This window comes from Zingiber officinale, chromosome 7A (assembly GCF_018446385.1).
Source record: "Zingiber officinale cultivar Zhangliang chromosome 7A, Zo_v1.1, whole genome shotgun sequence".
NCBI classification, from domain to species: domain Eukaryota; kingdom Viridiplantae; phylum Streptophyta; class Magnoliopsida; order Zingiberales; family Zingiberaceae; genus Zingiber; species Zingiber officinale.
The window spans coordinates 125447964-125520052 of record NC_055998.1 but is presented as its reverse complement, the minus strand read 5'-3'; the positions used below and the strand labels follow the sequence as shown (position 1 = coordinate 125520052).

Genomic DNA, 72089 nt, shown 5'->3' with positions numbered 1-72089 from the left:
ATTAATCAGGTTAAACTTGACCTAAGAAATATTACACCAACAGCAGCGAGGAGGAGAGAGCAAACCAAATTAGAAATTAGGGATTTTTATTCAGCCTTTACAGATTTTGGGATTTACAAATTAGAAATTATAATCATCGATTTTTTTAAAATGAATTTTCGAATTAATCGAGAACACGATTTTGATCAATTATTTCGATTTAATCGAATTTGAGCTCATGAGAACAAAAAAACAAAAAAAAAAAAAAAAACACTATATTAACCACTTTGAATAGCCATTGCAATTCAATACCAGTACACCACCATTCGGCACCGGCCTTCTTCGGTTCCCATGGCATCGAGGCGACTCGCCAAATCCCTGCCGTCCGTCTCCACTCTCAACTCTCTGCGCCGTAACACCGACCTCGATCACATCCCTAAACCTGTCGCCCGCTTCGATCTCTCCGCCGTCTTCGACCCCTCCTCCCCCTCCGCCGTCTCCTCCGCCCCTCCTCTTCCCACGCTCTCCCTCTCCGCCGCCGCCCCCTCCCGCCTCATTCGCTTCCTCGAGTCCCACCTCCCGCCCTCTTTCACCCCAGCCGACCTCCTCCGCCTCCTCAGCTGCCGCCTCCGCCACCACCCCGCCTTCGCCCCTTACGATCTCCACGTCTTCCAATGGGCCGCCGGCGTCGATTCCTTCCGCCACGACCATTCCACCTACGAGTGGATGGCTCGCACCCTCGCCGTCACCGACCGCCTCGGCCCTCTCCGCCTCCTCCTCCACCGCATGCTCGCCCAGCCTTGCCCCTGCGCCGACGGCATCTTCGCCTGCCCTCGCATCGAACCGATCATCGGCTTCGCCATTCACGCGTTCTGCCGCGCGGGACGCCTTGATGATGCTATCTCCGCCTTCGAGGACTCCCGGAGGTCCGTCGACGGCCGTCCCGGTGTGGCTCTTTACAACACCCTCATCAACGGGTTCGCTCGGCGAAGGGAATATCAGAAAGCCAAGAGCTTGTATGACAGAATGGTCAAGGATCGCGTGAAACCCGACACTTTCACCTTCAACATCTTGATCAGCAGCTGCCTCCGGTGCTCGGACCTCAATTCGGCGCTGGATTGGTTCCGAGAGATGAGGGCAAGGGGATGTGAGCCAAACGTCGTCAGTTTTAACACTCTCATCAGAGGCTTCTTCAAGGAGAAGAAATTTAAGGAGGGAATTGGAGTTGCCAGGGAGATGCTTGAACTGGGCTATGGGTTCTCAGTTGCTAGTTGCGATATTCTCATGGACGGTCTCTGTAAAGATGGCAAGAGTCTGGAAGCAAGCAAACTGTTGGAGGAGTTCTTGCAGAAAGGAGCTTTACCGAACGGGTTCGATTGCTTTGTTTTGGTGGAGACATTTTGTAAAGATGGTGGTAGTGCAGGGAGAGCCTTGGAAGTAGTTGATTCACTCTGGGGGAAGGGCAATTTTTGCAGCGAGGTGACTTGCTCTACCTTGATCGAGGGACTCAGAAGTTCAGGTAAGATAAATGATGCATGTGGCTTATTGGAGAGAATGCTGCAGAAGGAAATGCTTCCTGATACCATCACCTTCAACACTCTTTTGGAAACACTTTGTGATATCGGAAGGACATCAGATGCCAACAGATTGAGAGTGATAGCATCCAAAAAGGGTTTTAAACCTGACACTGTGACTTTTGGCATACTGGCTCATGGATTCTCTAGAGAAGGGAGAAAAACAGAGGGGGAATCTATCATCAATGAAATGCTTGATGCCGGATTTATACCAAATATTGCTACTTATAACACATTGATGGATAGACTGCCTACTAGAAAGAATCCTTCAAGTCGCCAAATTGGAAAGGCCAGGTAAGGAAACTCTTGAAATTATTTTGAGGCAGATTTTGACCTTCTGCATAGATTGTTGTGATTAACAGTTATCCAAGGCCATGAGAAAATATGGTCTCGACTTATTTTAGTTTGTGATCATTTGGGAAGTTCTGAATTTATGCTAGTATTGTTACCCACCTTTTTCAGTAGCTGAAGTTATGGACTGATTGAGAAAGTGAATGAGTCTAACTACGTTTTCAGTTAGGCTTGATCTTTTGGAATTTGTACTTTAGGATTAACAAGTCAATGGAGTCTGATGCGGCGATAATTTGCTGAAGTTTACTCTCATGATGTGGATGGACTTGCATGTATCAACACCTATCAGAAGGTACTGGGAGTCATTCCAACGTGGCCCCTCCGAAGTAAGTCTTTCTGACAAAAAAACTTAAGTGAAAATGAAATGAGAGAACTAAAAGAGAGGAAAATGGAAGAGAGCCTTTACTTGATGATACATACTTATATGTGGAGATAGGTGGGAGACTATACTTAAATAAAGCTCGTGATGAGGGTAGATGGGAAGTCACGTCTAAGTAGTACATGTACTTGCAATGAGTCATACCTGAGTATGACATAGGATGACATGGGGATCATGTTTAAGTATGGTTATGAGTAGACGCTCAAGAAAGGTTACATCGGCAATCTTCAAGAACTCGAGAAGACTTAGCTCGAATTGGCTTGGAAGATCGAAGTGACTTGCCAACTCGGAGATGTTCGGAGGGGCAATTGTCAAGAGCTCAAGCTATTGTCTTATGTACAAAGTACGAGGTGCTCGACTACTAGTTTATAAGAGCCTTGACTACTAGATTATAAGAACGGCTCATAAGGTTGAGTCACTCTGAGCTTCCAAGCATATTCGAGTTGCCAAGTCATTTGAGCTTCTGAGTTGGTCCGAGCTGATGAGTCTTCTTGAGCTTGTGACAATTGTTCGTGTAACTTTTCCTACATGTGGTCCCCCATGTGTTTGCTTGTCCCTATGTCATCCTAAGACCATCTTCAACCATAAAACTCATTTTGGTGCATTTTCAACACTAATTTGGTGTCATTTCAGCACCAAATATTTTTCCAACTCCAACTAATACACACCATTTCCTACCTAAAAGGAATATTCCTTAGAATATTTTTTTTTTCCATCTTATAATTTATTATTCAACATACATATTAATTTGTTAAATATTTTTATTCTGATAATAATTATTATTAAAAATAATAATTTTATGATACATAATAATTAATTTTTATGATATTTTGTTTTTAGTTACAAGAAAATAAAAATTAGTACCTTCCTTCTTAATGTTGGTGGAAATAATTTAGTAGACATACTAATATTTAACAAAAATACACAACCATAAACAATTAAGATAAAATATTATAAATATTTTCACAAAACAAATAACACTTCATTGAAAATACATCATTATGAACCTTAATTATCAGAATTACTATATTGTTCCCACAAATGTTCAATTAATGCATTTCTAAGGACAAAGTGAGCAATTTTATTTTTGATTCCTTCATATCTAGCAAGAAACTCTTGAAATCGGGTATTGTCATTTACTGTTAGGGCTGTAAACAAGCCGAGCCAAGCTTTGGGATGTTCAAATTTGCTTGATAAGGTAGCCGAGCCGAGCCGAGCCGAGCCGAGCTTAAAATGAACCAAGTTTTTGAAATGAGTGTTCAAGCTTGGCTTGGTTTATTTTTTATGAGCTTGAGCTTGTTTGAAGCTTGACTTGAGCTTGGTTCATTTAGATGTTATCAAACTCTCAATTCAAGCTTGGCTTGAGCTTGGTTCGAGTTGGTTCGTTTAGATGTTATCAAGCTCTCAATTCAAGCTTGTTTGATTGTTTGAAACTTTTAGTTGTTTGTTTGATTATTGAACTTGATAATTTAAATTTATTTATTTACTTAATTTTATTTTATTGTTTATTTAGCATATTGAAAAGAGTTTTATGAATGAATATGGTTCGTGAACGTTGTTCACGAACATTGTTCACGAACGTTAATGAGCTGAACACATATGTATTCAAGCTTGTTTGTTTAGCTTAACGAGCTATTCAAGCTTGTTTGTTTAATTAATCTTATGTATATTGAACGAACATAAATAAACTTTTACTAAGTCGAACACCAAGCTTGTTCATGAATGCTTGATTCATTTACAACCCTATTTATTGTTGTATCAAGAATAAAATTTAAATAATAAATTAAATTAAATAATATTAATTTATAATATTTAAGAATATTTTAAATATAAAATTAATATTATAATATATGTATTTGGTATCCCTTTTACACTAAAATGGTGTAAAAGGGATATGGTTGGAGATGGTCTAAGGATACTTAGGCATGACCTATAGATAAATGTACTACTTAGATGGAACTTCCGGTATATTCTCATCACAAGCCTTATTTGAGTGTGGTCTCCTACCTATATCAGATATATCCACCAAGGTAAAGACTTTCTCCCATTTTCTCTCTTTTACTTCTCTCTTCAGTTCTCTTTCTGAGAGACTTACTCAAGCATTGGAGGGGTTACGCGCGGGATGACTCTCGGTGTCCTTTGATGCATGTTGATACATGGAGCTCTAAACTTTATCAGCGAAGCGACAGATTTGGCTGCGTCAGCTTCATTTATTCTATGGGCATACATGAATAGTCCTCGGCTTACATGGCTCATAATACTGGATTGACCATTGCTTGCCTTATGTATTAGCTGACAAACTATCTATGCGATTCTGGAAAACCAGCTGAATTTGAGTTCCAACTCCAAAGTAGGAAGAGAAGGTGAAGTAGCCATGCAAATTTAAGAAGCTAGTGATTGAAACAGAGAAATAGTAACAAAAGGTGCAGCATTGGATAAATTTTGTGGTAGTTGTCTATCTGATGTTGGTCATTCAAGAAGGATATGTAACTCAACATGTTCCACCAGTGCATGAACGGAAAAGATTCTTTTGGTAGCTTTTCATCAGATATAACAGGGTAATGTACCTCAACCAATCAATTGAACGAAATGGATGCTGAACCAGATGAAAGATGTGCAAGTGTTTGTTTCAGATTTATTCTATGCCCAGTTTGGGTATTCAAAGAGAAAATGAAAAATTGATGTTGGAGTACTGATACATAAAAGAGAGTGATCATTGTGAAATTAATGGCACTCCATAGAACATTGAGATTAAGTTGTTAGTTGACTGGAACCGAAATGTGAAACGGCTAAGCAAGTGGCCTGACACAATACAAGCAGGTGATTTGGCAAGATAAATGATTGTAATCTGCAAGTTCTTTGAAGAACTATGAGCAGAAGTCAGTTTTTTTTGTTACAGGACATTTAGATTGAATGTGAGGTTTTTTTTAAAAAAAATATGAACTGCAGTTGGTATTTGTTAGATTAAGTAGGAATTGGTCTAATTTTATTCCTACATTCTAGATAAAATCAGTTCGGCCTATATATATGATCCTGTCCGAATCAGGAGTCAACGAACGCTGGGGACGTGGCGCTCCCTACTGGATCCTCAGGTGCTCCGGCGAACCTGCAACAAAACTGAGCCAGGAGGGGTGTCCCGGCGACGGCCCTCCGACGTTCAAGTCAGGCGAGGAAATAGCAAAGAAAAGGCTTTTAAGTAGAAGACCCCTGTACCTCTGGTGAAGAAATGAAGGTCTTATATAAAACTATCGAAAGAGCCCAGACACGTCAATCGAAGCAGTCATCTGCTTTAGACCATACCCAAGTATGGGCCTGTCAGAAGAGCATACATGAGGCCATACTGCTACTGTATCCACCTCTCCCTGATGTGACGGCGAGATCTTCCATCGTGCAATCTTGTGTACGGCCTAATCATCAGACATACCCTCTCTGACATCCCATATCCCGAGACAAGCGATAGGCCGCTCGGCTACCTCTGTACCCTCGCCCTTATCTTGGCCGATCGATCTCCCGCTCGGCCATTCAATCCCAGCCGATCGGTCTCCCGCTCGGCCATTCGATCATCCTGCCTTGGCGTCGGAAACCCAAGCCCATGGATGGGTTATTTCTAGCTCCGCTCGGACCCTTATCCGCTTGACCAGCCTTCCATCCGTCTTTAGGCTGGGACCCTTCAGAGGGTGGGCCCCCCATCCTTACCGCCGGATCACTTGCCTTCCCTTCAAGTCTAGTCGAAGGAGGCAGTGAGTCCGACTGACTGGACCATATGTCCGAGCGGGCGGTCGTCGCTTTCCAGTCGCTTATAATATCTATAGGGCCGTTCGGCCCTTCTTCCAAATTCAGCCGTTCGTCTCTTCATTTCGGTTATCTTGTCGCTCAATATGGATGTTTGCTTGTCTAGATCTTCTCGAAAATCACGCAAATCCTCTTCATTAAGTCGAAGCATGCGCGGTATGGGCGCATTAATTGTGCCTGGCGACAGAGCGCCACGTGGCTCCTCTTGCGTGGCGGTGATGATCCGTACGATGGGACGCTGGTCATTTTGAAACGGACGGCTAGATGATGACTTCGTCTTCCGTGACCTGCATCCGACGGACGAGGCCGACCAGCCTCGTTCGTATAAAGCCATCGTCTTCGCCTTTTACGCCGCATTCTCTGTTTCATCGCGTATTCTCAGTCGAAGGTGCCTGTTGCTGCTGCATCATTCCGGCCGTCCCAGCTCTCGCCCCTCGGTGGTCTTCGGATCTTTGGTGATCCTTTCTGTCTACCTTCCCTCAGTAAGCTTCTCCCCTCCCCTTACAAGGCCCTCCCAACTTGTTCTACCTTCTTTGTTCCCATTCCTTCGATTTCTCGCTGTCTTTTTGCTCCTTCGAGATGGCAAGCTCCTCTGAACCCGCTGTTGGAGTTCATGACCCTTGGTACCTGACTATGGAGAGCCGATTTGATGAGGAGGGCGCTCGGCGCCTTGTTCGGACGTATGGGATTCCCGATAACTATGAAATAGTTGTAGCCGACCCGTCTGACCGGCCCCATGACCCGCCGATCGGTTTGGACCAATTCCAGGGCGGCCTTAGATTTCCTACCCATCCCTTTATTTTGGAGGTTTGCAATTATTTCCGCATCCCGCTCGGCCAACTTGTGCCGAATTCCTTTAGACTGCTGGGCGGGGTGGTCGTCCTCTTTAAGCTGCACAGTATCCCTCTTGACCCCAAAATATTCCACTTCTTTTTCTACCCTAAACAATCCGAGCTGGGGACTTTTATTTTCCAAAGTAGAATAGGTTTTAAATTTTTTGACAACATGCCGACCTCCAACAAGCACTGGAAAGAATTTTTCTTCTACATCCGACTTCCCGAGCGGCCAGCCTTCCGAACCAAATGGCAGACCGCTGTGCCGACTCAGCCGGAGCTCGGCAAGTTCAGAAGCAACCCGGCCTATCTTCATGGGGCGAACTGGTTATCCGGTCAGCGATACAAGATCGATCAGTTGCTTCTCAAGGGGGTGTTGTATATTTTCGGACTGTCTCCCGTTCGGGCAAATCTCCCCTTCCGCATGAGTAAGGATTCTTTACACTTAGTCTTTTTTGTCTAATTGATTTTAATTTCTTTTACTGCAGCTGAAGTCATGTGGCGCTCCAAGGCCACCGATCATCTGAAGTTGAAGTCCGTGGAAATCGAAGCGACGACTAAAAGAGAACTCGCCGAGCGGGGTCTCATCCCCAGCCGGCGCAGTCCGCCCCGAAATAGAAGCTGCCCCATCCGCTTCAACGGAGGTTGAGGCGGATCCTGTTTCCTCAGCCCCCGCCGAGTTGGGCGTCCCCCAGGTCGGAGATCCACCATTGGAGGTTCGGCGGAAACGTCGAAGAGACTCCAGCCTTCCGCCGACCCAAGAGGGGGCACCACAGGCGCCGATCGGCGTAACTTCCCCTGCTCGCACGCCATCACAGATCGGGACCCCCGTGGCTTCGCCTACCGCACAGTCCTCCGGCTCTCCTCCCCGGACTCGTGAAACTTCCACCATGGGGAGTCCTCGCATCAGGCGGCCGCGACTGAAGAAGCATCGTCCGGCCATCTGACCATCAAAACTACCCTCCGCTTCCCATCGGAGGAATATTTGCTATCTGCTGATCGGCCATCAAGCCCCGTCCATGAAATAACCCTGACGGGCCCGCTCGCCAAGCTCTTCGAGGACGCCCAGATTCAAGTGGCCCTCATGACGCCTAAGCAGCTCGGCGATAACAATATGCAGCAGGCGAGTCAGGTAAATTCATTTGATCTTATTATTTCCCTTACAGCGTTGGGCTGAGCAAATCGCCACTAGCCATCGGCTAGCTGAGCTAGAGGAGCTCCTGGAAAAACTCCAAGTGTCCGGGGGTCCATCGGCCGAGCGGGAAAAACAAACCCTTGAGGCCGAACAGAAGAAGTCCGCCGACTTGGCGACAGAGGTGGCTCGACTTGAAGGCCTGGTCAAGGCACGCGACGCAGACGTGAAGCGCGCCAGCAGCCGGAAGAGGCGGGTGATTGCTGATCTGGATAAAATGAAGGTTGAAGTCCGAGCCCTAGATCAGCAGTCTAAGAATCTGGAAGCCCAACTAGCTGCCGAACGGGAAGGGCGCTCAGCCGAACGCACCAAAGCGGAGGTGGACCTGAAAGTTGTTCAAGATACGCTGATTGCCTCCCGAGCGGCGCTCAGACAATATAAGGAGGGAGAGTCGAGTCGCCTAGCAGCAGCTCGTCAAGAATACCTCCGCTCGGAGCGGTTCGGCGTAAAATTCGGTGGCAACGTCTCCTCAACTTTCCTCGAGGCGGTCAAGGTCACCATGGCGTACTTGAAGAAGGGTGGCCACCTTCCCACGGAAATGCATATTCCAGCCTCCGACCTGGCGGCCATGATTGATGATATCCCGGACGCCTTCTTTAATTTTGAAGACCCAGAGTGAGGCGAGTTGTTTTAAGTGCTTTCTGTATTTCATCCGCTCAGCGGATGCAAAAATTTTTGTACGTGCCGTTCGGCCTCCTTATGTTCCTTTGCTTGCATTTTTTTGTTTGCCCTTTATTGTCTCGTTTTAGTGTGTTGCTGCTTATTCGTAGAATCAGTTGGACTCCCCTAGCTTCCTACTAAACGGCCGATTGGGTTAACCAATTGACTTGTTTCCTCAGAATCGTTTAGCGCTCGGCTATACTAATTGCCTTCGGTGAATGCGAAGTGTTGGCAAACTAACGGCCGATCGGCCTTAATCAGTCTGGTACTTGCGAACGATCATGATCGGCGCGGCTCTCGATTTTTAACGACGGTGCTCGTCGGCGCGGTTATTTATAGCCGGTCGGCGCGGCTCTCGATCTTTAACGACGGAGCTCGTCGGTTTTCCGCTCGGTTTTTATAGCCGGTCGGCGCGGCTCTCGATCTTTAACGACGGTGCTCGTCGGCGCGGTTATTTATAGCCGGTCGGCGCGGCTCTCGATCTTTAACGACGGAGCTCGTCGGTTTTCCGCTCGGTTTTTATAGCCGGTCGGCGCGGCTCTCGATTTTTAACGACGGTGCTCGTCGGCGCGGTTATTTATAGCCGGTCGGCGCGGCTCTCGATCTTTAACGACGGAGCTCGTCGGTTTTTATAGCCGGTCGGCGCGGCTCTCGATTTTTAACGACGGTGCTCGTCGGTGCGGTTATTTATAGCCGGTCGGCGCGGCTCTCGATCTTTAACGACGGAGCTCGTCGGTTTTCCGCTCGGTTTTTATAGCCGGCTCCTCGATCTTTAACGACGAGCTCGTCGGCGTCGCCGGTCGTCTCGCGATCTTTAACGACGGTGCTCGTCGGCGGTGCGGATCTAGGCTCTCGATCTTTAACGACGGAGCTCGCCGGTTTTATTCGTTTATCGGCGCGGCTCTCGATTTTAACGACGGTGCTCGTGGTGGGGCTCTCGATCTTTAACGACGGAGCTCGTCGGTTTTCCGCTCGGTTTTATCGGCGCGGCTCTCGATTTTAACGACGGTGCTCGTCGGTGCGGTTATTTATAGCCGGTGCGCTCGATCTTTAACGACGGAGCTCGTCGGTTTTCCGCTCGGTTTTTATAGCCGTCGCGGCTCTCGATCTTTAACGACGGTGCTCGTCGGTTATTCGGTCGGCCGGCTCTCGATCTTTAACGACGAGCTCGTCGGTTTTCCGCTCGATTTTATAGCCGATCGGTGCGGCTCTCGATCTTTAACGCCGGGGCGGTTATTTATAGCCGGTCGATCTTTAACGACGAGCTCGTCGGTTTTCGCTCGGTTTTTATTGCCGGCTCGATCTTTAACGATGCTCGTCGGGTTATTTATAGCGATCTATAACGACGGAGCTCGTCGGTTTCCGTTTGGCGCGGCTCTCGATTTTAACGACGGTGCTCGCCGGCGCGGATGTTCTACGGTTTAACGTCTGGCTAGACGGCCCGGAGGCTAACTCCTTACTGGTCGAGCGACCTTGGCCTTCATATCCCGCCAACAATATTTATGCCCAAATTAACGACGGTCATTCGCTGAATCTGATCGAGGCTTTCACTATTCGGTGCTTGGCTCGGATAATCGATATGCCCTTTACCCGCTTGAGAACGATCCCGGCCGAACGGCTCAGTGGTCCGCCGAGCATTTTGCTCGATAATTTATCTCCGCTAAACGGCGGGCTTTCGCTTCTTGCCAATGCCTTATATTTGATCTCTTGATTCTTCATTTCGCATTTCCAATATTAGTCAAAAAGAGTACAAAGAATGATTTACATGGTACACCTTTCATCCCGCCCGATAAGGGAGGTGGTTCGCGCCCATGGCCTATCTAATCGCCGACCGCTCATCCTCCAAATAATACGCGCGAGCTGATGATTTTGAAGGCCCGCCCAAGCTTCGCTTGACTTTCTTCCGACATAAGGTCGCCGACCGAATGATCGGAGATGACGCGGTTGTAGTTTTGCTTCATCCGTTGACGATACGCCATCAGCCGGACTCGCTCTTCGTCGACCAAATCCAGCTCCATATTCCTCCTCATCATAATACTGGACCCGGATGGATTCAACGCCGACCTCAACTGGAATGACCGCTTCACCGCCGTACACCAGATGAAAAGGTGTAACGCCCGTTCCTTCCTTAGAAGTTGTTCGGATGACCCATAAAATGCTCGGCACTTCATCCGGCCAACTTCCTCCCAAGTGGTCGAGCCGAGCGCGCAAAATACGGAGAATTTCCCGGTTGGCCACTTCAGCTTGACCGTTGCTCTGAGGATAGGCCACGGATGTGAAATGTTGCTCGATGTCGTAGCTCTTGCACCAATCCTCTAACATCTTCCCTGTGAACTGCCGCCCGTTGTCGGACACTAGTCGACGAGGGATGCCGAAACGACAAATGATGTGTTGCCAGATGAATTTTTTAACCATCTGTTCAGTGATCTTTGCCAGCGGCTCGGCTTCCACCCACTTGGAGAAATAATCGACCGCCACCAGCAAAAATTTCCTCTGCCCGGTCGCCATCGGAAATGGACCCACAATATCCATTCCCTATTGATCGAACGGACATGAAACGGTTGATGCTTTCATCTCCTCTGCCGGTCGGTGCGAGAAGTTGTGATACTTCTGGCACGAAAGGCATGTAGATACTGTCCGAGCGGCGTCTATTTGTAAGGTTGGCCAAAAGTATCCAGCTAGCAAAATCTTCTTGGCTAGTGATCGCCCGCCCGGATGTCCTCCGCACGATCCTTGATGTACCTCCTGGAGGATGTAAGCCAAGTCTTCCGAGCTTACACACTTCAGCAACGGGCGAGAGAAAGCCTTTTTGTAGAGCTGATCACCGATGAGTGTGAACCGACCGGCCCTTCTTCTGAGTAGCCGGGCTGCATATTCATTGGAGGGTGTGGTGCCCGAACGGAGAAATTCTATAAGAGGTGTCCTCTAGTCGCTTGGGAACGTGAGGCCTTGCATCCGATCGACGTGCGCCACCAGCAGTACTTTTTCTATTGGTTGCTGAATGGCAACTGGTGTTATTGAACTCGCCAGTTTGGCTAACTCGTCTGCCGCCTGATTATCCGTTCGGGGGATCTTCTGTATAAGAACCTCTCGGAAAGTAGCTTTGAGTTTTTCAAAGGCCTCAACGTAGAGTTTAAGCCGAACACTGTTGATTTCAAAGGTGCCAGAAAGTTGTTGAGCGGCCAACTGTGAATCCGAATAGAGGGTCACCCGACCGGCACCCACATGCCGGGCCGCCTGCAATCCGGCTATGAGGGCCTCATACTCTGCTTCGTTGTTGGTAGCTTTATAATCAAGCCGGACGGATAGGTGCATCTTCTCTTCTTGAGGTGAGAGCAGCAATATTCCGATCCCACTTCCGAGCCGAGTGGAGGACCCATCCACATATATTCTCCACATAGCTTCCGGCTCTGGCCTTTGTACTTCGGTCACAAAATCAGCCAAGGATTGGGCTTTGATCGCCGAGCGGGGCTGATATTGGATGTCAAATTCACTCAATTCTGTCGTCCACTTGATGAGCCGTCCGGACGCTTCTGGATTCAACAGTACTCTTCCGAGTGGACTGTTCGTCCGGACAATAATGGTGTGAGCCAAGAAATAAGGTCGAAGGCGCCGAGCAGCTAGAACCAAAGCAAAGGCCAACTTCTCGAGCCCGGTGTAGCGAGATTCAGTATCTTTTAAAATGTGGCTCAGAAAATACACCGGCTGCTCTTCGCCGCTCGCCTTTACAAGTGCTGAGCCCACAGTATGCTCAGTTGACGACAGATAAATATAAAGTGACTTCCCCCCGATCGGCTTGGCAAGGATAGGCAGAGAATTAAGATATGTCTTCAATTCTTCGAAGGCTCGGTCACATTCTTCATCCCAATGGAACTTAGTAGCCTTGCGTAGGATCTTGAAGAACGGTAGGCTCCGGTCGGCGGTTTTGGAGATGAACCTGGACAAAGCAGTTATCCGACCGGTCAACCGTTGCACTTCCCTTGTATTTCTGGGAGGCGGCATGTCTTGCAGAGCTTTCACCTTGCTGGGATTGGCTTCAATTCCCCGCTCGGTCACTATATATCCCAAGAAACGCCCCCCTTTTGCTCCGAACAAGCATTTCTGGGGATTTAGCTTGACTCCATATTTGCGTAGAGTTCGGAAGGTTTCTTCCATGTCCTTGAAGAGATCGGCCGCTCGGACGGATTTGATAAGAATGTCGTCCACATAGACTTCCAGATTTCGCCCGATCTGCTCCCTGAACACTTTGTTCATCAAGCGTTGATAGGTGGCCCCGGCATTCTTCAATCCGAACGGCATCACATTGTAGCAATATGTGCCGTCGGCAGTCACGAAGCTAACCTTTTCTTGATCTTCACGGGCGAGCGGCACCTGATGATAGCCTTGGTATGCGTCGAGCATGCAAATCAATTCGCAACCGGCCGTAGAGTCCACCAGTTGATCTATCCGGGGCAAGGGATAAAAATCTTTGGGGCATGCTTTGTTCAAGTCTCGAAAGTCAATGCAAACCCTCCACTTGCCGCCCGGCTTGGAGACTAATACTACGTTAGCCAGCCAGCTCGGGAGCTGCACCTCGCGTATGTGACCGGCCTCCAGAAGTTTCTCCACTTCCGCTTGGATGATGGAGTTCTGTTCGGCGCTGAAATCTCTTTTTCTCTGCTTTATTGGCCGAGCGTCCGGTCGGACATGCAACTCATGCTGTGCTATGCTTGGCGAAATTCCAGGCAATTCATGTGTCGACCAGACGAACACATCATGATTTCGTCGGAGGCATTGGATCAGCTCCTTCTTCTGCTTCTCCTCCAGATCAGAGGCGATAAAAGTTGTAGCCTCCGATCGGGTCGGATGAATCTGCACCTCCTCTTTTTCCTCATAAATTAAGGCGGGTGGCTTTTCAGTGATAGTATTTACCTCGATTCGAGGCGCCTTCCGAGCGGAGTTGGATTCTGCTCGGACCATCTCTATGTAACACCGCCGAGCTGCTAACTGATCTCCCCGTACTTCTCCCACCCTGTCCTCGACGGGGAACTTCATCTTCTGGTGGAAGGTTGAGACGACTGCTCGGAATTCGTCGAGCGCCGGTCGGCCCAAAATGACGTTGTAGGACGAGGGAGAATCGACCACCACAAAATTTATTGTCCTGGTCCTCCTGAGCGGCTCTTCTCCCAGCGAGGTAGCCAGCCAGATCTGTCCGACCGGCTGAACCTCATTGCCCGTGAACCCGTAGAGCGGCGTAGTCATGGGAAGCAGCTCGGCTCGGTCAATTTGCAGCTGATCGAACGCCTTCTTGAATATAATGTTGACCGAGCTCCCTGTGTCAATAAATATGCGGTGAATAGTGTAATTTGCTATTACCGCTTTAATGAGCAAAGCGTCGTCGTGGGGCACTTCTACTCCTTCCAAGTCTCCGGGCCCGAAAGTGATTTCCGGTCCGCTTGCCCGTTCTTGGCTACAGCCGACCGCGTGGATCTGCAGCTGCCGGACGCCCGCTTTTCTGGCTCAGTTGGAGTCTCCTCCGGTCGGCCCACCTGCAATAACGTTGATCTCGCCTCTGGCAATATTGCTTCGATTCTCCTCTTCCCGAGCGGACGGTCGTGACCGTTCTCTAGACGCCCGGCGATTATCTTGTCTCGGAGATCGGTGCCGATCGGGTGTCTGCTGATGTCGCCTTTCGATGCGGGTCCGGTCAGCTTCATGAATCCTTTGTCTCCTGTCGGTGGGAGGTGACCGTCGTTCGGCCCTCCTAGGAACGGGATTGGCCACGAAGGGAAGACTTCGACAATCCTTCGTGTTGTGCGTATCCGTCTGGTGGAAGGAGCAGAACATAGGGGTCCACCTCTTCTTTGGCTTGGGCGGCACTTCTTATGCGTGCGACTGGCGTGGGAGATCGGATTGCTTCACTCTCGGTCCTCTAGGTGGTGAGCGGCGTCGCTTCCGCCGAATAGGTGCCCGCCGGTAGGAGTTTCCTTTTCCCGGCTTGTGCTTCTTCCACGTTTATGTATTCATTGGCCCGATGTAGCATATGATCATAATCTCGGGGCGGCTTTCTGATGAGCGACCGGAAGAAGTCCCCATCCACAAGGCCTTGCGTGAAGGCATTCATCATCGTCTCCGATGTGGCCGTTGGGATATCCATCGCCACTTGGTTGAATCGCTGGATGTAGGCTCGAAGCGATTCTCTCGACTCTTGCTTGATGGCAAACAAGCTGACACTTGTCTTCTGATAACGCCGACTGCTAGCGAAGTGGTGGAGGAAGGCCGTTCGGAAGTCCTTGAAGCTAGTAATGGATCCGTCCGGCAGCCTCCGAAACCACCGTTGAGCCGATCCCGAGAGAGTTGTAAGGAAGACGCGACACTTTACTCCATCTGTATACTGATGGAGTGTAGCTGTGTTATCAAACTTACCCAGATGATCATCCGGGTCCGTTGTTCCATTGTACTCTCCGATCGTCGGAGGCACGTAGTGTTTGGGTAAAGGGTCTCGTAGAATAGCCTCCGAGAATTGACGATTGATCCGCTCGGGAGATGAGTCCGTCCGGGGGGCTTTCCCTTTTCTGTCATCCCGCCTTGGCATTTCGTCTGAAGAAGAACCTCTATCTCTTCGAGTTGGTGCGGCTTCAGGGGTGCGAAATAAGGCCCGGTGGAATGCGACGGTGGCTTGAGGTGCGTCCGCTCGGCCACCCGATGCAGATGTTGCTTGTTGCTCCGGCCGCTCGGCTGACGCTTTTTGTTTTTGCTCCACAAGTTTGGCGGCCCTCATCTCGACCAGAGCGTCCAACTCTTCTTGTGAGAGTGCCACATTGTGTATTCTTCCAGCCTCGTCCATTGTCTCTGTTCAGATGCAGGAGTGTTCCCACAGACGGCGCCAAATTGATCCTATCCGAACTAGGGGTCAACGAACGCTGGGGACGTGGCGCTCCCTACTGGATCCTCAGGTGCTCCGGCGAACCTGCAACAAAACCGAGCCAGGAGGGGTGTCCCGGCGACGACCCTCCGACGCTCAAGTCAGGCGAGGAAATAGCAAAGAAAAGGCTTTTAAGTAGAAGACCCTTGTACCTCTGGTGAAGAAATGGAGGCCTTATATAGAACTATCGAAAGAGGCCAGGCACGTCAATCGAAGCAGTCATCTGCTTTAGACCATACCCAAGTATGGGCCTGTCAGAAGAGCATACATGAGGCCATACTGCTACTGTATCCACCTCTCCCAGATATGACGGCGAGATCTTCCATCGTGCAATCTTGTGTACGGCCTAATCATCAGACATACCCTCTCTGACATCCCATATCCCGAGACAAGCGATAGGCCGCTCGGCTACCTCTGTACCCTCGCCCTTATCTTGGCCGATCGGTCTCCCGCTCGGCCATTCAATCCCAGCCGATCGATCTCCCGCTCGGCCATTCGATCATCCTGTCTTGGCGTCGGAAACCCAAGCCCATGGATGGATTATTTCTAGCTCCACTCGGACCCTTATCCGCTTGACCAGCCTTCCATCCGTCTTTAGGCTGGGACCCTTCAGAGGGTGGGCCCCCCATCCTTACCGCCGGATCAATATACATACAAGTAAACCCCATTGCATGCCTTGCAATCTTTTGCCTCCAGTCTCTCGTGATGTGATTGTCTCTTGCAGAAGTTTCTCCTGTTGTTTCGCCCTTTGCTGTGCCACCCTTATTCGAACAAGAAGTGCCCGATCATGACCGTCTTTTCTGGCTTGATGTTTCCTGTGTCCATCCTCATCTCCTGTGTGCCTCGATAGCATTTTGCATAGTTTGCCCTGTTTATAAGATGCTGGCACTAAGCCCTCAACCCAGTCCTTCCCAGCGTATTCTAACAACACCAACAAAGAATTCTGTTTGCATACAAATCCACTTCATTTTAAACTTTAGACAAATTTAATTAAAATCAGCATATAAAATTTTCAATTAAAATCAGTTTAGACAAATTTAATCATTTTCAGATTTATTGATAAAATGGCCACCGCTATCAACTATCTAGAAACAAAAACCATATAATGTTTTGTGATTCACCAAGTACCTGCTCATTGAGCAACACCATTAATTTGAACAGAAATTGAAACGTAAAACCTGTGTTTGCAGCTAGGTATCAGTCGGTGCTAGGCCAAATCATGGAACAATCTTTATTGGCTCGCTATATTACCTAACTACAAAAATCTTTTTTTAACTAAAGTCGATTATCATATTCAGAAAGTGCTTGACTGATTCGAAGATTCATTGGTCGACAATATCAAACGTACACGCCAGTGGCAAGGAGCAAAAATAGAGACCCAAAGCCCTGCAACAACCAAAGAAATAGTTAGCCCAAATACTGACAACTTTCTCACAAAGGAACAGAAATCACCGATTTCTAATTACCAGGAAACCAGATGCAATGGTAGCAGTCACGAGCTCCTTAGCTAGGCTGCGGTTCCTAGTGGATGTAGTAGCTTCGTAACTGAAATCGGTCATGTATCAGGAAAAGAGTTCAATCGACAAACAGATCCAAAAAACAGTTGAAAGATGAGGATGACAGACATAAATACTTTATGATTACGAGAATCAGAACATGCATGTGTTTGACAAGAAAATCTAGGTGTGCATGGTATCAGGGCGAGGAAACACTGAAGATATGCATAAATTTTGAAGTGAGGCAAAAAATAAATCAAATTTTGGTTCCTTGATAAAATTTTGATCATGATGTGTAAGTAACAATCTAAAATATCTACTTGCCTCAATCATCATCCATAATGGTGCAACAATCTAAAATATAAGAAACATAGACATCAACGCTAATCAGTATTCGAACAAGAAATGTTCCAAAATTTCCCAAGTGATAATCCAAATTCTGACAAAAAAGGAACCTATGCCGTGCTTGGCTACATTTGAGTATAACAATGGGATTCTATAACCACATCCTATTTTCATGTTTGAGGGAGATGTGGATTTTATGTTTATAAAAAAACATTGGTAAATTCGGTGGTCATTAGGGTATTGCACAACTTTTGGTCCAATCTTTGGTAAAACATTGTTTTCTTTTCCCTTTACATATGCTCCATTTCTCTCCTAATTCTTCCCCTCCCAGTAAAAAATGTAAGGACTAGCCTTAAAAAGAAGGAAATAACCTTTCAGCTGAGGCAATTAAAAGGGCTCTTCAATTGTATTGGGTGCTAAAAGTGCTACATGAAGATTCAAATCATACACAAGATCCAAATTCTAAAGTTCTAACTTCTTCTGTGACTCGTAAAAGAACGACCACAACTCTATCATCCGGAAGTTATGATCGTTTAGAATCATCTCTCATGCAATCTTTTCTAATTTATCCAAAATTTTAACAAAAGACTCAACACTCACTAGATGTATCGCCCATTTTTCCAAACGGTACAAACAATCACAGGCCACAAAATCGAGTTCTGTTATGGAACAATTTTAGAACATAATGGTATGTATATAAGATAAAAAAGGAAAATTTACGTTAAAATATATTGTTAAACTTTGATCCGAAAAAGATCCATCCGTAGTCTATGCGAACAGATGACAACAAGACCAACCCAGGAAATGCGCACGAATCTAAGATGAAGCTTACATGAAGAAGAACGCAGAGACGAGAAGACCAACAACGAGCAAAAGAGCAGAGACCGCTGGGTATAAATGCATGGGGATGGGGCTCATGACGGGCTTCGGTGCCTGAGAAAAAACCCCTAGAGGCCTTAGAAACCAAAAGATCTCGAAATCCTAAAATAAAACGATTTGGGCTGGAACAAAAAAAAAAGGTACGAGAGATTGAAATCGATAGAGATCTTACCATCTGCAGGATGAAAGAAAGAAGTGGAGGAGAAGACGGCGACGAAAACAAACGAGTCGCGAGCCCGAATCTTCCGCCAGGACGATGGGATCCTTTTGTACCCTATTTTAAACGTCGGAACTTACGTGGATTCCTTTTAAATTTACCAAAAGAAAAGCACTTTATTGCAAATGTTATTTTTCCTAGAATTCTAACCGTTCGATCTGATCGAACGGACACGACGTGCCCATGGCCATGATGTGGGTCTTCGACATGCCCCAACCTTCCGTCACCTCTTTTGGTCTCGCTCGCTCGCTCAGCCTCCTGCCCTCTCGACTTCTCTTTCTCTCAAACCCTGTGACCGTTCTCGGGTTCTCTACGCGGTTGGCGAGCTACCAGCGTCATTCATGCGCATCCAAGATACCTAAGGTTCGACTTCTCCGCTCTTTCTCTCGTCATTTTGGATCTCTGGTTCTTTGGTCCTTGAATTTACAAGCAAAGGGGGATAGTTGAAGGCTTTGAGGAACTGCACGATCGAGTTTGGCAGTTGTCTGATTCAATTCTTTTACGTGGTATTAAAAGAGGCGCGACAGTGGATTTTGGTCTATATTGGGTATCCAAGATTCGATTCTTTGTGCATTTCTAACTTTTTCTGGTAATAACCCGCATCCTTTCTCATAGGAAGTCAAGGAAAAGGAGCCAAATACTTTTCATTTAAAATCGTGTCTATGGCGTACAAGATGTTGTAATGTAATGGATGGTGGAGAGGTTGTGATTCAAAGGAACTTGTTGGGGGAGAGCGGTGGCTTTGCATCTTGTGTACTATCTCATAGGAAATTAGATAAAGGAGAAGACCATTTTGTGGGAATTGGCATCCAATAGCTAAAGGCTTTTAATTCATAAACTTGCTCGATGCCGAAGTGCCACATGACATGCCTTTTTACAGGCATTTAAGAGGCGCCTTGTCCATAATTAGAAAGAATACTTCTAATAAAATTAACTTATTCTAGAAATAAATTAGGATATATCTAACTCTAGAATTACCACTAGTAAAATATCATTCTAAGTACCTGACCTATTCCTTAGCAGATTTAGGAAGAGATTAATTTTGGTCTATATTGGGTATCCAAGATTCGATTCTTTGTACACTTCTAACTTTTTCTGGTAATAGCCCGCATCCTTTTTCATAGGAAGTCAAGGAAAAGGAGCCAAATACTATTCATTTAAAATCGTGTCTATGGCATACAAGATGTTGTAATGTAATGGATGGTGGAGAGGTTGTGATTCAAAGGTATTTGTTGGGGGAGAGCGGTGGCTTTGCATCTTGTGTACTATCTCATAGGAAATTAGAGAAAAGGGAAGACCATTTTGTGGGGATTGGCATCCAATAGCTAAGGACTTTTAATTCATAAACTTGCTTGATGCCGAAGTGCTACATGACATGCTTTTTTACAGGCATTTAAGAGGCGCCTTGTCCATAATTAGAAAGAATACTTCTAATAAAATTAACTTATTCTAGAAATAAATTAGGATATATCTAACTCTAGAATTACGACTAGTAAAATATCATTTTAAGTACCTGACCTATTCCTTAGCAGATTTAGGAAGAGATTAATTTTTGAATAAGTTGATTTTTTGGATTGTATCATTTGCTGACTTGATTGCTTCCTACACTCATCTTAGCTTGTCACAAAAATACAGAAGCACGAGGCGCTGTTTGGTTAAAAAAAAAAATCTGTCCTTTTTTTTTTCATTTCTTAGAAAATATAATTTGAAAGATAAATAAAAGAAATATTTAGAATTGACTTTTTTTCGTTAAAGGTGAATGATGGAATAAATGTCTAATTTTTTTATTTTCAATTAAAGTGCTTTATTTATTTTTCCGAAATTGGAAACTGAAAAAAAAAATCATGAATCAAACAAGGCCATGGTTCTAATTTCAAAATTGGTATTTGATGGATTAACCTAACTATCCTTCCAATAAACGATTCAATTAATTATTTTTTTCTATTAGAATGAGTTATTTGAAGGGGAGCCTTGGCACAACGGTAAAGTTGTTGCCGTGTGATTTGAAGATCACATGTTCGAGTCTCAGAATTAGCCTCTCGCAAAGTAGGATAAGGCTGCTTGCAATAAATCCTTCCCCGAGACCCCGTATCAGGCTACCTTTTAATGAGTTATTTCTTCTAATCCTTTTTAAGTTATTCTCTTTATCATAGTTGTGAAAAGCGCGTGCCTAGCTGCGCCTAGGCGCAACCAGGCTTGCCATTTGCGCTTGGGTAGTGACCCAGGAGCAATACTTGAAAGAAGCGTGCTTAAGCGCGCGCCTTTTGAGAGGTTAAGGCGTGTTTAAGGTGTGATTTCCCTCGTCTTATTGAAGTGATTTTTTTTTTTAAAGCCCAACCCATACCTTTAATTACCCTTTAAATTAATTAGATTGCATGCATGCAGCGCATTTTTTTAGCATGCCTCTACCCTAGAAAATGAACATCAACCTTTAATTAGATTGCATGCATCCTACACATTTTTCTTGAGTGACTCTTCCTCTCTCCTAGAAAATGAACATCAACCTCCCTTGCAAATTTATTTCTCTGCATTCAATATTTGAAATTTGTTTTTTCTTTCTTTAATTTGAAGTTTGATTTTGATTATATTAGTGAATTTTATATTTACATTATTATTTAATAGTTTAGGGATTATAATTTTGTTAGTGAAATATGTTGGCATAAATTTCCTAGAATTGTATAAATTTATACCCAAAGCGCCTTACTGCGGTAAGGTGTGCACCTCACCTTACACCTAGCGCCCATAGTACCTATGCGCTTGTGGGTGCCTCATGTCTTAAATAACTATGCTCTATATGTTTGGTAGGATAAGTTATTATCTTTGTGTTTCTAGATTTTCTTCATTTATCATAGATGAGATTCTTTTGGATGCTTATGAATAATCATCATATGTTTCTCTTTTATGTTCAGAAATTTAATAAAATAAATTAAAAGAATTATAGACTCTTGCCATTTGGAGGGCTGATTCTTTCTAGCTGATCATTCCCTTTTATTTTTCCTTTTCTTTGTTTCTCCCCTAGATAGGAAATGGGTTCCTGTTAGTAGCATTGATGTTTTAGTTGTTGATAATACTTGATCTTAATCAAATATAGAGACCTTATATTCTAGGTACATCATCATAATCATCAATTCATCAACTAGGAATGTTTGTCCTAATTATTTGGAGGCTACTACATTGATTTTATTCCTGCATTGAGCTCTACCCTCGCACCTTCTGCTTTAGTTGATTCAACATTTCTAACTATAGAATTTGTAGGTCAACTTGGAATTTTTCCATACTATCTCAATCTAGTCTATCTTATTTTATCATTTGTTGGAACTACACCAATATGTTAATATTTTGATTTTAAGCTTTCTAGTAATACATTGTATCCATCCTAGCATATCCATCTTTACTACCTCAATAATTTATACATGTTACTTCCTAACAACCTACACTTTGATCTATAACCAACAGAAAATGTCTACTGCCATGAGCATGGATCTTATGTTCTAGGTATGAATTATCAAAAATTGAGAAACTGTTTGTGGTTGAGAGAAGAGATTCCTGATGACCATCCACCTTAATCATCTTACCACTGATATCAAACTATTACTGTCTTCTTGTTTGCAATTTGATATGAAATTCATATATCTTGCTAGTAAGAATTTGTAGGGAGCAATCATAGATTAAAATACCGTGTTGAACCAGTCGAAACGAGTAAAACATCTCATTCCGCCCTCGACTGGCACGACGCGACACCTGCCCCATGGCAGCAAAGAGGCGCCGTGCGATCCCGCGACCACAGCGGACACATCGCGTGACCCCCACAGCAGCAACTGAGGCATCGAGCGACCCCGCGGCGGCGCTGGAGTCGCGTGAACTCGCGGCAGTGCTGTAGTCGTGCGATTCTTCTCGCATTGCGAGTGGGTCGAGTGTTTTGTAATTAAAACTTACGTTAATTACTTTAATCAACTCCTAACTAAGATAGGGATAATATAAAGAGGTTTTATTAACCTTAATAAAATTATCTAATTAATTATATATTTTAATTCTAAAAAAATATAATAAAATTTTTATTTATTTATTTATCTATTTTCATATTTATTTCCTTTTTAAAAGATTATTTTTATATTTTAAATATTTATGTTAAATATTTTATTTTTTAATTAATATATTATATATTTAAAAAATACTGAAATTATATCGGTACGGAACGATATGATACTAAAATCATACAATTTCGATCTAGGACTAAAATTTCGACATAGGCCGAGATTTTAAATCTTGGGAGCAATATTGATTAAACTGCTGGTTTTAAATTGTAGGTTTAACCTCTCTAGAATTAGTCAATATTCCCTTATATTACACATTCTTGGTATCCTACACAATAGTCTTACAAACCCTAATTTTTTGTACTAGACTACCTATGACATGAAATTGTGATTTCTTCGTACAACTTAGTGCTACTGCTTTGTGCTTTCTGGAGCAGTTTGTTTTTTTATTTCTTGATGTGTCTGCTAATTTATCTTGCAGCATAGATTTGGTTATGAAGTTTGTTAGTTGATGAACCAGTGCAACCAAACCATATTCTCCCAAATGACTAGTATGGTTGAATCAACAAATTCTAACCTCGAACAAGCAGAAGAAATTAAGCTTTTAGCTAATGAAGCATTCAAAGGTAAACTCAGACTGTCCATTTCTAAGATTTTGTTTTTTTCTTCAATTGCATGTAACATATTTGGATACCATCACTACTGTAACATGCAACAAATCAGGGGTCTAGTACTACCAAGCATTTTAGCATTATTGACATAAATGCTATAGACTTGCGAAAGATAACTGTTTTAGTATTTGTTGTTTGGAGTCCCTTGGATACCTATCTTGAACATTTTGTGCATTCTGTATGTGTAGGAAGACCAATATCTGCCTGGTTGATACAAGTAGTCTGCAATTGTGCCACTTATGTAGCTTGAAACCATGTCAGTATGGGGCGATACTGAGTACCAAACCTGTCTTGTTGGGTAGTAGCCGAGACAAAGGGAGGGACTCATACCTAACCAGTGAAGATCATTCAATGAGGAGAGGAGTAGATCATCATATGAAGGATTGCTTTGACCTCTACTTAACACGCACAAGCAGAGGGTGAAGGTCACTATAATAATATAAACAGACAATTGTGATATAATTTGAGGTCACCCATCATTACTGATAATATACTAGGTTCCATTTGGTATTACAATTAAGGTTGATTGGGTAAACACATATCCAACAACCTTAATTTATTGGAAAAGAACAATATTTATGCTTTATATCCTAGCAATCCTCTCTGTGTATATAGGAAACTGGATTGGACTCAACTAAGCTGAACCCAACATTTGGACTAACCATAGTTAACTGGAGGTGTATTATTTTTAATTGTTGTACTGACATGGGATAAGATGATATCAAAGTTAAAAATAGTAGTGTGTTTTCGGTAAGTCAAAAGGGACGTATACCGCTAAGTAAAGAATCTTGGTAGTGTAATAAGAAAGTACAAGAGAAAGTGAAGAAAAGCGAACAACCTATAACATATTATACATGTGTAAGAATGAGGAAAATTTAAAAAAGTATACAGTAGCTAAGAAAAAGATCGAATGAAACTTTTGAAAGCTTGTATAGAATACCATCGAAGGTGAAAGAGACATTTATAGAATAGCTAAAGCAAGAGAGAGGAAGACAAAAGATCTTATCTAAATAAGATGTATTAAAGATGAATACAATAGGGTATTATTAAATGATGAGGAAATAAAAGAGCAATGGATTTCATCAACTTTTTAATAAAGGTTTAGATGATCAACTTAACTTCGATAATTTAAGTAGGTCAAATGAGTATAACAATGTAAATTTTCATCATAGAATTCAAACTTCATAAGTAGAAATAGCTTTAAATGGGATGCATAATACAAAAGTAGTTAGACCAAATATTTTGTTAGAGATATGGAAGTGCTTAGGGAAATAAGGCATTGAATGACTTACAAAGTTATTGAAATATTAAAAATAAAAAAAATGTCTAGTCAATGGAGGATAAGTACTATAATTCCCTTATATAACAACAAAGGACACGTATAAAATTGTGCAAACTATAAAGATATTAAATTAATGAGTCATACAACTTTGGGAAAGAATAATAGAAAAAAGAGTAAGGAAGAAAAATAGTGAATGAAAATCAATTTAGATTTATGTTGGAAAGTTGACAATAGAAGTTATACATCTTCTCATGCAATTAATTGAAAAATATCAGAAACAAATGCAAGGCTTACACATGATATTCGTCGATCTAGAAAAAGCTTATGATAGAGTCCTAAGGAAAATTATATGGAGAATTCTAGAAACGAGAAGTGTTAGTATAGCGTATATCGAACTAATTCAGGATATGTATGAGGATATAATGACAAAAGTAAAGATTCTAAGTAGATTAACCGAAGTGTTTCCTAAGGATAGTATTACATCAAAGATCAACTCTAATTTCCTAACTTTTTATGCTAATCATGGACGAACTTATTAGACACATCCAAGATATGGTACCGTGATGCATATTATTTGTAGAGGATATTATTTTGGTAGATGAGACATGTGAAGAGTAAATATTAAACTCGAATGTTGGCCAAAAATGTTAGAAGTGGAAGGTTTTAGGCTTAGTAGAGTAAACACAAATATGAAATTTAAATTTAGCAATATTAAATGTAATAAGACAATTGTTAAGATAGAAATGACGAGTTTTATGTAACTATTTAGGATTATTTTTGTAAAAGAATGGAAGGATTGAGAGACGTTTTACATTGAATACAAACGGGATGGTTGAAATGGAGGAAAGCGTTAGGTGTTTTTTGTGATTGTAAAGTATCTCTAAGACTTAGAGGAAAGTTTTACAAAATGACGATTAGATTTGTTATGTTATATGAAGTTGAATGTTGGGTTATGAATCGAGCACTAGAAGATGAGAGTTGTAGAGATAAGGATGTTAAGTGGATGTGTGGACATATAAGGATAGATAGGATAATAAATGAAAATATTAGAGAGAAAGTCAGGTTGCATTTATTGGAAAACTCCGAAAGACACGTTTAAGATGGTACAAATATATAGTTAGAAAGATCAATAAATGCTTCAGTTAGACGATGTGAAACTGTAACAAATATACATATCAAACGAGAAAGAGGAAGTAAAAAAAAACTTGGTTAGCAATAATAAAATAAGATAAAATTTATTTAAATTTAAATGATGATATAGTAGGAGATGGAGCCCAATGGCGTAGAAGGATTCATATAACTAATACCACCTAGTCGGATAAATCTTAGTTGTTGTTGTTGTGTACTGATGCTAGCACTATTGAAAAGAATACTTTAGTACCATGTTTGTTATATTGGATGACTGCTTGTTTGACAAGGTAAAGCTATTAGGAAATAACTCATTTATACTTTTATATTCTTGACATTAATGAATCATGATAAATATGAATTAAATAACTTGATTTTATTGAATATTGTATTTGTATAAGAATTAATTTAATTTTTGTATATTGTGTTTTTATAAAAATTAATTTGTTTTTTTGTATATTGGTTCAGTGCAGTATATTTTGGCTATTCAGATGCATTGTTAGTTGAATTAGGCTTTTACTGAAGCATGTTTTGTGTATTATTCTTTATTTTCATGATGATAGAACACATGCTCTGCAATCTTTGATTCACTTGTTTGCTTCTCATTCAGCTAACAAGTTTTCGCAAGCTATAGTTCTGTATAGCAAAGCTATTGAACTGAACGGCCTTAATGCTGTATATTGGGCAAATCGTGCATTTGCGCACACCAAGCTCGAGGAGTATGGTAGTGCCGTGCAAGATGCTAGTAAGGCTATTGAGATTGATCCTAGATATTCTAAGGTGAGAAAATTTATAGATATTATTTCCTGTTCTATTTGACTAGGTTAATTACATTCGTGATTTTTGTTGGCAGGCTTACTACAGACGAGGTGCAGCATATCTTGCCATGGGAAAGTTTAAGGAAGCTTTGAAAGATTTCCAACAGGCATATTCTTAATCACATCCAGCTTCCTCATTCGTGTTAAGAGAATTCCATATTGGTGCCATTTATCAAGTTAATGGTGCTATAATTAGTTATTTGAATTAGACTTATTGATGCACTAGATTGCTAGTATACTTCATGATTCTTTGTTATTTCTTGGAACCTCCTGCTTCCTATTATGTCTTCATTTTTTAACAATGATCTAATTGGGACAAAGTTTTTATTATGCTTTCTTGCCTTGTTAATGCTAAATTCAAGCCATGTTGTTATATTGTACAATTGTTTTCACATTTATGCATATCAATAGGTGAAAAAAATTTCCCCAAATGATCCTGATGCAGCTAAGAAGTTGAAGGAATGTGAAAAAGCTGTGCAGAAAATTAGATTTGAAGAAGCCATTGCTGTACATGAATCAGAAAGGCGCTCAGTTGCGGATTCTATCGATTTCCGTACTATAGGTGATATGCAAAACCAAAATTGTCCTTATTGCTTATCCTTCCACTTTTCTGCATATAGTATTTGTTTTGCTTTTGTTATTGTTTGCCTATTTTTTTTTATTGTAACAGGAAAAGATTGTTCCAGAGGTTTTCATTACCTCTTTTCACCTTGTATTATTCACAAAACAATGTTACAAATAGATCCTTTGATTATTGTACTATTTACATCTTGATCTCTATACTCTTTACATATCTAACATTGCCCCTCAAGTTGATTCAAATATATGATGGAAACTCAACTTGTTACAATATACTCAATCTTGGGACTTTGTTCAGTGAGCAAGTTAGCTGAACATCAGATTTAATGAGGAAAGGAGTGATCTTATTGGTCTACACTTGATAAAGTTACAATCAATCTTGATATTAGACTACACTTGATAAAGTTATCGTCAATCTTGATAAGTTTTGTTCTTTCATAAAGCACTAGGTTGGTGCGCCCACGGGTTGGTGCACTTGGTACCTGCATGGGTGTTTGCTGCGATAAGTCCGAATTCTCAGCGGGTGTGAAAATGCCTCATGTTGGTTGCTACTCGGAATATCATACTGGTTCCTTGTATAAAAATTTTGCACAAGTCCTGAACCATTCCTAACAACCTATTGTGTTATTTAAAAATTAAATTTGGAATCGCAAACAGAGCTTAACATTATTGATTCCAAATTCAACTTATCTGTTCTGAGAGCTTTAGACTTGGATCGCAAACGATGTTTGACATTATTAATCCAAATCCACCTATGTTACAAATTTGATTAAATATTTATTTCAGAGATCGGCTTCTAGGTTAAACATGACGAGGCACTAGGCCTTCTTCGGTATGGCAAAGTCTTTCAACGAAATTCAATATTTAATCTCCTTATAGTATCCCTAGGTTTAACCATTAAAAACAATCGAATCACAAGATCGAAAAAGACAAAAAAAAAAGCACAAACTCGAATCATAAATTCGAAACCTAGAAACGTTATTCTCTTGTGTTTGGTATTTCAAGATTTAAATAAAAGGATGAACTAGTTATGATACAGAAACTACTAACTAGTTATACTTTTTATAGCTTATAGATCTCACGATCTTCTGTCGTATTTCTCTTCTTATCTCGGACGTCGTGTGGGCGACGATCTACCGAGACGAGAATCCACCCAAGCTTTCTTCTTCTTTAAGCAAGTTTCGGCCAATCAACAAACTCTTTGAGATGAAGAACTTCGGCCACCAACCAAGCTCCAAGGGATGCAAAGAAACAAATCCTCCTTTCTCTACTTCTTCTCCAAGCAAAATCTGGCCACCAAGAGTCTCCTAGAGAGTTGATGCCGCCGGCCAAAGAAGAAGAAAAGGAGGAGAGGATGAGGGTCGGTCATCACCAAGGAAGAGAGGAGAGGAAATAATAAATGATATATTGTTGTGATGTGAGACACCTCTACCCTCTCTTTTATATTCCTTGGTCTTGACAAATAAGGAAAGTTTTAATAAAAACTTCCTTATTTTCCTTGCCAATGAAAAGAAAATTTAATTGATAAAAAATTTCCTTTTCTTCTATGGATGTGGCTGGCCATATCAAATCCTTCAAGGAAGGAAAGTTTTAAACACAAAATTAAAACTTCCTAATTTGTTTCCGGAAATTTTAAAATAAAAATTTCTCTTTTAAAAATTCCCTTCATGGTTGGTTATAAAAGGAAACTTTTATAAATTAAAATCTCTCTATTAAAACATGTGGATGATTACAAAAAGGAAAATTTTCTCCAAAATTAAAATTTTCCTTTTAACTGCAAATAAGGAAAGATATCAAATCTTTCTCTTAATCTTTTGTAGAAAACTATAAAAGGAAAGATTTAAATTTTAAAACTTTCTTTTAAAACCATGAGGATGGTTACAAAAAAGGAAAGTTTTATCAAAAATTAAAATCTTCTTTTTAACTACAAATAAGGAAAGATATCAAACCTTTCTCTTAATCTTTTGTAGAAAGTTATAAAAGGAAAAATTTTAATTTTAAACTCTCTTTTAAAACCATGGCTTCTACATAAGGAAAGATTTTAAAATAAACTCCTTTTATTTTTTTTATGTGGTCGACCACCTAAGCTTGGGCTCCAAGCTAGGGCCGGACACCACTTGGTCCATCCAAGGATTATCTTGGCCGACCCTTGCTTGGGCTCCAAGCTTGGCTTGGTCGACCACCTAAGGATGAGTAAGAAGGTGGGTATAGGTGGATATAAGACTTTATAAATAAGAGGCTACGACAAAGACCGAGAGGAGGAATTGGTTTTGATCTCCCGATGAACTTGAGCTTCCCGTGTTCGCCCCTAACATCCAACTCGAGTTCATCAATAATATCTCATTCCACTAAAGAGTTATTATTGAACTACCGTACCAATCCCATATTACTATATGGGCTCCTTCTTATCATGAGTGTGTTAGTCTCCCTGTATTTAAGATATAGAATGTCCACTAATTAAATGAGTTACTGACAACTCAATTAATATCTAGCTCCAAGAGTAGTACCACTCAACCTTATCGTCATGTCGGACTAAGTCCACCTGCAGGGTTTATATGATAATCCTTATGAGCTCCTCTTGGGGACATCATCAACCTAGATTCTTAGGACACAGTTTCCTTCTATAATCAACAACACACACTATAAATAATATTATTTCCCAACTTATCGGACCTATTGATTTATCGAACTAAATCGCACCCTTTGATAAATTAAAGAAATAAATACTAAATATATGCGCTTGTTATTATATCAGGATTAAGAGCACACACTTCCATAATAACAAAGGTCTTGTTCTTTTATGCAGTCAGTATGAAAAGAACTTTCCTTAAATGGTCCTGCTCAATACACTCAGAGTGTACTAGTGTAATTTTATAGTTAAGATAAACAAATATCAAATTACACTACGACTATTCCAATGGTTTGTTCCTTTCCATCTTAATCGTGAACTACTTTTTGTAATTTATAAAGAATTAATAACATGATCTTCTGTGTGTGACACTACACACCATGTTATCTACAATACAAATTAATTGAACAACTACACTTAGCATATAAATGTAGACATATAACCAATGTGATTCTTTATTTCAAAATAAATGTTTACAAAAAGCTAGGCTTTTAGTATACACTCTAACAATCTCCCACTTATACTAAAAGATTATGTTGCCATACATCTGATTCTCATTCCTTCATCATTCCCATCAAAAGCTCTTGCCTTAAGGGCCTTAGTGAAAGAATCTTCTGGTTATTATCTGATGCAATCTAGGCGACAACAAATTCTTTTCGTTATACGATGCCTCGTATTGGGTGGTATTTGCGCTCTATGTGTTTACTTGCCTTATGGGCTCGTGATTCCTTCGAGTTTGCTACTGCAGCACTTATTATTACAATACATTTCAATAATTTTGGACAAACCAGGAATCACATCTAAGTCCATCATGAAGTCTCTGAGCCATACAGCTTCTTTGGCTGCCTCAGAGGCTGCCACATACTCGGCTTCCCTGGTGGAGTCTGAAAAGCATCTCTGCTTATCACTTCTCCATTGTAATGACTTTACCTCCTAAAGTAAACACAAAACCCCGAGGTCAACTTACTATTGTCCCTATCTGATTGGAAGTCAAAATCCGTGTAACCAACAGGGATCAAATCATCTGCTTGGTAAACCAACATATAATCTCTGGTTCTTCTCAGGTACTTCAATATATGCTTTACAGCAGTCTAATGTCCTTGTCCAGGGTTACTTTGATATCTGCTAACCATGCTCACGGCAAAACAGATATCCGGTCTCGTACACAACATAACGTACATTAGGCTTCCGATAGCCGAAGCATAAGGAACTGCCTTCATGTCCTCTATCTCCTTTGATGTCTTCGGAGACATCTCTTTAAATAAAGTTACTCCATGCCTAAAAGGTAGAAAACCTTTCTTGGAGTCTTGTATGCTAAAACGAGCAAGGATTGTATCGATATACGAAGCTTGGGACAAGCACACCATCCTTTTCTTGCGATCCCTTATTACTTTGATCCCAAGAATATGTGCGCATTCTCCTAAGTCCTTCATATCGAATTGCTTGGACAACCATACTCTTACTTTCGACAACACTTTGATATTGTTTCTAACTAACAAAATGTCATCTACGTATAGTACAAGAAATACCACCACGTTTCCATCACACTTCTTGTATACACAAGACTCATTCGAACACTGAATAAATCCATACGACTGGATTACTTCATTAAATCGGATGTTCCAAGATCTTGAAGCTTGCTTCAGTCCATAAATAGACCGATTTAGCTTGCACACTAGATGCTCTTTGCCTTTTTCAATGAACCCATCTGGTTGCTTCATATGGATGTTTTCTTCAAGACTTCCGTTAAGGAAAGCTGTCTTGACATCCATTTGCCAAACCTCATAATCCATATGAGCGACAATAGATAAGAGTATCCGGATAGACTTAAGCATGACTATCGGCGAAAAGGTTTCCTCATAATCGATACCCTTTTTCTGAGTGTACTCTTTCGCAACAAGCCTTGCTTTGAAGGTTTCCACCTTTCCATCTGTCCCTCTTTTCCTTTTGTAGATCCACTTACATCCAATAGCTTTTACACTATTTGATGGTTCTACTAGCTCCCAGACTTTGTTGTTGTAACATTAATTCATTCCTCTTTGCCAAGATACTGCATCTTTATCTTGGAGTGCTTCGTCATATGTTCGGGGATCAGGTTCATGTTTACCCGGGATCAAGTCCGAAGACTCTCCTAAAAACATGAATCTTTCAGGTTGCCTCACAACCCTCCCACTACGACGAGGCACTGTCTGTGGTTGTATATCATTTGTGATACGTGCTGCAGTTTCTTGTGATATTTTATCTTGTACTGTTGGTATTAGATTAGACGTGTCCTCTCTAATTTCTTCTAGAACAATTTCACTCATGGGCTTAGGATTCATTATATAATCTCCCTCTAAAAATCGAGTATTGGTGCTAATAATGATCTTCTGATTTTTAGGATTATAAAACAAACCACCCTTCGTTCCTTTAGGATATCCCACAAATAGAGAAACTTCTGTACGTGATTCCAACTTGTCAATATCTCCCTTCAACACATATGCTGGACTACCCCATATCCGAATATGACTCAGACTAAGCTTACGCCCATTCCACAATTCCATGGAAGTAGAGGGTACTGATTTAAAAGGTACCATATTCAGAATGTATACTGCTGTTTCCAGAGTATATCCCCAAAACGAATTTGGTAATTCTGAATAACTCATCAACGATCTAATCATTTCCATAAGAGTCCTGTTCCTTCGTTCTGCCACACTATTCTGTTGGGGTGTACCAGGTGCAGACAATTGGGATTGAATCCCAGGCTCTGATAAGTAATTCCTAAACTCTCCAAAGAGGTATTCGCCACCACGATCGGACCTTAGTGTCTTGATATTTTTACCATGGCGTTTCTCCACATCAACCTTATACTCTTTGAACTTATCAAATCATTCAGATTTGCGACGCATCAAGTAAATGTACCCATATCTCGAATAGTCGTTTATGAAAGAGATAAAATATTCGAAACCAGTACCCATATCTCGAATAGTCGTCTATGAAAGAAACAAAATATTCGAAACCACTTCTTGCCTAGATAGACATAGGACCACACAAATCAGAATGAATTAATTCTAACACATCTTTGGCTCTATATCCTTTGGCCTTAAAAGGTCTCTTGGTCATTTTATCTTCCAAGCAAGATTCGCAAGTTGGAAAGTTTTCCAACACTAATGAACCTAAGACTCCATCGGCTATAAGCCTTTGAATCCTACTCAAGTTAATATGATAAAGCCTTAGATGCCAAAGATATGTTTGGTTCATTTCCGAAGGTTCCTTTCTCTTATTAGAATTAGAAGATGTGCTATTAATTTTCATTTGTTGCTTTATGGGAGTTATTGGATTTAGAGTATACAAATTTTAATCAACGTACCAGAATAGATAACTTCCCTATTTTTCTTGATAACACCTTTGTTATCAAAATAGACAGAATATCTATTCTTGTATTGTTTAGAAACTAAAATCAAGTTCTTTCTAAAACTTGGTACGTAAAGACAATTTCTCAAAACCAATATTTTATTCCTATAAACATTTCTCACTGCAACAACTGCTACTTCTGTAGCATTGCCCATGTAAACAGTGATTTCTCCTTCGTGTAGTTGTCGGGTTTCCTGGAACTCTTACAAAGATTTGCAGATATGATTAGTGGTTCTCATATCTACACGCCAGGTACCTGTAGATAACACCACTAAACATGTTCCAACTACTAGAGAAAAAGATATACCTATATTGTTCTCTTCCTACGAGGATAGTCTACCTACAAATGTCCAGACTGATTGCAAATGAAGCACTTGCCTTTCGGCTTCTTCATTCATGCTTTTAGTCCAGTAACTAGAGATCATACAGTCTTGCCTGTCAGCCTGATTCTAGTGTCCGAAGAGTTCCTTGAGATTGTACATCATGTCATGGCCAGTAGGCATGGTCTGATGCTGATGTTGCAGCACATTTGATATAAAAGCCAAATGTAACTCCGTGTCATCTCATCTGCCTTGACCCATTTCCTATGATACTCAATCTCCTCTTCACTAGAATCTTTATTAGGCACATTAGGGCAAACCTCTAATAGTACAAACTTATAGCCTTCAGCAGTTAGGACAATGTCCAAGTTTCTTACAATTTATGTAGTTGGGACCAGTAAGTTTGTTCTCTTTCAGTATAATAGCCAGTGGGTTGAAAGTCATCCTAAGAATCACAAAATAAACTTTTGGTCAAGACCCTAAATTTAGAATAATATTGATTCTCAAACAATATTATTTAAATTTACTAACACCTTAAAACACCGTGAATTTTGCATGCCACGTTAGTGTGGACGTATACAAAATCAAACATTTGTAAGAGGAGGGTCTTACCCATTAATTTTATTATTTTGTCATCCTAACTTTATGACAAATAAAATTAATAGTTGGTATTCCTTTGGTCACACAAAATTAGCAGACTCCGTTGGGGAGGATACTATTAAATGCGTTTAAGTGTATATCATTACTTGATACTTAGTCCATTAAATAGGATTGTGCCCCTTCAGTTGGAGAAGATCACACGCTCCAAAATAATTTCCTATGACCATCTATAAAGGAAGTTTGATCTAGTGATCCGCAAACAAACTCATCCGTTGTGGAGGGAGGCACTCAGAGCCAACACGCAAGTTTGTTGCATCACTTACAAATCAGTAATGGAGACCGTGGAATTTATTTACTAATCCTTTCCCCACTTAGTTATTTAATGCGAGGAATTTTTTCATGCAAGCACACATTACATGCACACACACATCACAGTAAATAAAAGTAATAAATATGAAAATTAATTTTCCAACTATTATGGCTTCTTCCATCACTGTCCTCCGTGTGCTGCCAGCCCTAGGGTTCATGTCGTCGGGTCCATTGAGCTTCCTTTTCTGCTGCGCTTCTGGTCCTCCAATAGTACCACGCCTCGCAAGGATACGATCCGCGACAAAAATAGAATTTTACATATATCGATCTTATATTCCTCAAGGGAATGTACATGAAGTCTAGATCGAAACAAAAATGTAAAATCCTAAAACTAATACAGCTCCTGCTGTATTTAATACATACAATCATGCACACATATAAAATGCCCTTGACATGTCCAAGGGTTCAATCACACACAATATCTATAAGCCATAATATTTGGAGCCTACAACCACAGAGTTAGCACATTCTACTATTATCTTGCCTAAATTATGTATGACATGTGCATAATTAAACTGAAAACCAAATACACATAGGCAAACCCTAGCTCTGATACCAATTGTTAGTTGCTACTCGGAATATCATACTGGTTCACTGTGCAAAAATTTTGTACAAGTCCTGAACCATTCCTAACAACCTATTGTGTTCTTTAGAAATTAAATTTGGAATCGCAAACAGAGCTTAACATTATTGATTCCAAATTCAACTTATCTGTTTTGAGAGGTTTAGACTTGGATCGCAAACGATGCTTAACATTATTAATCCAAATTTACCTATGTTACAAATTTGATTAAATATTTATTTCAGAAATTGACTTCCAGGTTAAACATGGCGAGGCACTAGGCCTTCTTCGGTATGGGATCATCCACCACTTCCTAGACAGTCTTTCAACGAAATTCAATATTTAATCTCCTTATAGTAACCATTAAAAACAATTGAATCACAAGATCGAAAAAGACAAAAAAAAAAAAAACACAAACTCGAATCATAAATTCGAAACCTAGAAACGTTAGCCTCTTGTGTTTGATATTTCAAGATTTAAATAAAAGGATGAACTAGTTATGATGCGGAAACTAATAACTAGTTATACTTTTTATAGCTTATAGATCTCACGATCTTCTGTCGTATTCCTCTTCTTATCTCGGACGTCGTGTGGGCGACGATCTACCGAGACGAGAATCCACCCAAGCTTTCTTCTTCTTCAAGCAAGTTTCGGCCAATCAACAAACTCTTTGAGATGAAGAACTTTGGCCACCAACCAAGCTCCAAAGGATGCAAAGAAACAAATCCTCCTTTCTCTACTTCTTCTCCAAGCAAAATCTGGCCACCAAGAGTCTCCTAGAGAGTTGATGCCATTGGCCAAAGAAGAAGAAAAGGAGGAGAGGATGAGGGTCGACTATCACCAAGGAAGAGAGGAGAGGAAATAATAAATGATATATTGTTGTGATGTGAGACACCTCTACCCTCTCTTTTATATTCCTTGGTCTTGGCAAATAAGGAAAATTTTAATAAAAACTTCCTTATTTTCCTTGCCAATGAAAAGAAAATTTAATTGATAAAAAATTTCCTTTTCTTCTATGGATGTGGCCGACCATATCAAATCCTCCAAGGAAGGAAAGTTTTAAACACAAAATTAAAACTTCCTAATTTGTTTCCGGAAATTTTAAAATAAAAATTTCTCTTTTAAAAATTCCCTTCATGGTCGGTTATAAAAGAAAACTTTTATAAATTAAAATCTCTATTAAAACATGTGGATGATTACAAAAAGGAAAGTTTTCTCCAAAATTAAAATCTTCCTTTTAACTACAAATAAGGAAAGATATCAAATCTTTCTCTTAATCTTTTGTAGAAAACTATAAAAGGAAAGATTTAAATTTTAAAACTTTCTTTTAAAACCATGAGGATGGTTACAAAAAAAGAAAGTTTTATCAAAAATTAAAATCTTCTTTTTAACTACAAATAAGGAAAGATATCAAACCTTTCTCTTAATCTTTTGTAGAAAGTTATAAAAGGAAAAATTTTAATTTTAAACTCTCTTTTAAAACCATGGCTTCCATATAAGGAAAGATTTTAAAATAAACTCCTTTTATTTTTTTTATGTGGCCGACCACCTAAGCTTGGGCTCCAAGTTAGGGCCGGACACCACTTGGTCCATCCAAGGATTATCTTGGCCGACCCTTGCTTGGGCTCCAAGCTTGGCTTGGTCGACCACCTAAGGATGAGTAAGAAGGTGGGTATAGGTGGATATAAGACTTTATAAATAAGAGGCTACGACAGAGACCGAGAGGAGGAATTGGTTTTGATCTCCCGATGAACTTGAGCTTCCCGTGTTCGCCCCTAACATCCAACTCGAGTTCATCAATAATATCTCATTCCACTAAAGAGTTATTATTGAACTACCGTACCAATCCCATATTACTATATGAGCTCCTTCTTATCATGAGTGTGTTAGTCTCCCTGTATTTAAGATATAGAATGTCCACTAATTAAATGAGTTACTGACAACTCAATTAATATCTAGCTCCAAGAGTAGTACCACTCAACCTTATCGTCATGTCGGACTAAGTCCACCTGCAGGGTTTATATGACAATCCTTATGAGCTCCTCTTGGGGACATCATCAACCTAGATTCTTAGGACACAGTTTCCTTCTATAATCAACAACATACACTATAAATAATATTATTTCCCAACTTATCGGACCTATTGATTTATCGAACTAAATCGCACCCTTTGATAAATTAAAGAAATAAATACTAAATATATGCGCTTGTTATTATATCAGAATTAAGAGCACACACTTCCATAATAACAAAGGTCTTGTTCTTTTATGCAGTCAGTATGAAAAGAACTTTCCTTAAATGGTCCTGCTCAATACACTCAGAGTGTACTAGTGTAATTTTATAGTTAAGATAAACTAATATCAAATTACACTACGACTATTCCAATGGTTTGTTCCTTTCCATCTTAATCGTGAGCTACTTTTTGTAATTTATAAGGCACTGATAACATGATCTTCTGTGTGTGACACCACACACCATTTTATCTACAATACAAATTAATTGAACAACTACACTTAGCATATAAATGTAGACATATGACCAATGTGATTCTTTATTTCAAAATAAATGTTTACAAAAAGCTAGGCTTTTAGTATACACTCTAACACCTCGCTGGTAGGGGTGAGCAAAAATTCGGAAAAACCGAATTAACCGAACCGAACTAACCGATTTTAGAAATTCGGTTCGGTTAATTCGGTTTTCGTTTTTTTTTGGAAATTCGGTTCGGTTTTCAATTAATTCGGTTCGGTTTCGATTTTGACTTTTGTAATTCGGTTAAACCGAATAAACCGAATAAGAATATTATTTTAATTAATTTTTATTTTAAATATAATTAATTAAATAAAATCTTTTTTTTTAAGGTAAAAACCGAAAAGGGTTTTAAAAATCGGTTAATTCGGTCAATCCGGTCGAAAACCGAATTAACCGATATCTTATCGGTTCGGTCGGTTCGGTTTCATAGGGAAATTCGGTCGGTTCGGTTGGTTGAAAAGAAATTCGATTTATTCGGTTTTCGGTCTATTCGGTTCGGTCGGTTCGGTTTTGACCGAATGCTCACCCCTACTCGCTGGGTGCCTGGCCTCTCCATGCAAAGAATTGCTACGCTAGGGCAAATGCCCCTGGATTTATGCCCTTCCAGAGCGTGTGGGGGCCGCCTTGAAGGGGTTGCTAAGGTGACGGCTTCACCTTTTGTTGCAATAAAGCACTAGGTTGGAAGCTTTGCGCATAGTGGCTTGATTCTCACAGAAGTGATTTGTTGGTTCCATGGGATCACAACCTAATTCGGTCAGCGATTGTTTGCTAGCTGACCAAATAGGTTCATATGCTGCTAGTGCCATTGTTCTGGATTCTGCGTCACTTGACCAGAACTACTATAGTTTTTTTTTTTTTTAAACTTTTCTATGAAATTAAGTAGATCATCTATTTGTAGATGAACCTGCCCAATCTATATTATACCCCTGAACTAGCAGGTGACTTAAATTATGGAATAAGGAAACTTTTTTAGGGGCGCTCTGAGAAATCATAGAATTTTCAGGGTCGCTCTCTAATGAAGAAATGGAGTCTCTAAAAAATTCTTTTGACTTCAAATGATGTGACTTATTGGGGCTAGAATTTTCACTTGAGAGTTGCAGCTTCTCTGTGAATGACTTTAGCTAAGCGTTCACAAATGTAGAGACTTACTGGGGCTATAATTTTTCCCCCTTGTGCAACAATATAGGGAAACATTTGCATCGTCATCCACTTATTGAACTCTTTTCTTTGAGATTGAATGAAATTTTATAAATGCATTTAGCTTTTCTATTAGTTTTATGGTAAATTTTGAAATATAGCACACACTTTAGAGTTTATTATAAAATGTAGCACATACTTTAGAAAGTTTTAATTGATGTACAAAGTTTTGTTTTCTTTCAATTTGAGCACATTTAGAAAATTTTAATTATATCCATCACGTTTTTTTTTCCAGTTCCAGCACGAAATTTTAATAGTATCTTTGAATTCTATTTTTTTTTTTTAAATTAAACCTATTTTTTTTAGTTTTAAGAAGGAATAGATAGTTTAAATTTATATAATTTTAAAATTTAGCAATTCATTTGATTTTTTTATTTTTAAAATACAAATATTTATATTATTTTTTTTAAATTTCAGTTTGAAAATAAATCAAATGATAGATATAAGTAATAAAATAATTTTTAATTGAAATGTTAACAGATTGAAAAATAATTTACTTATCACTGTAATTTTACTTTTTTAAATAAATACTTTTTAAATTAGTTATTAATTTTACATAAAATTACATTCTCAATTAATATTACAATATTGGTGTGCCACATTTAATAAAAAAAATTATAAACTATGTTCTGAAAAAAGTTTATAAATTAGAGACTGAAATAATAATTTGATGCATATAATTTAACTTCTTAACGTGCAAGCTAAAATTGAAACCAAATTAAAGTTTTGGTATATATAATTGAGACGTTCAAAAGTACATGCTGAAATGACAAAATTGAAATATGGTACATAATAGAAAATTTTGTGAAATAAATCCAAAAACATTCGCTATATTTTGAAAATTTTCCTATTTTTAATGTTCTGTCTTCTCAAAACATGTTATCAGAGGAGGATGCACAGTACACTGGTGCAAGAATAGAAGGTGAAGTTGTTACCTTGGATTTTGTGAAGAAAATGATGAATGATTTCAAAAATCAGAAACATCTACATAAAAGGTTCTTACAACCACTAATTTCTTGTGTCTACTACTTATTCCCATTTTAATTCTTCTTCTGAATTATTGCTGCAGATATGCTTACCAGATTGTACTGGAAGTCCGAGAAATGTTGCGAGCTATGCCTTCTCTTGTAGATATCAACGTTCCAGATAGTCACCTTTTTACAATCTGTGGGGATGTACATGGCCAAGTATTACTATTGATTTGTTTGAAGTTTGAACTAACAATATGTCTCATTACTTCTAGCAAATATTTTGTCTGGAAAGTTTTGTTTCTTGCTTGTGAGTTTATTTTATCTACATCATGGTTTGATAGAATTGGTATCAGTAGTGGCATTGGCTATTCAAAAAGTAAGTATTTGTTGTATTGGATTGTTAGGATTGGCTGGATCCAATTGATGATATTCTTTTCTTTAGAAAAATAAATGAATAAAATTCATTAATGGAGGAGTGCAAAAGATAAAAATTCTGCCAATGATGGGTGCAAAAGACTATGCTCATGGAAAATTAAGAAAGATAGATTGAGTTGGATCTTACCTAAGATGTAAATTTTCTTTCATGAATTATAAATGATAATTCTAGCATTTGAATTTCATTACATTATCAATATATTTCAAATTGTTAATTTATTATCATTAGAACAACCTCATCCTTTATAATTGTTAACTAATTAAAGTTATTTAAGATAGGATTTAGATTATTATTTTAGTAAATTTTCCTTAAAAATACTAATTTATATTTTGTATCACTAATAACTTTTTAAACTACTATAGATAACCATAATAATATGTTAATTCAACTATATAAGCATTTTAATAGTGTTTGGTTAAACTCTAGAGATTAATTATTGTAAGTCTCTTTAATCCCTAGATTTAATTAAAGTCGAGGGTAGATCTTACAAAGCTTATTTTTGCTTTAACTTATTATTTAACTTCATATTTAATATTTAATTCGTAACTCAATTAAATAATCTAAACCCTAAATTCTATAAATTATCTCTTGGTTTCCTCCCTCACATGATTGTCATTTTTTTGCCTAAAAGACTAAGAGATCAAGACCCTTCTTGTATTCGTGTTGACATAACACTTCATGGGTTGTGGGCATGATAATGGCTCATGTCACGCACCGAGGGAGGTTGGAGTTGAACGATATTATGCAGGGAGGTAAAGGGGCCTAGTTGTTTCTTGAGTAAGGAAGAGGAAGACGAATGCTTTGTTTGCAGCACTGGGATGGGAAGAGGAAGGGGGAAGTAAATAAACTAAGTGAAATGATATTTAAGGTGTAAAAGCTATCTAAATTTATCTTGGCATGCTTTGATGTACGTCGAGCATCAGCAACATGATGAAGAAATCATATCGCTATAGGTGGTGACCAAAATTCTAACATGAAATGATACTTTAACTTTAATGTTGTTCAATCCACAACACTTGATGGTATTAGCAAGGTGTAGTTAGTAGTTATGGCGATTCTGATATTTTGTAACCTATTGCTTTGAAATATTAATTTAATTTTTTTCATTGAGGTAAACAAATGGACAAATTAGACAAATAACTTTTTAATTGCCATAGATATGTTTGAAACAAGCTAAGTGGATGATAATTATAATATTTGAATTCATCTTGACATGCTTGGGTGCATACCAATGCATGTTGAGTGTCGGCATGACAGTGAAAAATTGTTCTAGAGACCAAATTATGGAATGACACAATATTTTAAACTTGCAGGTTATATCTAATTTTGAATATAGATGAATCAGCGAATATGTCTTTCTGTTTCAAGAATTTGTTGTCTTATCAACTTATCAATTGCTTAGTATCTGGTGATTAGTCACACATATCCTTTTCTGCTTCAAGAATTTAATCGTCTTTATGAGCTTATCAATTGCATAGCATGTTGTTTTTTTGACGCAGAGACTAATCTTGCCGTGGATTTATGATAACACTCATGAAAGTCAACTTTAAATGTTTTGATTGGCATTTTGTGTAGAAAGTTAAGATTTTAGAACTGAATGTGCACTAGTTTTCATACATCTTTATACTGATAATATTGCATAGCCCGATTTGTTTTTGATGATTTGGTACTCCTTTTTAACTGGGAATGATATATAGTTTTTGCTCACTTTTTGTCTCAATTTTAATTTTGCATAAGAATATTTTGGTCGAAGATTCACAACCTAGAAGTTCCAATTGCTTAGACCAAATGAATAAACTGATGTGATTAGAAATTTTTTTCTATCTTTTACCTGCTTGTTACTTTTACACAATGCACTTGCATCAGATTGGAACTACTAGCTCTAGGCTTCTGGTGGCATGTGCTTCTATTTCGCCGACACTTCTTTCCATTTAAAGCTAGCTTTAATGATTTTGTGCTTCTCTTTTCTTCTAATATGCTTACCTCATAGTATAATGCAAGTGGACTGAATTTATCTTGTGAAGTGAACACTTGATTTAGTGTCAATCATATATTTGTTAATTTTAACTCTTATTTTGTTTCAGGCCTATTTTTTCTATTAAAACTTTATTTATCATGTTATTGGACTGTACCTAAGTTGTATACTCTGAACGATTGCAGTTTTATGATCTATTAAATATATTTGAGCTTAATGGGCTTCCTTCGGAGGAGAACCCCTATCTCTTCAATGGAGACTTTGTGGACAGAGGATCTTTTTCTGTCGAAGTTATTCTTACTCTATTTGCATTCAAGTGCATGTGTCCAACAGGTCAACACTTACTATCCTAAGCAAAATTGTTGCAATTCCCTTAATTTTAGTTAAAATGAGATGTCTGCTTTATAAAATTTCAGCTATGCATCTTGCAAGGGGTAATCATGAAAGTAAGAGCATGAACAAAATCTATGGTTTTGAGGGAGAGGTCAAATCCAAATTGGGCGAGACATTTGTTGAACTCTTTGCTGAAGTATTTTGCTACTTGCCCTTGGCACATGTTATAAATGAGAAAATCTTTGTAGTTCATGGAGGACTGTTTAGCGTCGATGGTGTCAAACTTTCTGACATTCAGGCAATTGACCGCTTCTGTGAGCCCCCTGAAGAAGGTACTCTTATAGTTCTTGATCTATTCTGTTATTTTTCGCATGGTGAGAAAAAGTAGCTTGCATTTAAAACCCATTAAATCAACTATTTCTATGTGCTACTATTGTTCTATCACCATATCTAACGTGCCAATTACATTATATTTTTGTTTATGCTAAATGTCTACATAAGCTTGCTTCAAAAGCTGACTCTGTAGGTTATCCACAGTACCAATCTGTATGTCTCTCTTTTTCAGAAAATGGCAAGACTTTTTTATTGATTTATGTATTGTGTTAGTCATATTAGACTAGTTCATAGTCATTATTTTTTAACTCTCTCCTTTATATATAGAGGGGATTCTTTTTTGTAGGTTACCCACAGTGCAAAGCTGTATGATTTATCTCTTTTTCAGACAATGACAAGACTTTTTTGTGTATTGTAGTACTCATGTTAGACTAGTTTGTGGTCATTTTTCATAACCCTCTCCTTTATATATAGATAGGAGTGTAAACGAGCCAAGCTGCTCATGAGCTATTCGGATCTCGGCTCGAAAAAAAATCCGTCCAATTAAGTTAACGAGCCGAGCTCGAGCTTGATTTCGAGCTCGAAAACATTATCGAGCCAAGCTCGAGCTTAACGGTATTTGGCTTGTGAACTCACGAACATGTTCGTTTAGAGGCTCGCGAACATGTTCGTTAAGAGGCTGCGAATATGTTCATTAAGAGACTCGTTTATATATATATATATATATATATATATATAATAATGTATTATTAATTATTATATAGTTGATTATCTTAAACGAGCTCGAAGTAAACTCCTTTAATTTTTTAAATGACCTTTTTTTTAACTAAGCTCGAGCGGAACTCGAGTTATTTAATTTTATTACAAGCCGAGCGAACTAAAACTCGAATCGAACTCGAGCTGAGCTCGAGCTTAGGGATAACGAACCGAGCCCGAGCTCGAGCCTCATACTTGTCACTAATAAAGCATCTGAATGTAATTATTTCCCCTTTATTAAATAGTTTTTTTTCTTGGTGTTCTTTTTTTTTTCCACGCTTGTTGTAAGGGGAGGCTGAGGATTTGATGTCCCTTCCCATCCCCTCCTTTGTTCAAGTTGTTGTTGAACACCATAGTTTACCTCTCATACCCATGTCAGCTAACAAAACCAAAGCTAGGAGCTTTTTTCGGTTCAATCCAAACTGAACCAAATGAATTGAACTGATGTAATTCAAATTAAAACTGAGCTAAAATTATTAATTTTTCCCAAATTTGCATCCAAATGTAATAATTTGTAATTTTAATATTAAATTTCAACATTTATGGACCAAAAAAATTAAATTAAATTGTCATATCATGATATTTTGACGAACTTTTAAGTCGTTTTTCTTATTATTTAAAAAATAATAATTTGTTTTTGTTTGGTTTGGTTTACAATTCACTAAACTAGCAACAGATCTAAATCTGAATGTTTGTCCATCAACCTGAACCAAATTAAAATGATTTAATAGAAAATCAAAGCACATTAAATTTTTAATACAATTCCGTTTAATTTTTTTAGTTGAACCATATGATGAACACCCCCTCATCTGAAGCCCGACACATAATGTTGCTTCACAACCTTGCCACCTCTCTCCCCCAAGCCACTAAAAAGTTTGCCCTAGGACCACGGTAGGCCACAACCAGGGTTGCCAAGTTTGCAATAAGATTGTGGATAACAAAACCGGCTTCACATGCCTCCATAGATTTTGCAACTTCAAGTTGCAACCGCATTACCCTGTCCAGGAATATGGCTGCTTTTTCCTAAAGTATCAATTGTGACCCTGCTAAAAGCATATAGTCTCAATCTCTCAAGCTCATGATCTATTGTCTTTCTTGTCCCATAACTTGAAAAGCTTGGAAAGGGCGAATGGACAGACAATGATTCTCTGATGAACAATGGACCAAGATTCCTATTAGATGTCCATGGCGCTCCTGAACATGTCATCTCCAACCGAGGTGCATTCTTGGTGAACCTTAGCCAATGGACAGCCCTTGTAAACCTGTTTCTCATGTGTCATCAAAGAGCCCTAGTGCTACCCTTTCTTTCAAGATCAAGCATGGGAAGGAAGGTAGAATTTTGTGGTGAACCATTTTTCATCTAGATTTTGTTCAAGCTTTACATGGACCCTAAATCCCAAAGAGAATTTGGTAGATACAGATCTAAAGCAGGATTCAGACTAAGCTAAAATCATGTTCGAAAAGAATGGGTGGTACCTTAGAAGAAGTTACAAGCTTTGAAGTAATTGAAAGTCATACTTTTTGACACAGAAATCTTGAATGCTTCTAGTCATACATCTTTTCTCATTGACAAAAGTTCCTTAAAAGCTTACTATTGTCTTCTCTCTACTAGCAACAATCCTTGGTTACCCTTGTTCTCCATCACAAGCAGCAACTTAGATCCTGAAGTTGCAAATCTTCTTCTCCTTCTGCCTTAAGCTGTTACTATGTTTCTCATTTCATCTCTAGTTCTCTCTCTATCAATTGCAGCATTGAAGATCATATTTCCATTGCCAATTTGAGGGGTTATCAGACCAAACATATGCTCTTCTAATGGTAGATTCTAGATATCTTCACCAAATATTTCAATGGGACTTGCTTTCTATTTTGTGCAAGCTATATTATGTGGGTTCATGTAGAAGTATCTGTATGAGTATTAGGCGTTTGTCACCTAGTTCCCTAATCGTATCACATGGTGCTAATTTTTTTTTCTAGTCTCCACTTTATGCATGATAGGCTCTATTCAGTAGTCTCTGATGATAGGCTTTATTCAATAGTCTCCAAGTGCAACCATTTCCTCTTCAGTTAGCTTTGTGTCATCTTATTCTTCAATCATAAGATTCTCCAATATTTATTTCCATACAAATTTGTACCTTCCAAATGCATATAAAGTAGTCATAGTATATCTACCTTTTTTCTGTTAGGAACCAAGAAATATATTATGTCAAGCATTTCTTATCCTCAAATATATCTAACATTTTCCCCTCCATTTTCTTGGCTGCTGCCATTTGCTCTGATTGATCTTGAGCTTTCACAGTTTTTCTTCCACTTTCTTGCCTGCTTGCTCTGGTTGGTCTTGGGCTTTCACAGTTTTTTCTCCGTTCTCTTGTCTGCCTCAACATGTATTTGCTGAGATTCCTGAGCTTTGGCAGTTGGCTTTCTGGAGTGAGCTTCCTGGGTCTCTTGCTTCAGTTGCTTCATCACCTCTGCGAACTCATTGAAATCTGCCACATCAAACGGCAGTGACGAGCCCTTCGTGATCGTTCGTCATAGCTTAGATCACTACCTAGAAATTAGAACATTCTTTATGGCAAAAGGCGAATACGCTCGTCCCCAGCGCCCCCGCCAAGGCGAATACGCTCGCCCCCAGCGCCCCCAGCGCCCCCGCCAACCCGTCCCAAGACCAACACGGAGGAGGTAAATCACGGGCGGCTACTAGCCTTTGGAATAGTGACTAGCACATAAGGGAGGTATTTACCTTGGTTTTGTCGAGATTCGAACCCCAGACCTCATTATGGCAAGAAATTATAACATTCTTGATCATACATCTAATATTTTAGATTGGTTTTGCAGTTCAAAGCTTAGCTGGCAATTGTAGTTAGGGGAACCTATATAATTTGTTTATATTAAATTTTAGTTACAAATTCATATCTTTTCCTCAAATGGGAATAAGAGGTTTATATAAAATTTGTTTATCACTGGAATAAGGAAAATTTTAAGTTGTTTATAGAAAACTCTGTTTTTCCAGTTTTTGAGTAGTTATTTTGGTTATTCAACTTAGCCACAAGGTACACAACCAAGTAACTTGTTTATGCTTATTGGTTCTATTTCTTTCAAGTTCTTACTCGTTGATGGCTTCTTTCATCTCTTTTTAGGAGGGTACTCCTTATTAAGCTTAACCTTCTGTTTAATGTGGGTGTTTCCTTTCCTTATTTGGAATTTTCATTGAAATATTCTCAGTTTGTGTTGGGTCTTAATGTGTTCTCTGTGCCAAGTTAATATCTGACACTAGTACAAACTGAAGAGTCCAAGTATCACAAGTGTGAAAGTATTTTATGTATGATATATTTTTTTATTGCTTATTTTAGCACACTTTTTTTTTTTTTGTAGGTTTAATGTGTGAGCTGCTTTGGAGTGACCCACAACCTCAACATGGAAGAGGCCCTAGCAAGCGAGGAGTTGGACTTTCTTTTGGAGAAGATGTCACCAAGAGATTTCTACAAGAAAACAATCTGGGTAATACTTTTCCTTTTTACAGTTTTGTGTCTGAGGATGTGATGCTTTAATAAAGCATTTGTGTTTACAGATCTTGTGGTTCGATCACACGAAGTTAAAGAAGAGGGATATGAGATTGAACATGATGGAAAGCTTATTACTGTATTTTCTGCTCCAAATTATTGTGATCAGGTGACTATAGTGTAATTGTATTGACACTGATTTTGTATTTTCCTGTTTTGAAGTAATAACTGAAAAGTCTATAAAGATAAGTATTCGCACCTGATCATGAGAGATCACAACTTGTTTGAACAGAGAGATCTGTAACAAAACATTGACATTCTTAATTTTGTAGTGAAACAAATATTCACACATGACTTGATCCAGTAGAAGGCCAACTTCAAGAACTGGAGATATATAGCAATATTTTTGTCTTCTAGAAATGCATCGAGTAGCGAACAGGGTTGTAGTTCGTCAACTTAACCATTTTTGCTTCTAAAAGGTGGACATTATCATTATGCTTAGCTCTATACTCTTGCTTATTGCATCTTCTAATTTTTCAGTTTTGGGACATTATCATTCTGTCTCATTTTTTACCTGTTCATGCATGTGCTTTGGCGACGAGAATAAGAATCTGTCTGCACTTTTTCGTGAGTGGATGTGCTTTGCTATTATTAGACATAGAATGAGGGCCATTTATCTCGCTTGTACTTTGTATACATATTCAGTTGCACTTGGTTGTTATATTACTTTGTTATCATGAGCCATCTTGTTTGAAAAGCTAATATGAGCTTACAATTCTGACAGATGGCGAACAAGGGTGCTTTTATTCGTTTCACCGCTCCTGATTTGAAGCCGGACATCATTTCTTTTTCATCTGTGGTGGGTATTAAATTCATTTTAGATTAATAATTTTTCATAATCATTCACCTTATTGGAAATAAGCTGCTGATCTCTGTTTCCCATCTATCTCCTCAAAGAACACTTGAACTGATAACCTGAATGTTCCTCCTGCATATAGATGAAATGACTGTTGTATCCTTTGCTGGATAGATGATAATCAAAAACCCAATTCTTGTATCATTTCAATTAATGCCCAACTATTTTGATCCTCAAGAATCTCCAGGGTCTGTCAAGAACATTGGTCCATTAGATTGCAACGAGCTAATGAAATCCTGTCATGTTTGTGACATGCAGCCACATCCGGATGTCAAGCCGATGGCATATGCTAGCAATTTCCTGCGGATGTTCTCATGATCCTATCCAGAGTGTTGCTGCCGCCTAGGATCCAACTTATAATACCTTCTCTTGCTTCATTACTTATACGTATCCACAGCTGTAGCTGTAGCAATGACGCAGAATTTTTTCACACAAGCAGCAGCTGAATTTTGCTACAATACAGTTTTGCATTGTTGTTTCAGTACTATCTGAAATTCTAGTTTAGTTAAGGATTTTTTTTGCCATCTTTATCATTATTTTTTTCACGAGGTTAAATAGGTGCATTGTAAATGTACAATGGTTTGTTTTCATTTAAGAGAAATTAATCACTTGAACACAATAATTCCTCCCTGCTGATATTTGTCTTGGCTTGAGTATTTCTGTAAAAAGCTGTTGCTTGCCTTGCACGCTGAATTCTAAGTTTTCAGCCATTAGTAGGTCCGCTCACGGTGGAGGTCATAATTAAGGTGATGAAACGTTCCTGTATCATTGGCTGATTGGGGAGTACGTTCGCTCGATCGGGATAATGAAGACCCAATCCGACATCATAACAGCTTGGCGGGGTTTCGAGCTTTTGACGTTCAGAAATATTGTTAGGTATATGTAAGGGCATGCGAGCGGCTTTCTCGCTCGTCTAGATAATGCTCATGGATCAAGACAACAAGAGCGCCGGTCGAGCGACTTTCTCGCTCGGTCAAATAATACACTCATCCGAGCAGAAAGTAAGAAGTTGAGCCGAGCGGTTATCCTTCGAGCGGCTATCCCGCTTAGCCTAGTAAAAGACATCGCTAGCTGGATATTATCTTTTTGGGAGCATGTGCCGTTGACAGGCGGCATGGTCGGCGGCTGGTTCAGACAAAAGATCGTACGACACAAGCTTCTACTATCACTTCAGAGATATATTCGACTTGTTAAGGTATTGTGTCAGGGGCACTTTACTGATATATCTTTTTAGGGGAAGTTTCAAGAAGCGTGCATGCCTTGGGAAGCATACACGCGCGCTACAGGAGCCCTATATAAAGGGGAGATCCAAGTTTCAGCGGAGGTATGCAAGAATCTACTGTTGCTACCACTGTTCATTACTTTGCTTTCACACATCGCCGGTGATTGACTTGAGCGTTGGAGGGCCAACGCCGGGGACCCTTTCCTTGGCTCGGCACTGACGCAGTCGTGGTTGTAGGGTCGCGCGGAGTCAACACACGGTTAACCGGAGCGCCACATCCCCAGCTTCCATCACCTCGACTATCGGACATGATCAAATTTGGCGCCGTATGTGGGAACGCAACCTGCATTCGAGCTGAGAGGATGGAAGACGCTGGATGACTTCACACAGTGACACTCACCCAAGAAGAGCTCGACCTGCTCGTGTGAGCCCGAGCGCAGAAAATAGTCGAGCAGCAACAGCAGAAGGCCCTAGCCGATCGACAAGCACAACAAGCAATGGCCGCAGCAGGAGGCCGAGCAGCGCAGGAGGACCGCTCAGAGTAACTTTCTATCTGGGGGCAGAACCCAGTGCCAACCGACACGCATGGAGAGGCGCCACCCACGCCTATACCTTTTCATCGGGCATTGTTCCAAACACCCTTGGAGATAGCCCAAGCCAACCAAGAGTGGGGATCTTCTTCGGACGAAGCGTCCGTTCGGGACGCACGGAAGGGCAAGGCACCTTGGGGCAACACATCTCCCGAGCAGATTAATCGCCAGTTCTCCAAAGACATATTGCGAGATCCTTTCCCTAAGCACTACACCCCGCTGGCGATCGGGTCCTACAACGGGTCGACCGATCTAGATGATCATCTGGATAGGTTCGATAATGAAGCCACACTCCACCAGTACACGAATGGATTGAAATGCCGAGTCTTCCTCATCACACTTTTCGGCTCGGCGCGACGCTGGTTCAGAAGGCTGCCGGACGGATCAATACGAAGTTTCAAAGACTTCCGAACGACCTTCTTACACCATTTCGTGAGCAGCAGACGCTACCAAAAGACAAACGTCAGCCTATTTTCCTTAAAGCAAGGATCGAGAGAATCTCTACGAGCTTATATTCAGTGCTTCAATCAGATGGCCATGGATATTCCTTCGGTCTCATCCGAGACCATGATGAATGCATTCATTCAAGGGTTCGCTGAGGGAGACTTCTTCAGATCGCTCATAAGGAAGCCGCCCAGGGATTATGATCACATGCTCAAAAAGGCCAATGAGTACATCAACGTGGAAGAAGCCCAAGCGGCCAGAAGGAAGGAGACACTAGCCGAGCCCTCGGCGCCGATCGAACGCCAAGCAACCACCAGCCGCCCAGGGGCCCAAGAGACGAAGGAGGGTGGCCGCATGAGACAAGGACGCATGCCGTGCAGCATGTTGCTTCCGGCCGGCCGAAAGCCTCAAAGGGCAAGGTATGAACACCTATGCTTTGCTCTTTCCACCAGTCCGTGTTGCACAACACACGCGACTGCCGAGGATTGACGCCTATCGTCAGTCAACCGACTCAGTGAAGCTACCGCCGTCGATCCCCCTCTCCCGACCGACGACATAGACATCAATCCGCTGAGCAGCGAGATGCGGGAAGATCGCCCGAGCGACAACACCAACGAAGAGAGCACACTGAGCACGCCTGGGGCCTAGACGACTGAAGCAGACCCTTTGCTCGGGAAGAAGAGAATCGGAGCAATGCCGCCTGGGGAGCAATGCAGTCCAACCAGCGGTGACTCCAATCGAGCCCGGGAGTTATACGCACGACGACTGGAGATCCATGCAGTAGGATGCAGCCGAGAGAGGGCGAACGGGCCGGAGATCAGCTTCGGACCCCCAGACTTGGAGGGAGTCGAGATCCCTCATGATGATGCCTTGATCATCCGAGAAGTGTTCGCTAATTACACCATTCACCGTATCTTTGTTTACATAGGAAGCTCGGTGAACATAATTTTCAAGAAGGCGTTCGACTAGCTGCAGATCGACCAAGGCGAGCTGCTACCAATGACGACCCCACTGTATGAGTTCACCGACAACGAGGTTTTGCCAATTGGCCATACCAAGTTGGTCATATTGCTTGGAGAGGAGCCGCTTAGGAGGACCAGAACCACGAACTTCATCGTGGTAGACACCCCCTCAGCCTACAACGTCATCCTGGGCCGACCGACCCTCAATGAGTTTCGGGTAGTAGTCTTTACCTACTACCAAAAGATCAAGTTCCTAGTAGACGACCGGGTAGGGGAGGTCAAGGGCGATCAACTAGCTGCACGGTGCTGTTACGTCGAAATGGTCAAAACCGAAGCTAAATCCGCCCGAAAGACCCCCATGGATAGAGGTAAATATTGTTACTGAAAAACCTCCTGCCCTAGTCTATGAAGAGAAAGAGGAAGTCCAAATCCATCCTCGCCGAGCGGAGACAACTACTTTCATAGCTGTGGATATGGGAGCCGAGCAAAAGGCGGAGTTGATCGCCTGCCTCCAACAAAACCATGATGTGTTTGCATGGTCAACACATGAGCTGCCCAACATCTCTCCAAGCATAGCTCAGCATGAGCTACATGTCCGACCGGACTCTCGTCCGGTAAAGCAGCGCAAAAGGGATTTTAGCGCCGAGCAGAACCTGATCATCCGGACGGAGGTAGAAAAGCTGTTGCAAGCCGGACACATGAGGGAAGTTCAATTTCCAAGCTAGCTCGCCAACGTTGTCCTCGTCTCCAAATCGGGCAACAAGTGGCGAGTCTGCATCGACTTTCGTAACCTGAACAAGACATGCCCAAAGGACTTCTATCCTTACCTCGGATTGACCAGATGGTGGACTCTACTACGGGATGTGAGATGATCTGCATGCTGGATGCCTACCAGGGTTATCATCAAGTGTCGCTCGCCCGCAAAGATCAGGAAAAGGTCAGCTTCATTACGGCTGATAGTACGTACTGCTACAACGTCATGACGTTCGGACTTAATAATACCGGAGCCACTTATCAAAGATTGATGAATAAAGTGTTCCGACGACAGATCGACCGTAACATGGAGGTATACGTAGATGATATCCTGATAAAATCCCTCCGAGCGGATGACCTATATGTAGATATTGAGGAGATCTGCCGGACACTCAGGACTTATGGGATAAAGCTGAACCCAAGTAAGTGTCTGTTCGGTGCAAAGAGTGGGTGCTTCCTCAGCTACATTGTAACCGAGCGGGGCATCGAGGTGAACCCAGTCAAAGTAAAAGTATTGCAAGATATGCCCCCACCCCACAACCTGAAGGAAGCTTAGCGATTGATCGATCGAATGACAGCGTTATCCAGATTCATCTCCAAGTCATCCGATCAGAGCTTGCAATTCTTCAAAATACTGCGTCGGGCGACAAAATTTCAATGGAATGAGGAGTTCGACAAGGCATTTGAAGAGCTCAAAGAATACCTCAACTCTCTGCCTGTCCTGGCCAAGCCATGTGTTGGTGAGCCACTCCGAATCTACTTGTCGTCTATAGAGCATGCGGTCGGTTCGACATTAGTTAGGCAGAGCGACGAGGAACAACCAGTGTACTTTTTAAGTCACATATTAAAAGATGCTGAGTCTTGCTACACTAGTCTTGAGAAGTTGGCTTATGCTTTAGTGCTCGCCGCTCGACGACTTCGCCCGTACTTCCTCGCTCACTCTATAATCGTGATGACCAACAATCCCTTGGGAAGAGTACTTCTCAATCTCGAGGGGTCCGGACGGCTGATCAAATGGACAATGGAGCTCAGCGAGTTCGACATCCAATATCAACCCCGAACTGCCATCAAAGCACAGTCCTTAGCGGATTTCATCACCGAGGTATAGAGCCCAGAGCCAGAAGCCATGTGGAGGATATATGTGGATGGTTCGTCCACTCGATAGGGGAGCGACATCGACATACTACTCATCTCCCGGCAAGAAGATCGGATCCAGTTGGTCGTTCGGCTAGATTATAAGGCCGCCAACAATGAAGCCGAGTACGAGGTGCTAATAGCGGACTTACAGGCCGCTCGGCACATCGGAGTAGTCAAAGTCTTGATCCACTCAGATTCTCAGATGGTCGCTCAGCAGCTGTCCATAGCATTCAAGATAAGCAACATCCGACTCAAGCTCTACGCAGAGACCTTTGAAAAACTGAGGTCCAACTTTCAAGAGGTCGTCATACAGAAGATCCCTCGATCGAAAAATCAGGCTGTCGATGAATTAGCCAAGCTAGCCAATTCACTGTCGCTTATTATCATAGAGCAGCTAATCGAGCAAGTCTCTTTGGTAGCACACATCGATCGAATGGAAGGACTTACTTTCCCGAACGACTAGAGGACAACGCTGATAGAATTCTTGCGGTCAGGAATGACACCGTCCGATCGGGAGGAGGCTCGGTTGTTGAGAAAAAGTTCCGGGCGATTCACTCTGATTGGAGACCAGCTGTACAAGAAAGCCTTCTCCTGACCTTTTCTCAAGTGCGTCGGATCGAAAGACGCCGATTACGTATTGCAAGAAGTGTTGGGGCAATTTCTCTTGGTCAAGGTTGACTAGTTTGACTAAGCTTGAGTCAGGGTTTGAGTTTTGATGTTTGACAATATATGGAGATTGCTAGGATAATCGTCCGGTTATAGAGATGGTCAAAGGGTTGACCAGGTTGATGAGAATACAAGTCAAGTAGGTCAAGGTTGACAGGAGAGTTGACTGGGAAAGTCCTAACTAGAGGTTAGACGTATGGAAGTCCTAACTGGAGTTTAGGCAGTGGTGGAAGTCCTAACTGGAGTTTAGGCAGTGGCGGAAGTCCTAACTGGAGGTTAGGTAAATTGGAAAGTCCAAGTGTGATCTTGGCAAAGGAGAAAGTCTTGGTGAGAAGCCAGGCAATTGGAAAGTCCAAGTATGATCTTGGCAAAGGGTGGAAAGTCCAAGTGTGATCTTGGCAAGTGAGAAAGTCCTGGTGAGGAGCCAGGCAATTGGAAAGTCCAAGTGTGATCTTAGCACAGGTTGTAAGTCCAAACATGTGGTCTTGGCAAGGTAAGTCCTCGTGTGACTTGGCAAGGAGAACTCGATAACTAGGATGAGGTCGAAGGAAGCTCTTGAAGGCAAGACGTGAAGGATGGAGAGATATCCGAGGGACGCAAGGCTGATGGAGGAGGCTAGAAGGCTAGTTCGAGGTTAGTCGGGTGTGGTGGTATAATCCAACAACTAGGATGAGGCCAAAGAAAGCTCCTGAAGACAAGACGTGAAAGATGAGAGATATCCGAGGGATGCAAGGCTGATGGTGGAGGCTAGAAGGCTAGTTCGAGGTTGGTCGGGTGTGGCCAAATACTAGGCACGAAGACCCAACAGGTCACGGTTGACCGGGAGTTGAGTTGGAGGCTTTGGACTTGAGTTTGAGTCAAGTCCAGGCTGGTCAATAGATCGGGCGATCAATTGAACCAGGGTCCAATCGATCAGTCGATCAATTGGTGTCTGCTGCGATTGTGGGAAGGCCCAATCGATCGATCGATCGATTGGGATGTGAAATCATGAGCACAGAAGCTTTCCTAATCGATCGAGCGATCGATTGGGAGCTGCTCAATCAATTGGTCGATCGATTGGGCAGGGGAGTTCTCGCGCGATCGCGATAACACAGAACGCTTCTGAATCGATTTACTGATCGATTCAGATGTTCCCAATCGATCGGTCGATCGATTGGGATTCGACCGTTGCGTAAGAAACGAGCAATGGACGACTACGATGAAGCGGTGCTGACGTGGCAATCGATTGGGGATGAATTAGATCTATTGGGAGCACTGTTTAAAGCCTGGGCGGAGCGTTTTCTCCGCAGAACTTTGCGTTCTTTCCTGCGATTCTTTTGCGACTTTCACAGCGACTTCTCCACAGCTCTCTCCGCCAGTCTTGAAGGTTCTTGGAGGCACGTCCAAGTCAAGAGGCGAGTTGCAACAAGAAGAAGAAGCTAGGGTTAGAGTTTATTGTACAAATCTTGTAAGATTTCCCTTGTTTTTGCTTCTCTTTATATTCTTGTTGTATTGTGAGATTGTAAGGCTTCTCCGCTTTCGGTAGTTACCGCAAAGGAGTGGTTTCATAGTGGAGGGTGTGTGAGTGTGTGGATCCTTGGACTAGTCACCTCTGCTTGAGGTGGATACCAAGAAAATCCCTAGAGTTACCGTTGTTGGTGTTTGGTTCTTGTATTTTCCGCTGCACATCATCAAGAAGAAGCAAATCAACTCAAGCGCGACGAAATGCTATTCACCCCCCTCTAGCGGGCACATAGGTCCCAACAAGAAGTACATCAAGGATTTTGCGGAGGATAGTCAGACAGTCAATCATTAGCACGGAAGATACTACTGGCCGGATATTTTTGGCCAACCCTCCAGCAGGACGCCCGTTGGGCGGTGGCCACGTGCCTGTCCTGTCAAAAGTATCATAACATCTCGCACCGACCCACCGAGGAGATGAAGACATCCACAGTCTCTTGTCCGTTCGACCAATGGGGTATGGACATTGTCGGGCCCTTCCCCATGGCGACCGGCCAGTGGGCACATAGGTCCCAACAAGAAGTACATCAAGGATCTTGCGGAGGATAGTCAGACAGTCAATCATTAGCAAGGAAGATACTACTGGCCGGATATTTTTGGCCAACCCTCCAGCAGGACGCCGCTTGGGCGGTGGCCACGTGCCTGTCCTGTCAAAAGTATCATAACATCTCGCACCGACCCACCGAGGAGATGAAGACATCCACAGTCTCTTGTCCGTTCGACCAATGGGGTATGGACATTGTCGGGCCCTTCCCCATGGCGACCGGCCAGCGGGCACATAGGTCCCAACAAGAAGTACATCAAGGATCTTGCGGAGGATAGTCGGACAGTCAATCATTGGCATGGAAGATACTACTGGCTGGATATTTTTGGCCAACCCTCCAGCAGGACGCCGCTTGGGCGGTGGTCACGTGCCTGTCTTGTCAAAAGTATCATAACATCTCGCACCGACCCACTGAGGAGATGAAGGCATCCACAGTCTCTTGTCCGTTCGACCAATGGGGTATGGACATTGTCGGGCCCTTCCCCATGGTGACCGACCAACGGAAGTTTCTTCTCGTGGCCGTGGATTACTTCTCAAAGTGGGTGGAGGTCGAGCCGCTTGTAAGGATAACCGAACAGATGGTCATAAGGTTCATTTGGCAACAAATCATATGCCGGTTCGACATACCACGACGGCTTATATCCGACAAAGTGAGGCAGTTAGTGGGTCAAAGGCTCAAAGAATGGTGCGAAGTATACGACATTCAGTAAGTCTTCACTTCCGTGGCCTATCCGCAGAGCAACGGGCAAGCAGAAGTCACCAATCGGGAAATCCTCAGAGTCTTGCGCGCTCGGCTCGATCATATGGGAGGCAACTCAGTCGATGAGCTCCCGAGTGTGCTGTGGGCCCTCCGCACGACACCTAAGGAGGGGACCGGTCTGACCCCATTCCACCTGGTGTATGGCGGTGAAGCGGTCGTCCCCGTCGAAGTCGGATTAGAGTCTGATCGGGTGCAGCATTATGATAAGGGCAACGCCGAGCAGAGGCTTTTGGAGCTGGACTTGGTGGACGAAGCGCGTGGTAAAGCAGTCATTCGACTGATGGTGTATCAGCAGCGGATGAAGCAAACCTACAACCGAAGGGTGATCCCGAGGTCCTTCCAGGTCGGCGACCTCGTTTGGAAGAAAGTTAAGCCAGTTGGAGACGTCACCAAGTTCAAAGCTCCATGGGCAGGGCCTTTCAAGGTCGTGGAAAAGCTCCGCTCAGACGCTTACTATCTGGAGGACGAGACAGGGAGGTGGCTCGAACGACCATGGAGCGCAAACCATCTTCAACCCTATTGGGCCGGATGAGAGGTGCGCAAGTGTAGAAGTATATTTATACATTTTTGTACATCCTCTTTGAATGTAGGGACAAAATAAAAGATTTCTAAGCTACATGCCGAATGGTACATTAAATTATCGAGCGACGACGTTAAATGCGTGTCCCCACAAACGGTCGAGCGGCGACCTTAAATTCGAGTCTTCACCAATGATCCGGCGGTAAGAACAGGGACCTCCGAGGGAAGTCAAAGCCACGTGGAAGTCAAAGGGTCAAACGACCGACCGGAGAAGGGGAGACCGGTCAGCCGAACGGGGTCCCAGAGGAAGCACAAACAACCCGACGGGGAGTCGGGTCTCCGATGCTCATGGGGAACAGGGTCGCCGGGCCGATCGGGGAGCCCACTCGGCCGAAGGCATAAAGTAGCATTACTGTGAACAGTCGACAGAGCACACGACCGAGAATCTCTCGAGCGGACCAGCACATACGACCGGCCGGATGTGAGGGGACGGCCGACCGGCCGGACGCTCGGCATTGGGTAAGAAGAGACAAAAGGACAAGGGAACAACTTCTGACAGCGGATATGCTCAACGACCAGGCCATACGCAGGATCTTATGACAGAGGGTTCCATCGTCCCATCAGAGATGTGCTCGGACTGTAGCATTATGGTGTCAGGTAAGCTTTTTTGACAAGCACATACTGAGGTATGGGCTGAGGACACGTATTCGCCTCGGTATGTGTGCGTGAGCCCCTTCACAGCTCTATATAAGGAGCCCCACACTTCGCCGGAGGGACGCATTCTCCGATATTGAGAGCCACTTCTTTGTTGTCCACTTGCCTGACTTGAGCGTCGGAGGGTTGTCGCCGGGAACCCCTTCCCGGCCCGACTTTCTTGCAGGTTCGCCGGAGGTTCGTACGACCAGTCGGAGATCTACGTCAACAGTTCAGAGAGCGCCACGTGCCCAGCGTCTGTTGATTCAGCGTTTGGACAGGATCAATTTGGCGCCGTCTGTGGGAACGCTCCTGAATCCGATCGGAAGCAATGGACGAAGCTGGACGACCGCACTCGATGATGCTCTCCACAGAGGAGCTCGACGCTCTGATCAAGACAAGAGCAGCTAAGCTTGTGGAACAACAAAGGCAGAAGTCGCAAGCCGAGCGGATTGAGCAGCAAGCGACATCAGCATCAGGGGGCCGAGCGGAAGCACCGCATGCCACGGTTCCATTTCATCGGGCCCTATTCCGCACGCCTCCTGAAGCCACAGCAATTAATCGTGATCGAGGATCTTCATTAGATGAAGTACCGATATGAGATAGCAGAAAAGGCAAGGCCCCCCGAGCGGACGCCTCCCCCGAGCAGATCAACCGTCAATTCTCAGAGGCCATCCTGTGGGACCCTCTGCCAAAGCACTATGTGCCCCCGACGATCGGTGAATACAACGGAACCACCTACCCGGACGATCATTTGGGTAAGTTCGACAACACAGCTACCCTTCATCAATACACCGATGGAGTGAAGTGTCGGGTTTTTCTTACCACCCTCTCGGGATCGGCTCAACGATGGTTTCAGAGGTTGCCGGACGGATCCATCACAAGTTTCAAAGACTTCCGCACGGCCTTCCTCCACCACTTTGCAAGCAGTCGGCGTTATCAGAAGACAAGTGTCAGCCTGTTCGCCATCAAGCAAGAGCCCAGAGAGCCGCTCAGAGCTTATATCCAGCGATTCAACCAGGTGGCTATCGACATTTCAACGGCCACCTCAGAAACGATGATGAACGCATTTATGCAAGGCCTCGTGGACGGTGACTTCTTCCGTTCGCTCATTCGGAAGCCGCCCCGAGACTACGATCATATGCTACACCGGGCCAATGAATACATCAATGTGGAGGAAGCCCAAGCGGCCCGAAGGAAGGAAATTCCAACCGAGCGGGCGCACACTTCCGAGCGGAAGCCGCACATTGCTCATCCGCTGCCCAGAGGACCGCGAGCCGAAGCAGCCCGCCCCCAGCAACATGCAAGATCCCACGCCATTCAAGAAGTGTCTGCCGAGCGGCCCAAACCTAAAAAGAAGACGACAGCACTCTCGTGAAGCCGATCGGATGATATCCGACAAGCGGCAGAGACAGACTCCCGAGCGGCATCATACTCCGAGGCGTGAGGACACTCCCCGGAGGTCTAGGGAGCAGCCTAGGCCGTCCGCTCGAGAAGAAGAAAATAGAAGTAACACTTCCCGAGGCGAAATCAACATCATTGCTGGGGGCCGACCGGCGGAGACTCAAACAGAGCAAGGAAGGCGAGCGTAAGACAGCTTCAGATCCATGCGGTCGGCTGCAGCCAAGAGCGGGCGAGCGGGCCAGAAATCAGTTTCGGGCCCAGGGACTTGGAGGGAGTCGAAGTGCCACATGACGACGCTCTCCTCATCAAAGCGGTAATAGCCAACTACACTATTCACCACGTTTTCATTGATACAGGAAGCTCGGTCAATATCATATTCAAAAAGGCCTTCGACCAACTATAAATTGATCGAGCCGAGCTGCTGCCCATGACAACCCCCCTCTATGGGTTTACGGGCAATGAAGTTCTGCCGGTCGGACAGGTCCGACTGGCTATCTCGCTGGGAGAGGAGCCTCTCAGAAGGACGCGGGTTGTCGACTCTCCCTCAGCATACAACGTTATCTTGGGGCGACCGGCACTCAGCGAGTTCCGAGCGGCCGTCTCCACCTTCCACCAGAAAATCAAGTTCCCGGTGGAAGATAAAGTGGGAGAAGTACGAGGAGACCAGCTGGCGGCTCGGCGATGCTACATCGAGATGGTCCGAGCTGAAACTAATGCCGCCCGGAAGACGCCACGGATCGAGGTGAACGCTATAACTGAAAAACCACCCTCTTTGGTTTATGAAGAAAAAGAGGAAGTGCTGATTCACCCGACCCGATCGGAGGCCACCACATTCATTGCTGCCGATCTGGAAGCGAGCTAGAAAGAGGGAGTGATCAAATGCCTCCAGAGAAACTGTGATGTCTTCGTTTGGTCGACGCATGAGCTGCCCTGAATTTCACCGAGTATAGCGCAGCACGAGCTCCACGTCCGACCGAATGCTCGGCCGGTGAAGCAAAGGAAGAGGGACTTCAGCGCCGAACAAAATGCCATCATCCGAGCGGAAGTCGAGAAACTCCTGGAGGCCGGCCACATACGCGAGGTTCAGTTCCCGAGCTGGTTGGCGAACGTGGTACTAGTCTCCAAGCCGGGCAACAAGTGGAGTGTTTGCATCGATTTCCGAGATCTCAACAAAGCATGCCCAAATGATTTTTATCCTTTACCCCGAATCGATCAACTGGTGGACTCCACAGCCGGTTGCGAGTTGATATGCATGCTCGATGCCTATCAGGGCTACCATCACGCGAGAAGATCAAGAAAAGGTTAGTTTTATCACCTATTGCTATAATGTGATGCCGTTCGATTGAAGAACGCGGGAGCAACTTATTAGCACAAAGTGTTCAGGGAGCAGATCGGACGAAATTTGGAAGTGTACGTGGATGATATTCTCATCAAGTCCGTCCGAGCGGCCGATCTCTTTAAAGACATGGAGGAGACTTTCCGAACGCTGAGGAGGTATGGAGTTAAGCTGAACCCTCAGAAGTGTCTGTTCGGAGCAAAAGGCGGGCGTTTCTTGGGCTACATAGTGACCAAGCGGGGCATCGAGGCAAATCCCAGTAAGGTGAAAGCATTACAAGATATGCCACCCCCAAGAAATCTGAGGGAAGTACAGCGCTTGACCGGTCGGATAACAGCATTGTCCAGATTCATCTCGAAGACGGCCGATCGAAGTCTTCCGTTTTTCAAAATCTTGCGCAAGGCTACCAAGTTTCATTGGGATGAAGAATGCGATCGGGCGTTCGAAGAATTGAAGGCATATTTGAACTCTCTGCCTGTGCTAGCCAAGCCAACTGTGGGTGAGCCGCTCTGTATTAACTTATCTTCAACTGAGCACGCAGTAGGCTCGGCATTAGTGAGGGCGAGCGGAGAAGAACATGTGTATTTCTTAAGTCATATTTTAAAGGACGCAGAATCTCGCTACACTGGGCTCGAGAAACTGGCTTTCGCTTTGGTCCTCGCCGCTCGGAGACTTCACCCCTATTTCTTGGCTCATACTATCATCGTCCGGACGAATAGCCCATTGGGAAGAGTGCTGTTGAATCCAGAAGCATCCGGACGGCTCATTAAATGGACAACGGAGTTGAGCGAATTTGACATTCAGTATCAACCCCGCTCGGCGATAAAGTCGCAGTCCTTGGCAGATTTTATCACCGAAGTGCAAAGGCCAGAGCCCGAAGCTATGTGGAAAATATTTGTGGACGGATCGTCCACTCGGCTCAGGAGCGGGATTGGCGTGCTATTACTCTCTCCCCAAGAAGAAAGGATGCACTTATCCGTCCGACTGGATTACAGAGCCACGAATAATGAAGCGGAGTATGAGGCGCTCATAGCCGGATTGCAGGCCGCCCGACATGTGGGGGCCGGTCGGGTGATGCTGCATTCAGATTCTCAGTTGGCCGCTCAGCAGCTCTCTGACACTTTTGAGATTAACAACGCTCGGCTCAAACTCTACGCTGAAGCTTTCGAAAAGCTCAAGGCCAACTTCAGAGAAGTCGTTATCCAGAAGATACCCCGAGCGGAAAACCAGGCGGCAGATGAGTTAGCCAAACTAACAAGTTCAATAACGTCGGTCGTCATCCAGCAGCCAATTGAACAAGTATCTTTGGTGGCACACGTCGACCGGATGGAGGGACTCGAGTTTCCGAGCGATTGGAGGACAACCATCATAGAATTTCTTCGGTCGGGGGCAACACCAGCCGATCGAGAAGCAGCCCAACAATTAAGGAGGAGAGCCGGTCGGTTCACACTCATTGGAGACCAACTCTACAAGAAGGCTTTCTCCCGTCCGCTGTTGAAATGTGTGAGCTCGGAAGACGCGGCATACATTCTCCAAGAAGTGCATCAAGGATCGTGCGGAGGGCATCCGGGCGGACGATCGTTGGCTAAGAAGATCCTGTTGGCCGGATACTTCTGGCCAACCTTGCAAGCAGACCCCGCTCTGACCTTCGCAACATGCCTTTCCTGCCAGAAGTATCACAACTTCTCCCACCGACCGACGGAGGAAATGAAAGCAGCTACCGTATGCTGTTCGTTCGACCAGTGGGGAATGGATATTGTGGGTCCATTTCCTATAGCGACCGGTCAGCGGAAGTTTCTACTGGTGGCTGTCGACTATTTTTCCAAATGGGTGGAGGCCGAGCCACTGGCCAAGATTACCGAGCAGATGGTCAAGAAGTTTATATGGTAGCATATAATTTGTCGTTTCCGCATCCCTCGTCGGCTCGTATCTGATAACGAACGACAGTTTACGGGGAAGCAGCTCGAAGACTGGTGCAAAAGTTATGACATTGAACAACACTTCACTTCCGTGGCGTATCCACAAAGCAACGGCCAAGCGGAAGTAACCAACAGAGAAATCCTTAGAATTCTTCGAGCCCGACTGGACCACATGGGAGGAAGCTGGGTGGATGAGCTGCCAGGCGTCTTATGGGTCATCCACACGACCTCAAAGGAAGGAACGGGCGTCACGCCTTTCCATTTGGTGTATGGCGGCGAAGCGGTTGTTCCGGTCGAAGTCAGCGTCGAGTCCGTCCAGATCTAGAATTATGATGATGATAACGTCGAGCGGAGGAACATGGAGCTGGATTTGGTCGACGAAGAGCGAGCCAAGACGTCCGTCCGGCTGATGGCGTACCGGCAAAGAATGAAGCAGAACTACAACCGGTGCGTGATCCCTAGAGCATTCCAAGTTGGCGACCTTGTCTGGAAGAAAGTAAAGCCGGTCGGCAACGTTGGCAAGCTGGAGGCCCCTTGGGTGGGCCCCTTCAAAGTCATCGAGAAGCTCCGCTCGGGTGCCTATTATTTGGAAGATGAAGACGGACGGCGACTGGATCGACCATGGAGCGCGAATCATCTCCAGCCGTACCGAGCTAGGTGAGAGGTGCGCTGATGTAATTTTATATATGTTTTGGTCGCCTATATCCTTGTAATGCAGGAAGCAAAATGATATAAGATGGCAAATATCTCCGCCGAATGACAGTGTTAAAATTAGCCTTAAAGGCCGTCGAGCTCTGACGTTAAAAATCGAGAGTCGAGCCGGCGACTATAAATCCTCCGAGCAGAAGACCGTCGAGCTCCGACGTTAAAAATCGAGAGTCGAGCCGGCGACTATAAACCCTCCGAGCGGAAGACCGTCGAGCTCCGATGTTAAAAATCGAGAGTCGAGCCGGCGACTATAAACCCTCCGAGCGGAAGACAGTCGAGCTCCGACGTTAAAAATCGAGAGTCGAGCCGGCGACTATAAACCCTCCGAGCGGAAGACCGTCAAGCTCCGACGTTAAAAATCGAGAGTCAAGCCGCCGACTATAAACTCTCCGAGCGGAAGAAGACAATAAAGAGGGACTTTGTAAGACAGGATATATTCAGCCGATCGGTCAACTAATCAAAAGTACTTCATGAATGTCTGGCGGAAATCCCGTCTGCAAAACAATATATATTCAGCCGAGCGGACTAGCTATCCAAAAGACTTTGTAAAAATCCCTGTCAAACATGAGAAGGGTGGGAGGAAAGGCGAATGACAAGGAGAATTAAGGGAATACGAACAACGGTAGTTGGTAATCCGAGCGGCTAGCACACATACTGAATAATAAATGAAAAAGCAAGCCAAAGGATAACATTTAAGACCTTAAGGTCGAGCGCCTGAATTACAAAAAAGTAACCGTTTTTAGCCGAGCGGCCGAATTACATATAAACTTCTATTCTAGATAATCATAAAGATCATTCGGGATATTGTCAAGGAGCGCCACTTGATCTGCGGCCGGGATGAGAGCAGAGTCGGGAAGAAGACCCTTGGACTTCAAATATGTTGTGGTGGCGGTCATCGCAAGGTCAAAGGCAGTGTACATCCGTTCGCAGACTTTCTCTGAAAATACGGCCGAACGGATGTAGTTTAGCCTCAGGGCTGCGACTCGGCCAGGCTCAGCCTCTTGATATTCTTTGAAGGCCGCTTGGGAGGCAGCGAGGGACTCCTGCAGAGTTTTCAGTTCGTCCTTATGCTTAATTGCATCGGCCGAGCGGCCCGCCTTCTCCTCATCGAGCTGCTCCATCAGCTCTTTAACTTTCTGCTCCAGCCCCCGAGCCTCCACATTCTTCTTCTCCAGATCGGAGATAGCCGTGTTTTTCCGCTCGGTCGCCAGGCTTATCTTGCGATCCAGTGATTTATTCACGTGATCAAGTTCGGCCAGATTGTGAGCCTGGTCGGCCGTCTTCTTCCGTTCGGCCTCCAACAGATCTTGGGTCTTTTTGAGCTCCTTCTGAAGCTCGGCATATGAAGGGCCTTGGGAAGGAGCGCCGCCCGAACTCCGTAGCCTTTTGAGCTCCTCGTCCACCATCGCAAGCCGATTGGAAACAGCAATCTCCTCCACCCATCTCTGATAAAAGAAAATTTGTTAGTAGTCGATTGGAAAGAATGTGTAAAGGACTTGAGAAAAGGCACTTACCCCGGTGGCCTGTTGCATGTGGCTATTGGCCAAGTTGCTGAGTGGAATCATCGCCACACGAGCCCGAGCGTCGGCCCACATTTCGGCTAAGGGCCCCTTCATTGTGATCATATGCTCGGGCGCGGTGGGTCGATCGGCCTCGGACAGCAATTCTTCGGTCGGGAGGTGAAGTGAGACTCGGACGGTGCGGCGCCGACCGGGAGTCGTCTGGGCGGAGGCCGGAGAAGGAGAGGAAGCCGGCTCAGAAAACTGGGACAGAATTGTAGAACGACGGATTTGGCGGGGAGCGGGCGGAAGGATGCTGACTGGAACGACCTCAAGAGGGTCCGCAGACACGTCAAGTTGGGAGGGAGTCCGATCGAACGAAATCGCCTCGATCTCTGGAGCTTTGCCTCGAGAAGCGGCGGTGACTCGCTCGGATGGATGGATCGCAGAAGTAGCCGAGCGAAGTGGCGTTTCCGCCCGGCGTCTTTTTTGTCAGAGGGGGCGCCCTTCCTCTTGCGCCGATCCCTCCTCCCGAGCGGAAGGCTCTCGCGATGCAGTTGCGCCAGCCGCTGGCTCTGGGAGAGAAGCCTGAGCGGCCGACTGCCCAGCATTTGTCCCACTCTCCCCCTGATTAGAGCCGACCGGCTGAATGCCCAATTGCTCCATTTCTTTGGCCGTCGCGACTTCGAGCGCTGCCGCCTTCCTCTTCAAAATGCCAGCCATCACCGACTCTATGACAATGTTTGCTGCGAAGGAAAGTAGAGAAAATCAGTTAGCAATTAAAACGAATGCACAAAGTAAAATTCTTACCGAAACCGCTCGGAAGGGGGGTCCTGATCGGACTCAGACCGAATATATACATCACCCCTTCAGGCAGGAACTTGTTGATGTCAAATCTCAGACCGGCCAGCATGTTGGTGGCATGAAGATAATCCGATCGGGTTTTGAACCTTTTGAGCTCTGGTGAGGTTGGTGGTCCGATCTGCCACTTCGTTAGGAAGAGGGCCCGCTCGGGAAGGCGAATATAAAAGTAAAATTCTTTCCAATGCTTATTGGAAGAGGGTAGTTTATTGAAGAAAACTAAACTGGGTCGAGCCTGGAACATGTAAGTGCCCGGCTCAGATTGTTTAGGGTAGTAGAAATAGTAGAAAACCTCCGGTCGGAGGGGAATGTTATGGATTTTGAATAGGACAACAACACCGCACAGAAGGCGGAAAGTGTTGAGAACTAGGCTTCCGAGCGGAACGCCGAAAAAATTGCAGATGTCAATGATAAAGGGATGAATTGGAAGTCGCAGACCGGCAGTGAACTGGTCGTGGAAAACACAAAAGGCTCCGCGCGGCGGTTTGTGTGGCCGAGCGGAGGGAGTGGGTAAGATAATTTCGAGGTCAGAAGGGATGTCAAAACTATCTATCAGAATGTCGGCGTCGCACCGATCGAAGCGCGACTCCATGGTGGTATACCATGGGCCGAGGGCTTGGTCTTGTGGCTGGGAAGAGCTAGCTATTGTCCGAGCGGACAAAATCAAAAAAGGCGAAGAAAGGTAGAGGATAGGAGAAAGAAGACAGCAAACGAAACGATGCCCCGAGGATCGAAACTCGGGAAAGAAATGCAGAGAAAACACGAGAAGCAAAGAGAGAAAGAAGGAAAACCTTACAGAAAAGAAGGAGGATCGACGAAGGACGCGGGATCACCGGAAGGGGAGAATCGAAGTCGCCGGAGCACGGAAACGCCGAAGCTTCTGGGCACGCGAGAGCAGAAATGCGGCGAAGGCGGAGAAAGCGAAGGCTTTATAGGGTTGAGCCCGAGCGACCTCAACCATCGGATTCAGGTCGCGAGAACCGAAGCACGCATCGGGCCGTCCATTTTAAATCACCTCGGTCTCGTCGCCTGCGACGCCGCTGCCGTACGATGACGGCAGCAATGCCACGTGACATTCCACCACGGGAGAGCATTTAATAAGCGCCTTATCGAGGCACAGAGCGCGTGCTTGGCCTTAATGACGGAGATTGGTGCGAATTTCGAGGAGATCCGAGGGATGGTGGCGTTGACTGAGGCCGTGGTTAGCACCACATCGGCCGAGCGGAGGTTCTTGGATGAGCCGCTCGGCGAAACAATCGTCCAGTCAGTCGGACTAATCGCCTCCTTCGACTAGACTTTAAAGGGAGGCAAGTGATCCGGCGGTAAGAACAGGGACCCCCTCCGAGGGAAGTCAAAGCCACGTGGAAGTCAAAGGGTCAAACGACCGACCGGAGAAGGGGAGACCGGTCGGCCGAACAGGGTCCCAGAGGAAGCACAAACAACCCGACGGGGAGTCGGGTCTCCGATGCTCATGGGGAACAGGGTCGCCGGGCCGATAGGGGAGCCCACTCGGCCGAAGGCATAAAGTAGCATTACTGTGAACAGTCGACAGAGCACACGACCGGGAATCTCCCGAGCGGACCAGCACATACGACCGACCGGATGTGAGGGGACGACCGACCAGCCGGACGCTCGACATTGGGTAAGAAGAGACAAAAGGACAAGGGAACAACTTCTGATAGCGGATATGCTCAACGACCAGGCCATACGCAGGATCTTATGACAGAGGGTTCCGTTGTCCCATCAAAGATGTGCTTGGACTGTAGCAGTATGGTGTCAGGTAAGCTTTTCTGACAAGCACATACTGAGGTATGGGCTGAGGACACGTATTCGCCTCGATATGTGTGCGTGAGCCCCTTCACAGCTCTATATAAGGAGCCCCACACTTCGCCGGAGGGACGCATTCTCCGATATTGAGAGCCACTTCTTTGTTGTCCACTTGCCTGACTTGAGCGTCGGAGGGTCGTCGCCGGGAACCCCTTCCCGGCCCGACTTCCTTGCAGGTTCGCCGGAGGTTCGTACGACCAGTCGAAGATCTACGTTAGCAGTTCGGAGAGCGCCACGTGCCCAGCGTCTGTTGATTCAGCGTTCGGACAGGATCAACCAAATTATCAAGCGGCGACATTAAAGGCATGTCTCCAACAACAGTCGAGCGGCGACCTTAAACCCTAGTCTCCATCAACGGTCGAGCGACAACCTTAAACTCTCGTCTCCATCAACGGTCGAGCGATGACCTTAAACCCGAGTCTTCACCAAATTATCGAGCAGCGACGTTAAACGCATGTCTCCAACAATAGTCAAACGACGAGCTTAAACCCTAGTCTTCACCAACGGTCGAGCGGCGACCTTAAACTCTCGTCTTGACCAATGATTGAGCGGCGACCTTAAACCCGAGTCTTCACAGAATCGTCAAGGGGTGAGGTTAAACACGTGTCCTCATTAACGGTCGAGCGACGACCTTAAATCCGAGCTTGCTCTTATGGTCGAGCGGTTAGTCGCAGATACGAGATCATGTGTGATCCTGTCCGAACCAGAAGTCAATAGACGCTGGGCACGTGGCGCTCCAAGGCTCGCTGATGTAGGTCTCCAACTAGTGTCGAGATGCTCCGGCTATCCTGCACAGAAGTCGAGCCGGGAAGGGGATTCCCAGCGACGACCCTCCGACGCTCAAGTCAGGTAAATCACGATGAACAAGGTGGCTCCAGAAGTCTCAGAGTACATACCAGCCTCCTCTGTCGATGAAACCTGAGGTTCTTTATATAGAGCTGTGAAAGGTTTGGGCACGCGTACCAAGGTGCATAAGTGTCCCCTGTCCTATCCTAGGTATGCGGCTGTCAGAAAGCTTACCTGTCCTTTCCTAGGTACGCGGCTGTCGAAAGTTTCCCATATCGCTACAGTCAGAGCATGCCCTCGATGGGACAGCAGAATCCCCTGTCACAAGATTTGGAGCATGACACACACGTGAAACCTACAGGTTGTCGGAGAAAGAAATCCTCCGGCCCTTTCCTTTGCTCCAAACTTGTAGTCCGAGCGGAAAGATACCTTCCGGACATATGCGATGGTTTACTTGTGCTTTGTGAGACTAACAAACAGGGGTGCTTTATGACTGTGATCGGTCAAAGGTCAGCTCGGTCCATGACCTTTTAAACTGAGCGTCGACAGGGTGCCTACCAACTATAAGTGCAAGCCGGCCCTTCCGGTACTCGATTCCATCGGCCGACCGGCAGGCCATCTATGGCCGTCCGTCCGGTCGGACCACACTCTCCTCGGTGCGGCTGTTCCGGTGACTTCCACTTGGCGTTGACTTTGCGAGAGAGGGGGCCGCTCTTACTACCGGATCACTTGCCTTCCTTCAAGTCTAGTCGAAGGAGGCGATAGTCCGACCGATCGGACTGTGAGTCTAGCCGAACGGCTCTTCCATGCTAATCTCCTCCGCCCGGTCAGCGGCAGAGGTATCCTTGAATGAATCAATGATGGCTTTCGCCGGATCTCCTTGCGTTCTGCGCCAATCTTCGACATCAATGTCGATCATACCTTCATTAAATGCTCCGAATGATTGACTGCCACGTGGAGCAATGCCATCAGAGTACGGAGGCGGTTGCATGATATTTTGATGTGACCGAAGCAATTCGAAATAAACGGCTAGATGTATGCATTGATTCCCGTGACCTGGATCCGACGGTGGAGGCCGACCGGCCCTCACCCTATAAATTCTTCGTTTCCTTCTCGCCTTCACACGCCTCCGTTACCTCTACTGTTGCTCTCTGCGCTGTGGAGCTCCGGCGATCTTGTTGCTGCCTTCTGACGCTCTCCGGCGCCTTTCCTCGATTCATCTCCCCTCAGTAAGGTTTTAGATCTCTCCTCCTTCCTTTCCGGTATCTAATCCGTATTTCTTCCCCTAGCTCGAGTCTTTGAAATTCCATTCCTTCGTCTTTGGAACTTCCTTTTGGATTTCTTCTTCCGATCATGGCCAGTTCTTCTCAAGAACAATCCTTGAGCCCATGGTATACTACCATGCGATCTCGTCAACAACGGGATTTTGATATTTTGGTGACAATTTGAAATCCCGAGGATATCGAGTTCGCTTAGTCTGCCCTTTCGGCCACCTGAGCCAGTGGTTTCTGTCTTCGCGACCAATTTATCTGCGGTTCCTCCATCCTTTTATAGCGACGCAATTATTTTGCGTGCCGCTCGGAAGTTTAGTACCAAACACCTTCCGTCTCCTCTGTGGCGTTGTCGTTTTGTTCAAGATTCACAACATTCCCCCGGAGGTCTTCTTTTATTTCTATTATCCTAAGCAAGCCGAGCCGGCACCTTTATGTTCCAAGCTCGGCCCGGTTTGGTCTTCTTCAATAAACTACCCACTTCCATAAACATTGAAGGACTATTATTCTACCTCCGCATGCCCGGTCGCCAAACTTTCCGCCAATGGCAAGTCACCTACCTCCCTCCCGAATGAAGAAATTCAAGACCCGACCGGACTATCTCCGCAAATGTACTAGCCGGTCTACGACTTGACATCAACAAGCTTCTTCACGAGGGAGTGATGTACATTTTGGGCTGAGTCCTATACGGACCCCACTTCCGACCGGCTTCGGTAAGAACTTTGCTTTGGCACTTGCTTTAATTGCTAACTGATTTCTTTTTCGGTGACATCGCATGGACTCGGTGATGGCGGCGTTCTAAAGAGAAAGCGAAGAATACCGAGGTATGTGACCAAAGAAATGGTAGGGTATTCACCGGTCGGTTCTCACGAAGGAGAGAGCGGCACCAGGCTGAATCGGCCGCTCCGCCTCTCAACGGCAGGCGGCCAGCGGAGCTCCAACGGCCCCGAGGAAGGGTCCGTTCGGGAGGAGGATCAGCCGCGCAAAAAGACGCCGAGTGGAGACCCGCTCGCTCGGCTACCTCCAGGTCCAACCCTGGGCCGCCTCGGCTGAAAGGAAGGCACGGTGCACGAGACCATTTCATCCGGACCGGGCCTTGACGACCGACGAGTGGCGCTCCGGCGAGGCCACTCCGTCGACACTCTCCCCCGCTGCCGTTCGGTCCAACGTTCGACCATCCATTCGCGGTCTTCGCCTTCCGATCGGTCAGGCGATCCACAGGCACAACCCGCACTGTCTGGTTACTCTTCATCTTCCGGTCAAGAGTTCTTGCGACCGGACGGCGTGCCCGAGCACACCTGTTACTTTGAAAGGGCCCTCGCCGAGATGTGGGCTGACGCTCGGGCGCGCGTAGCTGATCCCTCTTCGCAACTTAGCCAACAGCCACATGCAGCTAGGGTAAGTTCTTCGTTGTTTTGTTTTTGTTTTACCTAAAATATTTCCGCTCGGCTTCTAACAACTGCGCCTTTCGTTTCAGAGGTGGGTGGAAGAGATAGCAGTTTCCAACCGTCTGGCTATGGCGGACGAGGAGATAAGGCAACTGCGGGCGGCAGGTGGTCCGAGCGGCTCCCAAGGACCTTCCTACTCCGAGCTGCAAAAAGAGCTGAAGAAAACTCAAACTCTGCTGGCTGCTGAGCAGAAGAGAACAGCTGATCAGGCCCACGCCCTAGCCGAGTCCGAGCGACAAGTCAAGTCGCTTGACACAAAGATAACTCTGGCCACCACTCGGAAGAACACAGCCATCTCCGATCTGGAGAAGAAAAACGTGGAGGCCCGGGGCCTGGAGTTGAAGATAAAGGAGCTGACGGAGCAGCTCGATCGGGAGAAGGCAGGCCGCTCGGCCGATGCGGAGAAGATTGAACGTCTGAATGAGGCCCTGACAAGCTCCCAGGCAACCTTCAAGGAATACCAGGATGCCGAGCCGAGCCGAGTCGCCGCTCTCCGACAAAGTTACATCCGATCGCCCGAGTTCTCGGAGAAAATTTGCGAGCGGATGTACTCGGCTTTCGACCTGGCAATTACGGCCACTATGACCTATCTGAAGTCGAAGGGCCTTCTTCCCGAGTCCACCAATATTCCAGCCGGAGATCAAGGGGAGTTTCTGAGCAACATTCCGAGGGACCTCTACGACTACATCGAGTAATTTTTGTAATTTCGCCGCTCGGCTGAACATGAACCTTTTTGTACTTAGGCCACTCGACCTAAGGTTCTAATTTTAATGAAATGCTTTCCTTTCGTGTACTCTATCTTTTTGCACTGTTCCCTGGCTAACACTTGTACGGTCCGCTCGTCTTCTATCACATCATACCTTGGGCATTCGAGGTGCACTCTTCCAGAATGAAGTGTTTTCCCCAGCTCTTTTGTCCGGCCGAATATCAATCTGGGCTGCTAGCCAGAATCGCTCGCTATAAGCCGATCCGAACCTTTTATACCTCGAGTCCGATCGGAAAATAGCTTCGGTCTGACAATCGGCGGGGAATACGGATAATCGCAGTGTCGACGATATTCCGCTCGGATTATTTATAGACGCCGGCTCGTCTCTTGATTTTTAACGACGGAGCTCGTCGGCGCGGATATTTATAGCCGGTCGGCGCGGCTCTCGATCTTTAACGACGGAGCTCGTCGGCGCGGATATTTATAGCCGGTCGGCGCGGCTCTCGATCTTTAACGACGGAGCTCGTCGGTATTCCGCTCGGAGGTTTATAGACCCCGGCTCGCTCTTGATTTTAACGACGGTGCTCGTCGGTCTTCCTTCGCGA

The 72089-nt window shown here is 43.8% G+C and overlaps 3 protein-coding genes across 3 annotated transcripts; 2 read left to right on the top strand and 1 right to left on the bottom strand.

Moving 5' to 3' along the window:
* The first annotated feature begins 292 nt into the window (after positions 1-292).
* On the top strand, positions 293-2234 carry LOC122002401 (pentatricopeptide repeat-containing protein At2g36240-like). Its single transcript, XM_042557554.1, has 2 exons — positions 293-1847; positions 2102-2234. Exons 1-2 carry the CDS (start codon positions 331-333, stop codon positions 2142-2144), a joined length of 1560 nt encoding a protein of 519 aa, XP_042413488.1. The 5' UTR covers positions 293-330; the 3' UTR covers positions 2145-2234.
* A 14704-nt stretch (positions 2235-16938) lies between these two features.
* On the bottom strand, positions 16939-18646 carry LOC122000463 (transmembrane protein 258-like). The gene is made up of 4 exons (XM_042554860.1): positions 18557-18646; positions 18338-18438; positions 17131-17209; positions 16939-17050 (listed from the first exon to the last, which is right to left on the bottom strand). The coding sequence occupies exons 1-4, from the start codon at positions 18557-18559 to the stop codon at positions 17003-17005; spliced, it is 231 nt and encodes a 76-aa protein (XP_042410794.1). The 5' UTR covers positions 18560-18646; the 3' UTR covers positions 16939-17002.
* Positions 18647-18832: 186 nt separating this feature from the next.
* Positions 18833-48548, top strand: LOC122002399 (serine/threonine-protein phosphatase 5-like). Its single transcript, XM_042557552.1, has 13 exons — positions 18833-18964; positions 23117-23261; positions 26327-26496; positions 26570-26641; positions 26946-27096; positions 39599-39707; positions 39782-39899; positions 42280-42427; positions 42511-42759; positions 46886-47011; positions 47082-47182; positions 47798-47872; positions 48188-48548. Exons 2-13 carry the CDS (start codon positions 23147-23149, stop codon positions 48245-48247), a joined length of 1494 nt encoding a protein of 497 aa, XP_042413486.1. The 5' UTR covers positions 18833-18964; positions 23117-23146; the 3' UTR covers positions 48248-48548.
* Positions 48549-72089: the final 23541 nt, after the last annotated feature.

What these genes read in the sequence shown, in the direction of transcription:
- LOC122000463 (XM_042554860.1), bottom strand. An exon ending in GTCTCTGCGTTCTTCTTCAT is followed by an intron (nt 17,210 to 18,337) that starts GTAAGCTTCATC and finishes GACCGATTTCAG; the next exon opens with TTACGAAGCTACTACATCCA. An exon ending in CCATTGCATCTGGTTTCCTG is followed by an intron (nt 17,051 to 17,130) that starts GTAATTAGAAAT and finishes TGGTTGTTGCAG; the next exon opens with GGCTTTGGGTCTCTATTTTT.
- LOC122002401 (XM_042557554.1), top strand. Translation starts at nt 331, where the DNA reads ATGGCATCGAGGCGACTCGCCAAATCCCTGCCGTCCGTCTCCACTCTC. An exon ending in CGCCAAATTGGAAAGGCCAG is followed by an intron (nt 1,848 to 2,101) that starts GTAAGGAAACTC and finishes TTTGTACTTTAG; the next exon opens with GATTAACAAGTCAATGGAGT.
- LOC122002399 (XM_042557552.1), top strand. Translation starts at nt 23,147, where the DNA reads ATGAACCAGTGCAACCAAACCATATTCTCCCAAATGACTAGTATGGTT. An exon ending in AGCTAATGAAGCATTCAAAG is followed by an intron (nt 23,262 to 26,326) that starts GTAAACTCAGAC and finishes CTTCTCATTCAG; the next exon opens with CTAACAAGTTTTCGCAAGCT. An exon ending in CAGAAACATCTACATAAAAG is followed by an intron (nt 39,708 to 39,781) that starts GTTCTTACAACC and finishes TTATTGCTGCAG; the next exon opens with ATATGCTTACCAGATTGTAC.